General features: G+C 50.4%; 3 protein-coding genes across 4 annotated transcripts in view; 1 reads left to right on the top strand and 2 right to left on the bottom strand.

The window, feature by feature from the left end:
• Positions 1-8593: 8593 nt before the first annotated feature.
• Positions 8594-16534, bottom strand: LOC104034021 (opsin-5-like). The gene is made up of 6 exons (XM_075721308.1): positions 16522-16534; positions 14937-15024; positions 13128-13290; positions 12380-12507; positions 9992-10320; positions 8594-9183 (listed from the first exon to the last, which is right to left on the bottom strand). Exons 2-6 carry the CDS (start codon positions 15022-15024, stop codon positions 8629-8631), a joined length of 1263 nt encoding a protein of 420 aa, XP_075577423.1. The 5' UTR covers positions 16522-16534; the 3' UTR covers positions 8594-8628.
• A 32181-nt stretch (positions 16535-48715) lies between these two features.
• On the bottom strand, positions 48716-55134 carry SPATA2 (spermatogenesis associated 2). Of its 2 annotated transcripts, none has more exons than XM_075721266.1 (3): positions 55107-55134; positions 51756-52181; positions 48716-49991 (listed from the first exon to the last, which is right to left on the bottom strand). In XM_075721266.1, the coding sequence occupies exons 2-3, from the start codon at positions 52071-52073 to the stop codon at positions 48738-48740; spliced, it is 1572 nt and encodes a 523-aa protein (XP_075577381.1). In that variant the 5' UTR covers positions 52074-52181; positions 55107-55134; the 3' UTR covers positions 48716-48737. The 2 variants fall into 2 exon arrangements, with proteins under 2 accessions (XP_075577381.1, XP_075577382.1); XM_075721267.1 differs by lacking the exon at positions 55107-55134 and adding an exon at positions 54559-54723.
• A 1392-nt stretch (positions 55135-56526) lies between these two features.
• The window catches only part of RNF114 (ring finger protein 114), a 6792-nt gene continuing 2370 nt past the window's right edge, over positions 56527-60948 (top strand). The window contains exons 1-4 of the mRNA XM_075721245.1: positions 56527-56666; positions 57308-57458; positions 58538-58644; positions 59975-60089. Coding sequence (XP_075577360.1) covers positions 56527-56666; positions 57308-57458; positions 58538-58644; positions 59975-60089 — 513 coding nt within the window. The remainder of the gene's footprint in view (positions 56667-57307; positions 57459-58537; positions 58645-59974; positions 60090-60948) is intronic.

Raw genomic sequence — 60948 nt, 5'->3', positions numbered from 1 at the left:
CACCACCGAGGCTGGTTGCGCACAACCTAAGCCGCCGTCACCACCGAGGCTGGTTGCACACAGCCTAAGCCGCCGTCACCACCGAGGCTGGTTCCGTACAACCTAAGCCATCGTCACCACCGAGGCTGGTTGCGCACAACCTGCGCTACCTGTGAGCCCCGCCGTTGCCCCCGGTCCCCGAGAGCCGGACCCCAGCCCCAGCTTGCTCGTGACGCACCAGCCGAATGCCGGCAAACACCTCCAGCTTTCCCTGCCTTGCTTTCATCACGATGAAGATGTTATTTTTAACTCAACCACACCAAGAGACACTCATTTATTTTAAACATTAAAGCACCTACGGGCTGTTTCTACAGCCTAATCTAAAAGCTGCCCTGAAAGGACCAAAAGCAAGAGTCATCGTCTGCCCTTCAGGAGCTTAACCTTTGCAAAGAAAGCCGCGGGCTCTGAGCTTTGCTTGTTAAACACTCTTTGCCTTTTCCCAGCAGCCGTGCGGCCTGGAGGCGAGGTCCCCCACCCGAGAGGAGGTTTCCACCCGTGGGGCCGCGTTTACAGGTCAGCGGCACAGCCTGCAGCTGAGGGCTGCCCAGCCGTCCAGAACGGGGCCGCAGGAGGCGACAGCCAGAGCACAGACGCCAGAGGGGAACGCGCACCGCCGGCTTCCTGCGGCCTCTGGTTTTGGAGGTGCAAAGGGTCTGGATGCAAGGGGCCGCTGGCCATGACTTGGAACAGCGGGGCGGGCTGAGGGCAGCTCTGATGTCAGCTGATGAGGTCTCCATCGGTGACTCCCACCTCAAAGCTGAAGAGGAGCTGGATGAGCTCACGTGGGGCCTGCCAGAGCGTGGAGCTCTGGGGAGGCTGGTCCTGCCTCCCGGTCCTGCTGGGAGACGCCAGCAGCCGCACAACAGCCGGCAGCCACCGGCTGGGGGGTCGCGTACGATCAATTCACCACCACAGCCAGAAGTAATGAAACCACTCGGAAGCAATCAAGCTGGAGGAATGTTTGGGGGGGGGGCAGGGGAGCGTTAATTAAAAAGCAACTGCACTAAAACTTCAGAAGGCACCCACTACACTTGTCACATCTCGGAGTTAAGACTTCGTTTTCCCTCGAACTACACGTTACCCTCCATAGTTTGGAACCACTGGAAGAAATTTCTACAGTTATGTCAATGACTGATTCTCACATTCATTTATAATTTTGCTGACTTTCCTTGACAGTCACCTAATTCCCCATTTTTCCTTTCCTAGGACACATGGCTTCCCTGCCACCTTGGAGTGTGCCCTCAGACCCCTGAGCAATCCCCTGTTTTGGTGGAACACAGCTCATGGTCGGCCCTGGGGACATTTGGGTTGATGCACCCTGGCTATGGGGCACCTCCAGTTGTTCCGAGTTTTTCTGTCCATGGCAAACTGAAAACCAAGCAGAACGGTAGAGCTTGGAGTGGCTCTGAGGGGAGCAGAGCAGGCACCGGTCACCTTGTTTGAGGTGAAGCTATCCTTGCAGAGCCAGCTCACAGAACCAGTGTTAACAGAAATTAAACTCAAAGGGCAGAGTTTTTCCAAAGGTTCATGTCTGTACACAATCTAACCACTGCTACCCTTAGCCGAGCCCGCTGTCCAGGCAAGAGCAGAGAAGGACGTGGCAGAAGAATAACATTTGGTCTCAGCTTCATTTATGTAAAAAAATCACATTTTACTGGTGTCCTGGTTTTGGCTGGAATAGAGTTAATTTTCTTCCTAGTAGCAGGCACAGTGCTGTGTTTTGGATTTAGAATGAGAAGAATGTTGATCACACGCTGATGTTTTTAGTTGTTGCTAAGTACTGCTTATGCTAGTCAAGGACTTTTCAGCTTCCCATGCTCTGCCAGGTGCACAAGAAACTGGGAGGGGGCACAGCCAGAATAGTTGATCCAAACTGCCCAAAGGGCTATTCCATACCATATGGCGTCATGCTCAGTAGATACACTGGGGGGGGTTGGCCGGGGAGCAGCGATCGCTGCTCGGGAACTGTCTGGGTATCGGTCGGCGGGTGGTGAGCAATTGCATTGTGTATCACTTGCTTTGGATATTATTATTATTATTATTATTATTATTATTATTATTATTATTATTATTATTATTTGTTATTATTATTTGTTATTATTATTATTTTTGTTATTATCATTACTATTTTACTTTATTTCCATTATTAAACTGTTCTTATCTCACCCCAGGAGTGTTTCTCACTCTTACTCCTCCGATTCTCTCCCCCATCCCATTGGGGCAGGGGGAGTGAGCGAGCGGCTGCGTGGTGCTGAGTTGCTGGCTGGGGCTAAACCACGACAACTGGCCCTGACCACTGTGAACCATGGCCCTAGGGATGGCTCCTGGGGTCTGGAGGACACAGCCCCACCAGGGCCTGGAACACACAGGGCGGGCCAGCCTTTGGGTGAAGCCATTTGATGAATTAGGACAAAGGCTCAAGTCCCACACCACCCGCTTCGCCGGTGCCATCACACGGCCAGCTGCGGGATGCTGCATCGCTCCAGGGTCCGGCCCCATGCACAGCTGAGGTCTGTGGGACACGACGCTGATTTAAGGAGTGTGCCCGTGTCCCCAGGACGAGTGGGAAGGCTGTGTCAACACACACTGGCTGCTTCAGTTCACCATTAAATTCTCTTTCAAACCTAAAGCCCTGCCAGGCTGGGGCTCTCCCGAGAGGGCCAGGAGTGCATCGCTCGCCTTTCGAGGTAAGGTAGCGAAGGAGAAGGCGTCCTGGAAGTGCTGCTGCTTTGCAGGTTGTGAACGGAGTCACAGCGAGCAAACTGTGCATCCCAGAGCCCTACGGTACTGTCGGTGGGGGAACACAGAAATCCCACGGGTTATTGCCCTATACAATCAAGTTAGTACCAAAGGGATTTTATGACACTGATAGATGTGCAATCATGGGAGATTTGGGCAGAAAATAATCCCACAATGGGCCAACTACCTTTTGAAATTGCCTTATGGTTGTAACTGGCCTCTGCCAGCTTGCCTTTGGGAAGGAATCTCGCTCCTTGAGAAAGATCTTGCTGCAGGTTTTCTGGCTCACACTGGGCTTTTGGTAACTATACATTGCTTATGCATACAGAGCGTACGCGTCTGCGCTTGCCTCAGCATCTTCAACCTCAAGAGGCTGATTGAACTTCAAATGTGATGGCTATTTGAAAACAAAGTCATCACCGGGAAAAGGCACAAGTGCTCTCACTTGGCTGGCGCTGGGTGGGAAACGCAGCGACCGTAGCACGCCTGCCCAAGCCCCAAACCCAACCCAAGGCAGCCCTGGCTTCCTCCCTGCACCAGGAGCAGGCTCCCACCAAGCAGCAACACAATCCCCCTGCCCACCCGGCTCAGCGCCGGCGACCAGGCTGCAGCAGCACCAAAAGCTGAAGAAATCAGTTCTCACAACTGGCAACCACCTCCCAAACCCTGCCCGACCGCAGCAAACGCAGACCCTGCCTTGGCCCAAGGGGCAAAGCCAGCGTCCTCCTCACAGCCCCAGGCTCACCCCACCAGCAGCCACCCCTGGAGCTGCCCTTGCAGGGGCACGGGGCTCTTGCCCCGGGTAACTGGGGGCAGCTGACGGCTCCATTCCCAGCCAGGGACACTGATTATATCAGCACTAGCCCCGCCGTGCCCCAGGGCTCAGGGCCAGTCTGGCAGGTAGGAGTACCTGGGTTGTGGCAGCCCTGGGTCATGCCAGGGAGGGACCCTGGACCTGCCGTCTGGCCTGGCCACAGTGCATGAGTTAATTAAATTGATTAGGATTTTGCTAAGTGGCTGCAGTGCTGCTGCCTGGACTCCCCGGCAGCCCGAGTGTCTCATCTGAATGTGAAGTACACTCAGGTGTTCTCCGTATTATGCATTCTCACACCAAACTAAAGATCAAGATGCTGATCTGGGGTTTTCCTGGAGTCATAAAGGACCTGGGGGATTTGCAGGTTTGTTTTTTTTTTTCCCTCCTACCGCCTTTAGGTGATTTCTGGACCGCAGGATTTTTTAGCAGCGGGGGACAAAGCAGCAGGCCGAGGGGGCTGGTCAGCAAATCAGGGTCCCACCTGCACCCGTGGCTGGACCATGCCACGTCCCCAAGCCCATCACAGCCCAGAGCACCAGCCTGGTGGGGTCACGTCTGTGGCCCCACGCGTCCCAGGGTGGCCATGCCCTGAGAGCCCCCAGGAGATGGCAGCAGCCCTTCGTGTTCATGTGGGAAATCAGTGGGAAATAAGGTGGCCCCTGGCCACTTTTCTGGAGTCCCTCTCTCTCCTCACAGGGTGGGCGATGGGCAGCAGGCACAGCCGGGCCCAGCCGAGGTGGCGGCTGGAGCAGGGCAACCCAGCCCGTGGGGTGGGTGCCCCAGCGTGGAGCGGAGCCACAGGGCCCCGTCGCCCCATCACCCTGTCACCCCATCGCCCCATCGCCCCATTGTCCTGTTGCCCCGTCACCCCGTCGCCCCATTGCCCCATCGCCCCGTCGCCCCATCGCCCCGTTGCCCCATCGCCCCATTGACCCATCACCCCATTGTCCCATCGCCCCATTGCCCCATCGCCCCATCACTCCATTGTCCTGTTGCCCCGTCACCCCATTGCCCCGTTGCCCCATTGCTCTGTCACCCCATTGCCCCGTCACCCCGTTGCCCTGTTGCCCCATCACCCTGTCGCCCCATTGCCCCATTGCCCCATTGTCCCATCGCCCCATCGCCCTGTTGCCCCATCGCCCTGTTGCCCCATCGCCCCGTTGCCCCATCGCCCCATCGCCCCATCGCCCCATCGCCCCATCACCCCGTCGCCCCATCGCCCCATTGCCCCGTTGCCCCAATGCCCCATCGCTGCCACTTCACCCCGCAGGAGGAAGGCTCGGTGCTGGGGAGGCAGAGCTTTACTTGCCCCAAGCCCCCGCCGACGGGCCGTGCCCTGCCTCGGCAACCGCTCACCCACAGGACCAAACCCGCCCGTGCTCTCGCCCCGGCCGCGCACAGCAGCAGGCACAGCGGAGATACTGTCATTGATCCCAGAGCGTGGCCGCTAATACTCAATTGAACCGAGCCAAAGGCTAGTTTTGCATGAGTGAATTTACTTTAAAAATGTAGTTTCTGGAACACGATGACCAGTCAGCAGAGACACCCAGTGCTTGTGGTTCCCATGTGTGCTGGGGTGCCTGGGACGGGGCACGGGGAGCGGCACCCCGAGCTGCGGGGTGGGAAGGGGCTGAGCAGCCGTGCCCCGGGCCGGGCGGCGACTGGCCCTCCCAGAAACCTGCACCCACGCTGGACACCTTGTCTTCTCTCTTCACTGGCTGCCCTGATTTTTGTTTGCAGCATTTTGCAAATATTCCACATCTTCGGGTCGGGTGGGGGTTTTTTGCATAGCAGGAGTAGGAAGCAAAGGCAGGAGTGTCGCTCCCCGTGTGGCTTTTCGGTTATTACTTGGCTCTTGTGCATAAACCCCGCCCTGCCCCAACCGTCTGCACTGCAGGTATCACATGTAGGCAAAAACCACCCTGGGAGGATGCAAGTGCACCCCAGAGGTATTGGTGACCCTCTCCTGGCATGGGGAAACTGCTCATTAATGTGGCTAAGTGGAAATGACCAAGGGACAAAAGCAAGTGCCACGACTGCCACGCTGTCGTGCACGAAGCAGAGCTGTGCAGCAGCCGCCGGTAATGCTGGCACCCACAGAAAGCAGGGACGGGGCCGCCCACGCCCCAGCACCCTTCGCTGCTTCGCTGGGCGCCTCTGCACGCACGCAGCAACCGCTTTCCCCACCGCAGGGCTCGCGCTGGCCCCTGCGCCGCCTACGCTGGAACTGGGCCGTAACGTCGAGGCCAAAAAGCCTGGCTCCTGGTTTTAATGCCTGGGTTGCTTAAATGACTGGTGGTGGGCGTCTGCTGCCCGCTCCCCCGGGGAGCGCACCCGCCCCGCTGCATTTCTGCACGCCCCTGCAGCTAGCGGGGCTTTTGCGAAGTGCTCCGTCTCCTCGGAAGAGAGGAGGCTGCTGTATCTGTGCTAAGAAAAGTCAGGATACATCCCGGTTCTGGGAGCGACCGCTAAAAATAGCAATATTTGTATTTGGAGAGCGCAGGGAGGAGGGAGAGCTCAGGGTTGGCTTACAGGCCGGGCGGCTGGCAGGCAGAACTGCAGGCAGGGCTGGCAGGCAGAGCTGGCAGGCAGAGCTGCAGGCAGAGCTGCAGGCAGAGCTGGCAGGCAGGGCTGGCAGGCAGAGCTGCAGGCAGGGCTGGCAGGCAGAGCTGGCAGGCAGAGCTGCAGGCAGAGCTGCAGGCAGAGCTGGCAGGCAGGGCTGGCAGGCAGAGCTGCAGGCAGGGCTGGCAGGCAGAGCTGGCAGGCAGAGCCGCAGGCAGAGCCGCAGGCAGAGCTGGCAGGCAGAGCCGCAGGCAGGGCTGGCAGGCAGAGCCGCAGGCAGGGCTGGCAGGCAGAGCTGCAGGCAGAGCTGGCAGGCAGAGCTGGCAGGCAGAGCTGGCAGGCAGAGCTGGCAGGCAGAGCCGCAGGCAGAGCTGGCAGGCACAGCTGCAGGCAGGGCTGCGGGCAGAGCTGGCAGGCAGAGCTGGCAGGCAGAGCTGGCAGGCAGAGCCGCAGGCAGAGCTGGCAGGCACAGCTGCAGGCAGGGCTGCGGGCAGAGCTGGCAGGCAGAGCTGCAGGCAGGGCTGGCAGGCAGAGCTGCAGGCAGGGCTGGCAGGCAGAGCTGCGGGCAGAGCTGGCAGGCAGAGCCGCAGGCAGAGCTGGCAGGCAGAGCTGGCAGGCAGAGCTGCAGGCAGGGCTGGCAGGCAGGGCTGGCAGGCAGAGCTGGCAGGCAGAGCCGCAGGCAGAGCTGCAGGCAGAGCTGGCAGGCAGAGCTGGCAGGCAGAGCTGGCAGGAAGAGCTGCAGGCAGGGCCGGCAGGCAGAGCTGGCAGGCAGAGCCGCAGGCAGAGCTGGCAGGCAGAGCCAGCAGGCAGAGCGGCAGGCAGAGCCGCAGGCAGAGCTGGCAGGCAGAGCCAGCAGGCAGAGCCGCAGGCAGAGCTGGCAGGCAGAGCTGCAGGCAGAGCTGCAGGCAGAGCTGGCGACAGAGCTGCAGGCAGAGCCGCAGGCAGGGCTGCAGGCAGGGCTGGCAGGCAGAGCTGCAGGCAGAGCTGCAGGCAGAGCTGGCAGGCAGGGCTGCAGGCAGAGCCGCAGGCAGAGCCGCAGGCAGAGCTGCAGGCAGAGCGCAGCCAGCAACGGCAGCGGCGGCAGCGGCTGTTTCCCAGCACTCAGGGCAGAAAACAGTTCGCTGTTCCCATTTAGCATGTGCATCATTGAATGCTGTGGCTCTGGTGATGGTTGTGGCATGGTTTGGTTTGTTAACCAGAGACAACGTAAAGCTCTCCCACGAGTAACTGGCCGGCTGGGTGCCGGAGGGCAGCATGTTTCCCACCTCTGCTACTGACTCTTCTCGTTGCCTTGAATGCATCTTTTAATTTTTTGGAGCATAACCAACCTCTCTCAGCACCCTGGCCATGTTATTCACCCCCTGCAAAGCAAAACCCGCTCCCGCCATGCCCAGGGCTGGGCACACGAGCGGCTCGGTGCTGGGGGGGGACAGGGAGCCCCCGAGCTCAGCCCCCGGGGAGCTTCTCCGCGGGGCTGCCCGCATGCTACTGGAGAGAGGCACCCGCCAGCCTGCCCTGCCTCTGCCGCAGCGGATGACCTGGGGACTTTTCTGCTGATGGCTTTGCATCGGGCCCTTTCACAGCTTCTCGGTCCTTTTCGTCCCAGACTCTTCCCGCGGGCGAACCGCCCACACCGGCCTCCAAACGCCGACTACGAGCCCGTGGGATGCTCCTGCCCGGGCAGCGGCTCCCCTGCGTAGCAGTGCAGACGGCACGAGGTGCCCATCGTCCCAGCCGCCGGGAGACACCCTACGGCCACAGCCCCCTCTCCAGGACGGTGCTTGGCCACAGATTCACCATTCCCTGCCTCGAGAGCACGACCTGGGACTGCTATCGCACCAGGATAATTTTAACCCCAAATCCTTACTCTAAAGACAAGCTGCCATTTCGATCTATAGGGCGGTGGTGGGTTTGCGTTCAAATCGAAGGAGCGGGGTAACCCAGCCTGCACAGAGTAGTCTCAAGAGGTATAGCAAGATGCTTCATAATCCCAAGTGAGGTAGCTGAGCGGCATGGTCCTGCTCCCCGACGGGAAAAGACACGGTCAGCGGGGGCTGCAGGAGGTGGTGCTGGAGCCAGGACGCCTCGCGGGGCCTCCTGGTCCCCCCCTCCCTGCCAGGCACAGTTTCTTAAGACAACCAAGTTCCTACTTGGTCATCAGAGCACCAGGATGGAGAAACAAAGGCCAAGGGCCCAGAGAGCAAGCTGCAGGAGAAACTGCACCCTGGACTTGCACCCTGGGCAGATTTCAGGCACTGGGGTCTTTTTTTTTTTTTTTTTTGCAAGTGCAAAGACTAGGTAGGCTCAGAGTTGCAAGAGCCAAACCAGAGGGGGAGGCAAGGTTGGTCTTAAATTTTCGTGTCACTTCATCTGCAGAACATGCTGGGGACCCATCGGATACGTAGGTGAGAGAAATGTTGCGTTTGGGTTTGTCTTCCCGTGCACTGGTAGGACACGGCCAGGCACAGCTGGGGTCAGAGAAGGTCTTTCATGACATCCGATGGCAGCGCTTCCCCTGCCACATTCACAGCGCCCAGGCCCGACCTTTTCCGCGTGACGAGCACCATCATCTGCACCGTCCTCTTCAGCCCTGGCTGGCAAGCGGCTCCATCGGCCAGGATAGCCAGGGGAGCGCGCCGGGGCGAGCTGCCGGGTGCCTGGGGGAGTTTGTAGCACTTGGGGTAGTTACTGAAACACTCAAAAGCGTCGTTGCAGTTTCTGCAAGCCCCAGGATGGTCACCGAAGCCCGGGGACGGGAAGGGCTGGAGCGCGGCGCTCGGGCAGCCGCAGCAGAGGAGGGTGCGGATGGCCTGGAGGAGCACCACGTCCTTGGAGAGGAACTTCTGGAAGTTGGGCTTGAAGAGCAGGTACACCAGGGGGTTGTAGAGCGTGGAGGACTTGGCAAAGACAGCCGACAGCACAAAGGCCAGCGCCGGCACCTGGCTGGCATCGCAGAGGACTGCCCACAGGGCAATCACAGCGTAAGGGGTCCAGGCAGCCAGAAACCCCAGGCACACGGCAATGCTCAGCTGCAAGAGAAGGAGATGGAGACGGCGGTGCCATGAGCCTCCTGGGGCACATGCGGGATGCTGACGCCCCCCCAAAACTCAACCATGTGCAACGGGACCCCTAGCACCCGGACACATCCCCAGGGAAAGGTGCTCAGCCTTCTGGACCCGTCGCACTGGAGCATTGGGGTGTCGGACACATCCCAGTGTGGGCCCATAACCCTGCACTCGCTTCAGGCGACTCACGCCCCGCCCCACCTGGGAAACTCGGGAATTGCCTCAGCCTGCCATGGCAGACGGGTGACCCAGCTGGGACCAGGCCAGCATCGGACTCCAAGAGCCTTTGGAAGTGCTCAGAATCCCTCCGGCAATCTGTGTGCCGGGGTGCAGGCTGACCAAGAGGCTCTGGAAACGGGCCATGCTCAGACCCCCTCCTCTAAGCAGACACGAACACTTCCTTCGAGGCCAGGCTTGCAAGCTGTTTTCTTTCATGGTTTTTTTTTTTTTTCTTAAAGGGTATCCACTTTTTTTTTTGACATATCCTTGCTAAATTATAGTATTAGCCTGTAGTCTGGGGAACAATGACTCATGCAAGCTCCTTTTATGATCTTTTCCAATGTAATTTAAAATGAAAACTCCTCCACCTGATGGCTTTAAACGAGGAGAAATGTGTTATTACCCACACCGATACAAACACCTGGAGAACCCATGGGGAGCGGCAGCCACCGCTGGCTGGCAGAAGGGGTCCCGCCGCGTGCGCCTGCCCGCGGGGTGGTGGCTGGGGCAGGGAGCACCCCAAGACCCCGCGGCGCCCCGAGCCCCCCCCTACCTTCACGACCAGGCTGTGCACGCTGCGGGCTCTGCGCTGGGGGGATGTGTGCTGCCTGACGGCTCTCCGGGACACCCGCACCGTCCAGAGGATCAGCGAGTAGGAGACGAGGATGAGGAGGCAGGGGAGAAGGTAGCAGAAGATGAAGAGGGCAAGGATGTAGAGCGTGGCCTCCCTGCTCGAGGCTTTCCACGTGATGCAGCAGGCTGTCCCGTAGGGCTCGGGGCCGTAGCTGCCCCACTCGGCCAAGGGGGCTGCGGCAAACATCAGGGCATATGCCCAGACACACAGCAGGAGCACTCCGGCGTGGCAGGGTGAGAACTTGTTGCCTGCGGCAGAGGGATGGGGGTGAGGATGGTTTCCCATGGGCGAGGGGGAGCGGAAAGAGGGGCTGTGACCTGGAGCTGCCCGCACCTCCAGCGCTGGGGGTGAGGCCGGCCGCCCTGGGACACGGCCGGGCTGCCCGGGCAGGGCAGGAGCTGCTGGGCACAGCACGGCAGCGCTGCAGCCATGGAGCGGGCAGAGCCGCACCAGCGCTCAGCCCCGGGACACACGGGCATCCGTCTGTCCCCTTGGGCGGGCGGCCAGAGCAAGGAGCCAAGAGAAACGTAAGGGTTTGCCCCAGTCTGGGCAGCAAGTGGTAGGATCGGCGGTGCAGCCTCTCTCGGCTTCCGGAGGAATTGCTGGGAGGTCGTGTGGCTGCTCGTGGCATGGGGTGGGATGCTGCACCCATGGCCCCGTGGGGATATGGCTGCACCCACGGCCCCGTGGGGATACGGCTGCACCCACGGCCCCGCGGGGATACGGCTGCACCCACGGCCCCGCAGGGATACGGCTGCACCCACAGCCCCATGGGGATACGGCTGCACCCACGGCCCCATGGGCAGCAGGCAGCAGGCAGGCTGCCTGGCTGCAGCAGCCTGAGCACGGGGCAGGGAGAACTGGCTCCAGGAATGCTCAAAGCCACCCCAGACACTGTCATTTGAAGGAACTTTTCCTCTCTGGCAGACTGAAGCATTGGGGGAGGTGGTTTTTTTCCTTTTTGTCCCATCCCCCATCAAATCCCAAACTCCCTGATCTTCTAAGAGCTCAGCATAAAGTGCTAAATCTTCACCCATACTTCAGAGTAACATTTTTCTTTGAAACTAAGCAATTAAAAGCACATTGGGCTTAGCAATTTCCTCACAGAAAATGGGCCGGGGCGTCACAGGGAGATAAGCTCACCGTGCCAAGCTGCCAAGCGCTGGCTCATCTGGAGAGCAGAACCTGTGCAGGGGAAAGCCACCAGTACCTGGGCTGCCTTTTAACAGCCAACTTTTATCCTTATCTTTCCTTCCACCTTTTTAGTGATCTCCTGAGCTGTTGTGCTGGCACACAACCAAGGTGACTCTGCTCCAGCATCGTCCTTGAGGTGCTGTCAGCTGCTGGGGACAGAGCACGTTGGGGGTTGGCCACAGCCGCAGGCTCAGGGCAGACGGGCAGCGACCCATGGGAGAGGGGCTGAGGATGCACCCTGGGGTGCTGGTCTGCAAATCAAACTAATATCTTTGATTTCCCATTTTATTTCTATATTTCGTCTTTAATCCAAAGTCTGTTCTGAAGATACAGGCTAGATGGAGGATTAGCAGCTGAGCTGAGGAAATTAAGAAGCAACTCCCAATAGGAGGAGCTGTAAATGTGTAGGGGACATCCCTGGGTCCCCTCGCTTCCTCAGGTGCTCTCTGCAGTGCACACCCTCTACAAAGCGCTGGCGCCCAAGCTTAGAGCTGCAAACATCCACGTTAGCTCTGCAGAGGAAGTCCAGGTGAAAATAGGGCTACAGAAGTGAGCTACAACACTGCAAACCCAGCCCTCCTGTGTTAATTATTTCAGTGAATTAAATACATGTGGCCTATGGCTCTCCCACCAGGCACAAGGGAAAGCGGCTCTTCCTTGCACTGCCAGAGCTTGTGGCTTCCCAGATGCAGAGTCTGCTCTGGCCTAAGCTCAGGTCCGTGTATGGATGTTTGAAACCCTGTGACCTGCTGTGATACAGCAGCTGGGACTTTTCTACTGAGGGAGGACAACCCCCTTGATACTTTCATGGATGATGCTCCTGAGCCCTAGGCGTGAAGCAGGCTCTGGAGGCAGGGACGGCCGCGATGCATGCACAGGTCACGGGCACAGGGTGCCAGGGCTCCATAGCCCTGTGCAGGTGGAAGGGGGTGAACACACAAGTGATAAAGGCCTCCAGAGTCTGCTGCACCTAGCTATTGACTGGCACTAGGTTGCCCTGGAGCGAAGCTTTCCCAGAAGAGGTGGATCTGGCCCGTAAGAGAAGGAAGAAAAAGTGTTATGTTAAAAGAAAGGGGTGTAAGTATAGATCAGATAACGCATCCCAGCACCTACCATATGCTGGGTAACAGACCTTCAGGCAGCAAACCGTGCTGAGCACCGTCAGGCTGGTGAGGCTGCACAGCCCGAACAAGACCCCGCAGAAGGCGTAGAGGGTGCACACCGCCTGGTTGAACAGCCACCTGCAAGGGAAAGCCTGCGGGCAGACCCAGCCCTTCCCCTCTGCCCGGGGTGGCTGGCTGACAGCCCCCGCCGCGTGGCTGGACAGGAATTTTCTGTGCGCTGCCTGCTGCGGAGGAAGGCTGGGTGCTTCCCAGCCCGCTCTCCCGGCAGCAGTGGGTGGTGGGGCCTCAGCCACTGGTCCCACACCAAAAGCAAAGTCGACCATGCATTGGGCAGCTGCAACAGGCTGCGTGGATACCGGCACCTGATTGCCCAAGAAAGCATGGGCATGATCGCATCCCTAATTTGCTCCCGAGCATCCCAGTGACAGGCACAGATGGAGCCATGGGTGCGGGAGCTGCGCCGGCGCACACCACCGCGGTGCCCGTGCCATGTGGCTGCCAGCTCAGAAACCCACCACCACACCCCTTGTACAGCAAGTCTGTGTGATAAGGTGGAGGGAACAGCAAGCCCCCCTGCTGCGGGATGGGCGTCTGCCAGGTTACACAGTGCCCCAGTGCCACCAGACCGCCTCCTTGGGTCCCTCCAGACTCCTGTCAGGGATCTCCCCATTTCAAAACAAGGTTTGCAAACTGCACCTGCGGCCATCAGCCACTGCAGAGCCACTTCCACAAGGTACCTGTGTGCAAAGAAGGAGGAGGTGGCCAAGGGGAAGAGCGTCACCGTCATGCTCAGGTCACTGATGGCCAGGTTGACGATGAAGAACTCGGCAGGCTTCAGCATGGACCTCTTCTGATAGGCCACCAGCAGGAGCAGCGAGTTCCCAGAGAGGGACACGATGCCTGCGGAGAAGGCAGAGGAATGGTGCTGTACATAACAGAGCCAGGAAAGGAGCCAGGATCATCTTGAGATGTTTGGAAGCAAACACCGGAGATGTCTACAGAGGGTGGAAAGGGCTCCAGGCTTCCCTCTCCAGAGCAGGGGAGCCCACGGGACCTGCAGAGCTCTGGGAGCACATCTGGAGCTGCTTTACATTGAACGTGATCCCTCCCCCTTCCTGAGATCCTACAGAGGCGTTTGGTAGGAGGGCAGTGATGGGATGAGACTGCAATGGGCTCCGGGTGCAGGATCTGGCCAGAGTCACTTCTTCCAGCTGGAAGGAGCAAGGGGGGCACTTCCTTCCAGCTAGATAAATAACAGGAGCTTTGTGTGATTGCTCTTCTGATGTGAGGCCAAGGAGCTGGGCCCCTTCGCCTTTTTAATTTCTTCCTGGCAATGTCACTCCTGTGAGTCTGTGTTGTCCAATATCATGGTAACAAAATAAAACAAGAAGAAAGGCATTATGGAGATCAAGGAAAATCCAGACTAAACAAAAGAAGGCTCTTTGTTTGCTATTAGTGTATTTAAAACAACACTGGTGATTAAAATTTTATAACAAGGGCTTTCTCTCTTTTTTTAATTACATAATTGTGCTTTCATTGAAAAGAGGTTTCAGTGTCCTCAGAAGGGGGATCTTTGCTGCTCTTGGGGCACATCGGGTAGGACGAGAGTTTCTCCCTAATGGATTAGACTGTAAATTAAATATCATTGTGAGAACCAGCTTCCAAAGCTGCTGAACGGCCAAAACTAAATTTCCTCTCAGGAACAGGATTCCCATGCAAGACCTGGCCAAATCCAGGGCTTTGGAGGCTTTGGAGTCACTGGAGGGTAGAGTACCGAGACGTTTGTCCTTGTTCCCAGCCTCGTGAGGCATGTTTCCCACAGAGCTAGTTCTCCCATCTGTACTAAGTACATGTGATTAGCTTTACTAACTCCTAGGAGCTGTAAGTGCCTATAGGACTGCTGGCGGTCCCAGTGGCTTGAGTATCCCTTGGGTTCCCCATGCTCGCAGGCATGAAAGACTTCTAGCATTTGGGAGGCAACGTACTCAGGGCTCAGGAAATTGGAAAGCTTTTCTTTGTCCATCATTCACTTTGGGCCCACACCAACCAGGTCTAGGCCACCTCAGAGCACATCCCAGCCCCTCAGTTTTGCCTGCTGGCTTTCCAGCACCACTAACTCCAAATCACAGGATGTCCACCAGCATCTTCTCCGGAAAGCAAGGGCCAGCTGGTGGTCCAAATCACCTTCAAGGGTCATGAAGCTAGCAGTGCTAACAGAGGCTCTCTACCCATCTCACATCAGGTGGCTGCAGTAGGAGTTACAGCACGTTCCTTAAAGGTTGTTCTTCAACTTTCCAAATATTGAAAAACATAACTGGTACTTGCAGTCCCCTTGAGAGGGGAATGCAGTCACCGAGCTTTGGCCAGAGCATCCTTTCGAGTAACGTGGGCAGGGCTAACAAGGGAAGGGCCAGTTTGAGTATTCTGCTAATGACTGAACACTTCTGGATGCATCAGCGACTGCAAAAGGCCTGAATGTCTCTGGCAGGCAGGCACCTGGGCTGCCCACAGCAGGGACACAGGCATAACAGCCTGTCTTTCCTTACCAAAGACTAAATAGAGCGTGCCAAAAATCAGGTCTTCTCTCTCTGATAAGGTGGAGATGAACACCGAGGCATTGGATGTATTTCCCATCTGCAAAGCAAGATACAAATACCAGTGAGAGTGAATTTTGGCTAATGAAGCAGTGCTCGGCTTCCTCGGTTCGCAGGGAGGACGGCTCTGCGACGCGCTCCTGGCACAGCGCCGCAGCCAAGCCAGCAGCACGCAACCCCCCGGCCCCACCACTGCCGGACGTGCCTTCGTTAACACCGCACGCAGCGCTGACCTAACCAGCTGGGCAGCGGGACGATGATAGGATCAGGTTGGTGATCTCACTTGATTACCGTTTCTTCAATTACAGATTTTACTGATTAGTATTAGCCTTTGGGTCTAAATTTTCTCTGCGAGTCTCGGCCATGTGCCAACTGCAGCAGGTGCTGTGTGTTTGGACATTGGGACCGGCTGCTTGGAGCTGGAGGCTTCGTGTTCTACAAGGTCCCCACCTCCTCCAGGCTTGCCCCGTCCTTCACGTGCCTCTGCCCCTCCCTGTGTTCACATCAGCAGAGAGACTTGGCCCAAACTGCTCTTGCGATGCAGCCAAGACCTGCTCCTGTGCCATCCTGGTGGCATGTTACTTGCCTCTACCGTGAGCCGTGGGCTGCGTGTGCCGAGAAGGGCCTGGGCAGGCAAGGGGACTGGCAACAAGGTGTGCATCAAACCCCGGCCCAGGAGACCCCGCAGCTGGGGACAGAAAGGAATTGTCACCCCAGTCATCACTGTGCCTGGCTGGGACCTGCATTCTTTAGCTGTAACTAAATCTGATCTGTGCTGCCAGCAGTGCGGGCGGTGAAGAACTTGAGGGTGAACACATGTAGTAAGAAAAAAAAAAGAATAGTAGTAAAAAGTCATTCCCTTTCTCAGGGTGCCTGACTCAGTCATTGAGTTTTATTGGCCTAATTAGTTTCCCTGCTATTTCACACAGCTGAGCCAAAGGTTCCCAAGTGCTTAGGAAGTTAATGGGGGTAGTAGACCAGAACAGCAGATGCGTTTCAGTATATTCACTCCCTTCACTGATAACAAATAAATGGAAAAATGTTTTGTTCAGGTGAAGGAAAAAAAAGAGAGGGGGCGAGAGAAAATAATGGTTTAATTATATGTTTCGATAGCTGTTAGCTTGCTTGCTGGGATATTTAATGCATGCAGTATCCCTGCCTCCTTCCCCAAGGTCCCTACCTGCACGCCGCAGGAGAGCTGAAAAGAGTGCGGGCAGGGGAGCAGGGGCCGGGGCCGGGCAGGCAGCTGGGGCCAGCCTGGGCACGGCTGAACCCTCGCGAGGGGCAGCGCTGCTTATCCTGCCCCATAGCCTAGCCTGCACAGGGCCACGCTGCGAGCTGGACCGGGGAACAGACCTGGCCATATGGGGGGGAGGTGAATGAAAATAAAATCCCCAGCACAGATCCCTACCTGACCTCTAACTGCCCTGAGGCGGCTTGGGAGCCATCGAACGGGCCAAGAGCTGTGGGAGATGGAGCCTTTCTTTCCGTGAGCTTTGCTGACATGGACTTCACAAACAGCCACCACCCTTGTTACCTGTACCCAGGTGAAAGTGCCTGCCTCACATCCAAGGCTGCATTCAGGCAGATGGAGCTAATGACTTGAAGTAACGAGTAAATTAGCTTTGAGTGTAAATTTATTTTAAGACACTAATTGGTGTTAAACTGCCAAGAGATCCTGCCAATAGTTCTTTGCTCTGTGTTACTGGCCCACACAGCCAAATACCGATGGACCATGGCTCCTCTGGCCTGCTTCATGGCTTTCTTGGATTAGGTGGGCACACAACCTACGGGATGTTTACAGCTCACAGAGTCCCACTTGCTACTTTTCAGTGAGCCTATCTCAAGCACCTGTTAAGCAATCAAATATTTTTATGGTTGGTACCTACATACCATGAGTATGGTGGAGTTACCTCTTCAGGCCAGGCAGGGTGCTGGTTAATTTAGTTAATGAGAGCTGCAATGGTCATCCATGGTTCTCAATTCACTCTGTTGAACTTCTGGCCTCTCTGGAGGGTTCCTGCTGCCCTTATGAACAGAGACAGTGGAAAGCAAGAGAACTGGTCTGTGCAAAACAGTGCTGGGAAGTACGTGCTACACAAGAAGAGGTGTCCTACACTGAAGACGGAGCAACAGCAAGCCAGGTTTTGGCTCGCTCGCTCTAGTAGACATGTCCAAAGCCCTTGTGCTGCTGGCAGACTCCCACATCCTTGAACCACATTTTGCCCAGGTTACTGGTTTGACAGCTTGATGCAAATGTGATTTTAAATTAAGCTCCATGTACACCAGCCTGCTAAACTGACAGAGGCTCTCAGGAAGCTGTGCAGCACGCTCACCTCCTTCCCCAACTCATTTATTGGCTTTTGGTGATGAGAAAGAGATACTGTACTGGTTTGAAATGCCCCCAGCCTCCTGCCCGGGTCTGGAAAGTCTGGTCTGTGGCACCGTATGGACACTGTGAAGGCAATCACGCACAGCCGGGAGTTCTAACCACTTCTGTTTGGGTTTCCTACTACAAAAGAGCTTCCTGCCACAATCTTTCACTTTGGAGAAACTACCATCACACCTGGGATTTTTCCAATGTTTTGTTGTGCAAAACAAAGCATTCATTTAACAACAGTGTGTGCTTTACCAAGAAACTAAACTCCAGCTATCATCTGCCAGCTTGGAGGAGGCTGCTAGTCCTTGGGGCTCGATATGCAAGCACCTACGGGAAGAAGCGCCAAGTGGTGTGATTGCCCAGGCAGGCTGGCAGCCACGCAGCTGGTTTGCTACTTGAACATCTCAAATGTCCCCTGTCTTGTTACCAGCAAGTACAAATACAGCACGGCAACTTCTCTACATCGTTACTTGTATTTATGTACATGCAGCGTTGATGTTCAGCCTTAAAAATTCATTACCTTTTAATAACTGCCTGCTAAAATAGGTAAGGAAAATATTAACATTTGCATCTTAGAGGCTTCCTACTTTAAATAATATAGTGTTGGTGTCAGAGCAGCAACTTGACTTGGAGGACTTCTTGCCAGCCCAGCACACACTTTGCAGGTGCACACTCCCCTCATCTGCTTTTCCTTACGCTTTTCTGGCTGGTGGACGTTGCGCTCTCAGTTCTGCTTTGGCACTGGGGTGGCCTTGGACCACTCTTAACACATTTGAATGTCCCCATTTGCATGACATAGTTCAGCTGCATCGATTTGCTTTTCTTAGCAAACATAATTCACAAGGTCCTTGCTTTACACCCCTCCTACCCTCTCCCTTTTCATTTTGCCTGGTCACAGTAGAGAACCAAACCCTGCCAGCGTGGCCCCATGAGATGCTGCTCGTGAGAAGGTTATGAGAAGTCACTGTAACCTCCATCCGCTCGCTTGGGCTTTCTAGCTGCTCTGGGCAGAGCACAAACTCCCTGGCCATCCCCATAAATGTCTACACGACATAACTACCAGGGCATGTGAGCTTGGAGTCTGAGCAGCAATGGGCCGAGATCCACCCTAAGCTCTGCTTAGAGGGAAAAGGGTTTAGGCAGGAAATGATCCCAGCTAATATTAAGTTGGGAAGCTGCACGCCAGTCCTCAGCCTGCGCTGGGTACCCAGGGAAGCAAGTCACTGCCTGATCTTTCTGCACTTGCATCACACTAAAAGCATCCCAGAGTAACTCAGTTTGCTCAGCTCGTCACCTGCTCGCAGGCTTTCACTTACAGATTTATGGTGACGGTGACTGTCCCCTCTGTCCTCAGCATGACTGGTGGCACCTGCAGCCCCGGGAAGCTCCTCCCTGCCTGCCCGGCTGAGGCACTGGGACCAGCGCCCAGCCAGGGTTGCCTTTCCTGTTTGCTCCCCGGGAGCTTGGGGAATCGAATGGACAGGAATCCCGAGCGGAGCCCATGAATCCCAGAGAGAGACACCAGCACAGAGGTGACGCCAGGCAGCTTTAAGCTGTCCCTCCTCGTCCCAGTCTGTGCTGGGCCCATCTTTGAGCAGATATGAAAGCAATACCAAAACGGTTGTTACCCGCTCTGGGAGCTGGCTAGCCCCAGGCGCTGTGACTTCGGTGAGCTCCCTCTGCAAGGGCAGCCTGCAGAAACCAGCCCAACTGCTGCTCTCCTGCGAGGTTACACCTCAGTGCAAGCCAGGCTCTGGGCATCGAGTACACACGGCTTGATTGCAGGGAGACTACAAAATCATTTAGGACATGAGCACAGCAGCTCTGGGGGTGGGAGATATTTTTGTCCCTTTATGAGATCAATCATTTCAGTAAAAGGATGTTCCTGGATACCTGGTATTGACCCTGCGATGCGAGCCCCTTGCAAGCACTCCAAGTCCTTTCACACCCCGGATCCAAGCCAAATTGACCGTCCAGTGGAGACTTACGTTATCCCTTGAGATTTTCACTGACAACCCTGACTTGTTGGATGCAAGTGCTGGAAATCCCTAGCAGGAAAAAGGGAAACGTTTTCCAACCTTTCTTCACCTGCTCTGTGCAAATGTTGTCCTTAGCCTCAAATCCTCGCCATACTATGCAGTGACTCATAAAGAATAGCAAAATAAATGGGGCTTGTCTTCAGATGTTGTTTAAAACCTTGTAATTCATTTTATCTTAAGAAAAAGCAGCAATGGCAAATCTGGGCATTAGCAGAAGACTAAAGTTTGCTGGCTGCAAGACAGATAACTAGGGGATCTAGGCTTTAACTGAAGGGAGCAAGCGGTATTGACAGGATGCTGCAGAAAAGTTATCAGATGAGATTTCTCCATCACAAGGAAGCAGAAAAGGTTGGAGCCCAACTTCCCCCTTTTTCAGGCCACCCTCTGAAAGGTTTGTGAGGAAACGGGCTTTCCTCCTCACCAGCACATGCAGGAGCAGACAGGGCAGAGTGAGAACATCTTTCTGATGCATATTCATAATTGTCAGGGTGAAAAAGCTGCTCCAGAGTACTTAATTTCACAGCAAACGAAAATCCAATCTCAATGTGCTTTCTATGATGAATGTCCTTAGGAGCTCACCTCTCCCTTCCTTGTGTGCCAAAGCATTTTAATTGATGCTAAGGTTAAATTTAATTAGAAAACCACCAAGTTATTAGACCCACAGTATGACACTGTGGATGTGGAAAGGGAAGGAGGGAGGAGGTTTTGCTACATATTCATCAGCTTCTAAGTTTCTCTTCAGAACTTCTTGAGAAAATGACTCTTTCTTTCCCTTTAACCACAAACAGATAAAAAATGGACAGAGCTCCCAGAGGCACGTTTTGGATGCATGCACTAAGATGTGAGCCTACGCCTTTGGGGTAAATGCACACACCATCAGGCCAGCTCTGTCTGGGCCACTGAGTTACACCACTTGTCCGTACAAGCACCTTCAGCGTTGCTTGTTGCTCTGACCATCCCTACACACATCGGGCCGCAAGGAAGGGAGCTGCCATTTCTGCAAGCTGGGCGAGCCCCAGCTGAGGGGTCAGAGTGCTGGACCGATGGCCCAGGCTGCAGAGCGGCAGCCGGGAATGGGACTGGGAGTCACTCACCCCGGGAGCAAAGTGGGTGCAGAGGAGAGGAGGACGTGGAGGTACTGGAGACTGCACCCCCCCTTTGCACTATGGGCAGGCAGGAGGACATAGCACTGGCGGTGAAAGGGGGCTGCTGGGTTCATCTCCTCCACAGAGTACCCTGGATGCTAAATGCTTCACAGCACAGTGAAAATAATCTCCCTGACTCTCCTGTGCTCTTTGGAGGGTAAAGAGTGTCCATGGTACAGGGACAGGTGATTTATACCTCCCTGTACAAGACGGAGAGATTCTGGACATGAGACTGACATCCTTCATTAACCTAATTGGAAACCACCTTTATTTAGGGCTGAGCAAATCATTCCTGAAATTCTCCTAATGCATAGTTCTCCCCTAGGCCATATTTCATTCTTCCTCAAGAGCCCTGGGAACCAGACATGCTGAACACAGCACATGCGCACCACCTCTCCAAGATGCTTCAGCAAAGCATACGTGTACTAAGGACACGGAGCCTGGGAAAAAGGAGGAACTGTGGTCACACAGCTGCACTGGTGACGAGACAGGGCAAGGCCCAGCATAAACAGTCTAGAAGGAATTGTTCCTGCCCCTCAGCGTGCATGCACGCACGCAGCAAAGGAAGGAGAGAACTGGCAAAGCTTGCAGGACTTCATTTCCTTCAGAACCCTGGCAGGTCTCCATCCTGCAATACATCAGGGGAGCTACAGGCATCCTGTGAGCTCGAGCTGGCAAAAAGCAATGATCATCCAGGGGAGAGGAACTTCTATTGCTGATATGTTACTTGGGATAGGCCTGTGCTGGTTTCGGCTGGGACAGAGTTAATTTTCTTCATAGTAGCTGGTACGGGGCTATGTTTTGGATTTGTGCCGGAAGCAGTGTTGATGACACAGGGATGTTTTCCTCACTGCTGAGCAGTGCTGACACAGAGCCAAGGCCTTTGCTGCTGCTCACCCACCCCACCAGCGAGCAGGCTGGGGGGCACAAGGAGCTGGGAGGGGACACAGCCGGGACAGCTGACCCCAGCTGACCCAAGGGACGTTCCACACCCTATGGCGTCACGCTCGGCATGGGAAGCTGGGGGAAGAAGGAAAGGGGGGGACATTCGGAGCGATGGCGTTTGCCTTCCCAGGTAGCTGTTACGCGTGATGGAGCCCTGCTTTCCACAGGGCTGAGCACCTGCCTGCCCATGGGAAGTTGCGAATCAATTCCTTGTTCCGCCTTGCTTGCATGCTTGGCTTTTGCTTTACCTATTAAGCTGTCTTTATCTCAACCCACGAGTTTTCTCACTTTTACCCTCCCTGTTCTCTCCACCATCCCACTGGGGGGGAGTGAGCGAGCGGCTGTGTGGGGCTGAGTTGCTGGCTGGGGTTAAGCCACGACAGGCCTTATTTTTCTGGGTGTGCTTGAGCTATTTGTAAGGCACACATCTCTCATTGTAATACAGAAAATCATAAAAAAGCATCTCTTGCACTGATAGATATGCTGATGTCATTGACATGCGGACAATATATCAGTTTTACAGAAATATGGAGAGCTACCATTTTTGTGTCTGAAAGTAAATCATAAACTAGCTCCTGTAAACTTACCGTAGCTATGTGCAGCGCACAGGCAAGTGAAGCTAGGATCAGTACAAAAACTATTGCAAAAATCCCAGACTTTGCCCTGCTGCTTTCACTGGGGGCCTGTAAAGCCTCCCCCACAGAAGAATCAGGAGGTGGTGTGCTCATCTGAGCCCCTCTGCGAGGAGGGTGCTGGGACCTCTTCGCACCTGGCCCCAGGAGGTGCTTACACAGTCTTTACCTTGCTGAAACAAGACGGTGCGTAACCTGCTTCCCTGCCAATTCACAAACCCGTTCTGGTTCTGCTTGCCTGCCGGAACCCTGCCCGAAGGCCTCTCGCTCCGACATGCTCCCTCAGGTGAGCGCGCGACAGAGCGGGAAGCTTGCACAAGCCTTTCCCTGTGTCGTGTTTAGTGGAGAGTCACAAGCTGCAGAAGCATCAGTGCAGGTACTAAACATATTCACACTCATTTCTGACAGAAACAGCTGCTGGAGTTTTCTTCCAACTCAAAAGCGTTTCAAAAACGTGACTATGCTCAATCAAGACTAAATCTGTAACTCCTCCGGGACGGAGTTCAGACGGGAATGTCTCATTGGGGGCTGCCCAGCCGGCACAACGCAGCCTTTTAAAATCAAACTGCTTGGCCACGTAGTCTTTGGGCATACAAAGCTGCTGTTGAATTTGATTTAAGCTCCATTGCTCAGACTCTGTTCTGAGAAGAGACAGACTGTGAAAGCTCCTTTCCCCTCAATTTAATCAGACTTCAAAATGAGATGAAGTTTTCCAAGCGGCTGCTGCCATAGGTACATTACCAGGAAACCTTCATATTCTGCCTCCCAGAATTTATTCTTGTGTTCACAGGAAGAATCAAACCTAAACTTACATCCCATGCCCGTACCTGGCACCTGGGAGGACACTCCATGGCTGGACTGGCCTGATCACAGGCACTCTGACTGACGACCTGAAAAATCATACATTTTATTTCATGTGATTGTTGGTTTTGCCCTTCCCCTCTCCAGACTTGGACAGCCAATGTGCCACAGAGCCAGAGCCTTTCTTGGAGAGAAGGAGGAAACCTGATGAGCCTGGAAACTCAGCTGACCTCCCGTCTCTTTCAATAGTAAATAGCAGGAATCGATTTCTGCAATTCTTAGCACAGGGGAAGCTTAGACGCTGCTGCCTGCCTAGCAAATAAAGCAAGCCTCAAAAAGTCATAGAAGAGCAAAAGAGCACAGCACAGTGACTGCTCAGGATCTGAAGGACAGACTGCAGCTTAAGGAAAGGCTGCCCTCAGTCCCCTACCTGAAATCACTTTGGAGGTGACAGAGTTTTCCTGTGCCAGGGCTGCCCGTCCCCATCAGTTACAAACAAAACAACTCTGCTTTCCGCCACCGTGAGCCACCCAGGACTCTTGCAAGCCCCTTTGAGAGGGGGTGCGACCCCACGCACACCCCAAAGCTCTGGGTGAGACGTGTCGCTCGCGCACGCCCCGCTGCCCGGGGCTGCCCAGGCGGGGAGCAGAGGTCGCGCCCCGGGCTGGCGCTGCCGTGCCCCATGCCCACCCAGGACACGCACCGCCCCGGCGCTCTGCCCCGGCACCCCCGGGAAGCGTGCCCCTCTCAGCCCGCGGGGACCGTGTCCTCCCCGCGGCCGGGGACGCCCGGGGGCACCGCGCCCCCCCCGCGGCCGGGCCCCCCTTACCTTTCCCGGCGGAGCCCCGGGCCGCCCGCTCCGCTCCGCGCCGGAAACTTCCCGGGGCTCCCGCGGCGGCTCCGCGGGGCGGGGGGGGGCGCGCAGGTTCCGCGCCCGCGGGAGCGCGGCGGCTGCCACCGCGGATCAGCACCGGCGGCCGCGGACAGCTCCGCACCCTGCCCGCACCGCACCGAGCCCTGCCCGAGCCCTGCCCGCACCGGGCTGAGCCCTGCCCGCACCGCACCCTGCCCTGCCCGAGCCCTGCCCGCACCGCACCGGGCTGAGCCCTGCCCGAGCCCTGCCCGCACCGGGCTGAGCCCTGCCCGCACCGCACCCTGCCCTGCCCGAGCCCTGCCCGCACCGCACCGAGCCCTGCCCGAGCCCTGCCCGCACCGGGCTGAGCCCTGCCCGCACCGCACCCTGCCCTGCCCGAGCCCTGCCCGCACCGCACCGGGCTGAGCCCTGCCCGAGCCCTGCCCGCACCGCACCGAGCCCTGCCCGAGCCCTGCCCGCACCGCACCCTGCCCTGCCCGAGCCCTGCCCGCACCGCACCGAGCCCTGCCCGAGCCCTGCCCGCACCGCACCGCACCCTGCCCTGCCCGAGCCCTGCCCGCACCGCACCCTGCCCTGCCCGAGCCCTGCCCGCACCGCACCCTGCCCTGCCCGAGCCCTGCCCGCACCGCACCGAGCCCTGCCCGAGCCCTGCCCGCACCGCACCCTGCCCTGCCCGAGCCCTGCCCGCACCGCACCGGGCTGAGCCCTGCCCGCACCGCACCGAGCCCTGCCCGCACCCTGCCCGCACCGCACCGGGCTGAGCCCTGCCCGCACCGCACCCTGCCCTGCCCGAGCCCTGCCCGCACCGCACCGAGCCCTGCCCGAGCCCTGCCCGCACCGCACCCTGCCCGCACCGCACCGGGCTGAGCCCTGCCCGCACCGCACCCTGCCCGCACCGCACCGGGCTGAGCCCTGCCCGCACCGCACCCTGCCCGCACCCTGCCCGAGCCCTGCCCGCACCGCACCGGGCTGAGCCCTGCCCGCGGCGCTGGGCACGACCCCCGGGCTGGGGGGGCTGGGGGGCTGAGGGGCACCGTCCCCCCAGCCGGGGCAGCTCCTGCGCCGCAGGGCTGGCCCGGGCAGCTCAGCCCGGGCACCTTCCTTCCCCCGCGCCCCGCTGCCCACCGGGCACCCCCTCCCCAGCCGTACATCCCCGCTGCCTGCCCTCGGAGCCGCTATTTTCACAGCGAGAGAAACTGAGGCACGGAGAGGGTGGCTTAAAGCAGCACCCCGTGGCCTCAGCACGCCCAGGCTCACTTTTCCCTCCCCTGGGCCACCTCCTCGCACCCCCCAAGGGAGGCAGGCCGGGATTCACTCACCTCTCCCCGAAGATGTGGCTGGCCACCCGGCACGACCCCATGCTGCGCTGCGAGGTGCTCCAAGGACATGCTCGGAGTGACAGAGGAGACAAGGAGGTGGGGATCGCTGTGCTGAGCCTGTTGCCAATCGGAGCTGGGTTTTGTTTTCCACCCAAATCATTTGACCTGCCTCTGCTTGGCGAAACACGAGTCACGACCGTTACTTAACCATGCGTTTTGTTAATTCTCTCCACACCAAGAGCTTTCTCCTGGTTGCCAGTTAGAAATAAGAACAATATCAAAAATCCTAGTGCTCATTTTTAGAGCTCCAATTATTGTCAGGACTGCTGGTCAGCTTGGATTCGGGTGCTTACATTTGCTTCAGAAGCTGGAGAAATGGACAGCAATAGCACAGCAATAGCCTTACGTACTCTATGTGCTTTGGAAAGAGCCTTCATGAGAAACATTTATGGACTAAACAGCTATGTAAATAGATACACACTGAGATTATTATAAACTGGAAGTTAGTTGTTTGTGTTCCAGAAACACAAAGGCCTCAGCCAAGTTTGAGGCCCCGTTGTGCAGTCCCCTCCGCATGGCCGGAGTTAACCCAGAGAGCCCAACATCCATCAGGGAACGTGCCCCATTTTCTCCCTTTCACTTGGGGTGGACCTGAGGCACAACGTTCAGTGACACCCCAAGGGACACAGAGCCCTCAGCACTCACAAGCTCAAACAGGAGCAGCAGCACTTTCCACTCCACACCACGCTGTATGCAGGGACTGCAAAGAGTTACTAAACTTTGTGGGTACGTTCACACAATTGCGTTATTTTTTTAGCATAGTTTCCTTGGGAAACAGACCTCCAGCTCAGTCTGTCTTTCCTCAGCAACACCCCTCTTCCCCAGTAACATTTCATTCCATCAGCCATTCTCACCCAGATTTGGAAGAGGGATTGAGGTCTTTTGAGATAATTTAGTTCCCGCCTGGTTTGTGCAGCGGGGAAAGATCCAAAGGAGCTGGCTCCAAAGGGAGGTGAGAAAGCTCAGCGGAGACGCCATGGGCAGGCAGCTGATCGAGCAGTGCCCACAGACCCCTGCTTGCTACCTCCCTTCTTGTCTGCAAGAGATTTCTCAAAAGAGATGGAGGAGCGGGGGTTACAGAGGTGACGGGACAGAAAACCGAACCTGCAGGAAACTAGACTTCATAAGGTTGGCTGTTCATGGAACAGCTTTTTTCTTAAAGCCTAAGCACATGGTGAGCCGTGCTTAAACCCAGACCTACCACAGTCTTTCAACATTTTATGGCAACTGTCAAGGCACAGAGCGAGTCCTTAAAGGAGTACTTTTGAACTGGGATTTAACCAACAGGTTGATTTCTAGAAATCAAAATTGACTTGAAGCACAATTCTTTGCTGCGAATCCTAGAGATTTCAGTATAGCCTGTGTTATCTCAACCATCTAATTTTGGCTTTTAAGCTCTCCCTTCTTCTTCCTCCCTCTCCCCCCCAAAAAACAACCAGAAAGAATGAATATTCAAGCTATCGGTTCCCCAAAGGAACAAGAACCCAATCAACAGAAGATGACGGCACGATGCTGGCAGCATTGCAAAGACAACAGAAGAGGTATGTCAGGCCTACACAATGTCACCTGCCCCAGACTTCATGTTTCTGGCTGCCAGCCAGGAGAGTCTAAAGTGGAGAAGACTTGCCAAGCAGGTTACAGCCCGTGATTAGGCAGGCAAGGCAGAGAGCCCTGCTCTCCTTTCAACGCCAGCATTAATCCTAGCTTTGGGACTGTAATCCTGTTTACTCTTCCTCTGTCTCTCCCTCTCTGCCCCGTGGGCCACAGGCAAAGGCTAACCAGAAGTTTTTGATTCCTCTTTGGTCACATCCTGAAGACATCTACACTGTCTGTGTGAAATCTGGAGACTGCAGATTTTTTGCTCCTAAAAAGCCAAGTTTTGCTCCTAATCCACTGGAGCCCATTTCCACCAGCTGTGGTGGCTTTGTACAGCAGATCCTGTTGGTCTAAGCCTCGGTTTCCAGCTACACCTCAAAAAGAGACCAGGGTTTAACTCTCTAAATGCCTGTTTAATCCTGTTCTTCTGTCAAGAACAGCTTCCCTGTGGGAAGATACTCTCTCTAGATGCTTTTGTAAGTCTGTGTTAATCAAATCAAACAAGCCTTTTCATGTAATTAAACATTTAGGTTTTTAAGCAAACTATCGCAGAATTTGCAGCATGATTGCAGAAAACTGAGGGGAATGGCAGTGAGCACAGGGGAACTCCCCTGCTCGCCGGTGAGCCAGAAGGACACTGCAGCAGCTGGTAGGCCCCCCGCTTTAGCAACACCAGCTTCGGGACCTAGGAGCAAGTATTCCAGCTTTCACCTTTGAAATAGAGCTTATGGGCTCTTTTCCTTGCAAAGAACTTGAAAATGGAAACAAACAAACGTAATCAAATTACTGCGGCTCTTCAAAATGGATACCTGGCTTCTCCTTCAGCCAAGGGAAGCTGGTAGGGGAAGAAAATGCCCAGGCACGTGCAGACACCTGTGTGCGCATGCTACATTTGCCTGTCCAGAGGAACCCAGTAAGCCATGTTATAGCCAAAGAACAACACGGCTCACCTCCTCACGCTTTCAACCAGCTCTGCAGACAGTGACAAAATCTACGAAAGTTGCCTTGTTTCGCAGCTGCACCAGTGAAACATTATACTTGCTGCTGCTTGCTCAGGCTTTCAGCCTTTCAGGGCAGGTCGCCGCTTCCTCGGCACGACGCTCTCCCCCCGCGGGGCTGGCTCTCCTGCTCCCCGGCTGGCCTGGCGAGGACGCGGGTATCACTTTTGCACCAGGTGAAGAAGGGACAGCGCAGCCCAGCTGCTACTCCTCAGAGGTGCTTCGCAGTGCTGTGCCCTTGCCCGGCCTCAGCTCAGCATTGCTGCAGTCCAGATGGTGGGAAGTAACCTGGAACTCGTACCCCTCTGCCTTTGAGAAACTACCAGATACAGGGCCCTTTCCTGGGAGCACCCTGTTAAAAAGCTGGCAGCACAACTCTGATAGTGTTGGAGATAAGGAGATGAGACTTTGAGAACCACTAGTTTGGCTGCGTTTGGACTTCCTTCCCTGTGGTTCTGCCCCTGTGCTGGAAGACACTGACTGCAGGAATTTGTAAGCATACCAGCGTGTTGTCATTTAAACTACCTAACTGTGCACCTAACTTATATGTCCAAATACTACAGCCTTTTCCATGCAAACTGGGCATTTTGACACACAAGCATTCATTATGGAGATGTATGTTTACAGTTAATTTACTTGTGTAATAGCTGTACCTGGAAAGTAGACACACAGCCATGCCTCTCTCCTGCATACCAACCCTGACGCCAAATACCGCCCCAGCGGCAATCTCTGGCTGGGAACTCTCATCCTTGCTGCCGTACGTGCTTTGCAACAGCGAGCAGGGAAAGCTGTTTTTAAGAGGCCAAGGACAAGAGGATACACGGCCATGGCCAGTGCTGCCAAAGTTGTCAGGTGCTCAGTTCTCTCTATGTTTCTTCCATCTCCGGCCATTTTTCTGCATTGATGGTGAAATGAAAAAGCGTTCCTTGGGGTACCAGAGGGACATGGCAGAGCACCTGTTTTCTGAGACAAAGGAGGAGGGATGCTGCTGCCCGGCAAAAGATAGCAAGCCAGATGATCAGATCGGTAAGGAAGTAACTTAGATAAGACAAACAAACATCAACTGGGGATAGGGAATATCCTGGGAAAACAGTGGAAGTTCCCCAATACCAGGAGACTAAAATGATTCAAAGGAGGAAAAAAGAAGAAAGAAAGATTGGTGTGGTGGAGAGTCAATTCCCATGCTCACTCTGCTGTGGAACAGGTGCCTGAGATGCCATCCAGCTACAGCATCACTAGAAGAAAATTCCAGCATAATATATAAGATATTCTAATTGCTACATCTAATTATGAGGAAGAGTAAATCACCATGAAAAAATTATCTGTCAAACAGGGTATAAACACATAATTGACAATCAAACCGAGAGCTGTCATCCATCTTCAGTCTACTGCTGTGTATAAAACGACACTACTGGTATTCGTTGAAGTAGAAGAGTGCTTCTGGAGTTATTGTAAAGTCCTATTAATCCGATAAATCTTTAAATATTTACATGAACTTGATCCAAAAATGAAAACTTTGTCAAGTATATTTTCTCAAACTGAAGACCAGTAGGACTCCACATTATCAAACTGGATTTTGCTAAGGCAGCTGGACAGATGTTTATAACAGTGCTTTGTGAAACATCTGGTACTAATCTAACTAAAGAATTTTTAATTAGCCATTAATTTCCTCAATAACACAAAAGTCTGGAGGACCTACCATGACCACAAACAGGTCTAACTAAACCAGGGTCCCTAAGAAGGCAGCATGAACTGTGCACCTTGCCCCTAAAGCTCAAATTTTTATACCGTTATTCATACCTTGCTCTTCTTCCATCAAAGGCCACGTAAACAAAGTAAAATGGAGTCACTGTCGAGCAGGGATGATGCCTTCAACCGGACCCGAGTTACAGCCCCACCAAGCACCCCTAGCACCTCACCCTTACCGTTTTCAGTGAGCAACTCGTCGCAATTCTCTGGAATTCAGCCCAGGCTCCGGAGGCCCCAGCCGGCTCCCTGGGTCACGAGTCAGCTCCTTGCTGCTGGTGAGCGTGAACATTTGCCGTTCAGCAGCCAAACCAGCCTCCGTCCCATGGCAAAATGGTTGTGTTGGCACTGGCGACAGGTTTGAGAGTGAGCTGTAGCCAGACAGGCTCCTTTATGGGCTGCGCTGCTCAGAGAGTGAATCAGGCAGCCCCTCCAGTCTGTGATGGTTGCTTTAATGACCAAGGCTGAGATTTTGGCTTCTGCCTTTTGAACAGAAAGCTCTGTGGATGTGCTACATGCATCCACAAGCTGCTTCAGCTATATAAAAATGCTATTAGGCTTTTCCTTGTTACTGATCCATCGCCGAGGCAGCAAGTGCCAGTTTTATCACACAGACCTCCTACATTCTCCAAACTGTTATTTGTCCTTTCGATGTATTTATCTATTTTGTTTGTAAGAAGTGAAGGGCTGATGGAGTTCAGATTTCCATTTAGGATTTTTACAGCACTGCAGCTGGGAGGCAATTTGTGAATTTATTGGATTTTAGTGCTTTGGTGGTACAAATGTTTTATTTTAAAACTAGATGAGGTTATCCAGTATCCTCTGAGCATGTCCATCATTGATAAAAGCTCTGACGGACTAAGAGGCAGGACGGGCTCTACATCGCTGCAGTCAATCATGACATTACGACTATCCTGAAATCCATGGACTTCCAGGGTCTGAGGAATTTTGTAAGTGGCCTACTCCTGATTAGTAATGGCATTTAATTAATCCCTAATGATCTCCTTAGCTCAAGTTGAGTCCTGAATCACAATTTTCTGCCCTCGGTCTTAAGCCATGGTGTTTCTCTTCCTTTTTATGAAAACAGACATGGTTACACCCATTTTAAAGGTCTCTGGCAATAGCAGTACTGAACACAGTATCAACACAGGTAATTACTCAGGCAAAATGTCCATGAAACCTGTATTGTTGGCAGATAATGCTGCTTTCAAATAGCTATTCCTGCTTACATGAGTGACCTTTACAGGCAATGAAAGGTGCAGCCTACACCTTGAACTTAAACCCATACAACTCTTCTAATCACACATTTCAGCTTTAAAAAGGGACAGGCATTTCTATTAGAAAACTGTAAGGAGAGTTTAAGCATAACACTTACTAACATCCAGGAACGTTAGAAACTCAGGTATTGAGCAGCACATGAAAATGTCATTCTCCTTCAGCATAAAATTCTTGAGCTTGAACATTAACATAATTTTAACACACTGAACATTGATGTCAGGAGTAGGCAACTGTGCATACGTATCACTTGCACATACCACGGCAGCAGTGGCACATCTAAATGTCCAGTGAATTTCCATTCCAATGGCTTCCAGGAACAACGTCTTACAGAAACCTCTCAAATGAGAAGACCCTCAGCGCAAAGCCAAGAAAGAAGAAATTCTACCACACTTGCACCATTTCTTTGCAAAGTCAGGTGTTTCAGCTAAAAGAAGGTTTCTAACGAAACATGAGGCTGGGACTGGGGGGGCTGGCGTACAGCAGTCTGCTGCTTCCTGCAGTCTCTGCCGCAGTGACAGTGTGTCCGGCAGAGGAACAGAGCAGACAGTCATGGATGGGATTGCCTTAAATCACTACAACTAGATTTTCCAGAGCTTTCAGTTGATGCCCTTGGTAACTCAGACCAGCCTCTGGCTGGCACACAGAGCTCGGACCGTGCCCAGTGACCCTGTGCTGGCAGCAGCAGATTTACTTCCAGCATTAGGACTCTCAGTTTCCTTGGTCACCTCTGGTTGCCTCAGTTTCCCTCTCAGAAGAAAGCAGACTGCAGGGATGTTGTAAGGCATAATTTAAATTTGCAAAATATGTCAACATCATTAGCTAGAGATCTGTTCTGAATGTTTAATTTTTATTTATCATAGCCTACACAGAAAATCAGTCAGCAACACGCAAATTAAAATTGAACCATTAAAGGAGCCTGCAAGAGAAGCGACGTTCAGCTTTTTCATTAACTAGCAGTGACAGATACAGATTGGGAACATGTTCCATAGCATGAACATGAGGCCCAGCTGCAGCCTGAGGCGTAGGGAAGCCTGGAAGAACCACAGTCATTTGTATGCAAATGACAGAGTTGTCCACAGAAACATGAATCAATGACAGTACATGTATGCAGAGATTTGGAAGCACATTGCTCAATCTCCTACAAAGAGGATAGAAATACTTTTCTCTCTTGTACACCTAGTTTGCTCCTGCCGAATAAAGCAGCACATACTGCAAATTGCTCTCATCAATAATCAAGCCGGGAGAGGCAAAAATAAAGTGACAGGGAGCAGGGATCCAGGGCTCAAGTGGCAAAACAGCTCTGGGGATATTGTGCTCAAAAAAACATGATATCAAAACTATTCATGAGACAGAGAGGCTTGAGTAATCGCCTCGTGTTGGTCGGGGAAGATGAGGACTCTGGGGGTGGCCTTGCCCTTCACAGTGTTTCAGACACGTGTCCTTTCTATCGTCTCCCAAGCAGGTGAGCAGCAGTGTAATGGGATGGAGAGGAGGAATTCGAGCTATTGTGCCCCACAGCCGCTCACCTGTGAAGCAGGAGGCTCGGGGAGACAGCACGGGGAGGCAGAGCGAACGCGTGCAGCAGCCGGCAGCCCAGGCAGGCCACCACAGCACGTCAGCAGGAGATGGAAATTCAAACTCCTGTGCAAAAGGGGACGCAGTCATGAATCTGAGAGCGACTAGAAATAGCACAGCCCCGTGAAAGGGTCTCGCTGCCAGGACAGGGGCGGTCACGAGGAACACGAGTCAGCCAGCTGCGCTGCGCTGCCCAAGCCAAATGCTGCTGCGTCCTACATTGTCAGGGAGCTGAAAGGAGCCTCATCCCTCAGTCAAATGAAAAATTAGTCCGTGGATGTATTCATGGGACAAGGGAGCGCAGAGACAATTGGGAGGAAACCACCTCAACACTCGCCTGGATTAATGACTCAGCGAACTGTCCAAACACCTGTGTCCGATACCAGGGATATCTGCAGGCAGCAAAAGGCTCAGCACCAGATGCAAACACTATCTCCACCGTGCAGGCCACTGCTAGTGGCTGGAAGAAGGGGAGTTCCCTAAGAGACTGTTCTATTTTGAGCGTGAGGGGCAGCAGCCAAATGGCCATGGGTGGGTAGAAAGGTCTTCACGTGCAGATGGGCACGCTTACCCACTTTGCCAGTCACACACAGAGCACAATGCTGTGCAGTATCAGAATCCAAGGGTGAATTTTGCACGACATCCTTGCTAGGGACTCACTTCTGCCCTTGTTTGATGTTTTCCGTATGTGGCCATCAGCACAACTGCAGCCCAAATCTGTTTGAGCTAATGGAGGAGCTTCAGGCGGGAGCTGAAGGAAACAGTAACCCTTAGGAGGACTTGCTCCTTTGTTGGCACTTTGTATGAGCAAAAAAGGCCATGTGAGACTAAACAAGCCATTCTAAACAATTATTTACCTACTCACATACTGTTCCTGTGGTGCGACCAAAGCAAATGCCTGTACTTACTGATCAAACACAAAGAAAATGTGGCCGGCAGTGGGCTAATGACCTACCCACTGCGAGACAGCCAGCTTAGACCTCTGAAAGTCCCTGCTCCTAGATGGCTCTTCCAGCCTCTAGACAAATTGCATCCTTAAAACATCCTGTCTCAAAGGCCAGTAAAACATTGTTTATTTTTCAAGGCACAGAAGTCCACAGAGATCAGATGGTGGGAAACACTGCCTGACAGCCAAAGCCAAACTCCCATCCAAAGCCAAGGTGGAGCCTTCATTTCTGAAGCTATCCAAGCACAGCAAACATTGTCTTGACATGGATTTCCCTCACAATTCTCAGACTTAGAGGTTGCACTCCATCAGGTTCCCACTAACATTTATCACCTCCACAGAACTACTGGACTTTTTTTTTTTTCCCCCCAGCATTCCTTAGCCTGTGTCAGGAACTCGTTTTCCCAAAGACATTTCTCCCAGCTGCCTTCTTCCAGTCTTTGTATTGTCCTGCCCATTGCATGGCAAGCTGCAGACCTCGCTACACATATCTGCAGGAACAGTTCCAAGCTCTGCTACTGACCTGTTCTGTATCTTCAGGCAACTGACTGAAACTGTGCCCCATCACCTCCATCATGCAACATTGACAACGCACCTTTTCCAGCTCTTGGGGTGATAGGAAGCTTTGGTGGCCACAACTGAGAGGAAGAGTTAGGTCAGTACAAATCCTCACTGGTGCTTCCTTACATTAGAGATAAAACCTTTCACTGACAGAGGTGGCATTTAAGCCCTTGTAAAAATCCTACTATTAAACTCATTTACTGGTAAGCACTCAATAGGATGGGTAACAGTGACGTGACTTGCCTGCAGTCCATGACTGGCCTGGGAATATGAAACCCCAAAGCTATTGGCATAGTGATGTTTTAGTCAGGTCTGCCATGGGCAATTTTAAGCAGCTACCAGGCAAAATTCATTCAGAGCAATCAACAAAAACATTTTGAAAAAATTTAGTCTTCAGTAAGCAATAGACCAATATCTCACAGAATTATCAAGTATATTACAAGGAAAGGTCTATAAAAACAAGCAGTGATGAGTTAAGAGGATCATTTGTGAAGGAATAGAGCTCATGAAGGACAACTTGGGGATTATTTCAGCTAAAAACAGGGATCTACAAGTAGATTAATTTCAAATACAATGGTAAACACAGAACTGATCCACTAAATAAAAAGTGTGGAACTGAAGAAAGGGCTTTGGATTCTGCTCAAGTGGCTGTTTTATGTCCCTTACAGAGAGGCCAAAAGGGACTAAACACAGCAGATACTTTGTAAGTCACTTCCCAGCTCCACTCCTGTGCATGAGCAGGGCATCTTAGTGAAGCATTATCATCCTCACTTGGCAGAAAATTTGTGAAGACCAGTTGAGAGGTCTCCAAGCCAGCGAGCTGCAGCTAAAGTGTTGCATTCTACCACTCTTGGCTTCCACTCAGACCCCAAGAGCATTCGGTTTTAGAGAGCAAACGGGAAGCAGAGAATAAAAGCGCTGATTTCAATTGCGTTCATAAAGCAGACAGTGTCCTAAGCTTTAGAAAAGACAGAGCTACAACATAATCAACAAGGTCAAAGATACTTCCCTAAAAGCATGCTCCTAACATTTGACCTCTATAACAGCAGATTGAAAGGTAAGTTCTCTTTCAAGATAGGCTTGGTCAGATTCATAAAGACAAAGACAATCACCATTAATAGGCACAGAAGAAAATTCTGAAGCAAAATTGCCTGAACATAGAGTGAGGTTCTCTGTACCGCCTCATCCCCTCCCTCAGTACCCCACGATTGTTTAGTTAGAGCAGGGATGTACCAGAACAGTCACAGTACATCATATTAATGAAATTAATCTGGAAAGCATTACTTCCAGTTCCATCGCTCTCCCTTTTGGTGAATCATGTCACCTCACTGGGCCTCTATTTCCTCACCTGCAAACAGGATTAATAGTATTTATTTCACACACACTGTGGTATGAGATTCTGCTTATTACCTATCTGTGCATGGCTCTGAAATCTGCATGCAATGAGCTTTTCAGCATGCCACTCACATTTTCTTCTTTGGTATCTCCCAGGCACAGTTTGTACCTACTAATCCTACCCATCAGTCTGTTGTGCCTCGCTGTATCAAGTGTCTTACAGATGTCTGTGTCCATCGCTTCCTGTGTGCAGCTCTGCTCACTGCATCATCACCTTAAAAGGCGGGGGAGAAACCCCACTACATTTGTCTGAAAAGATTTAGCCACACTGGCTGATTTTTATCAACCCGTATTTCTTCCACTGCTTTGTGTTCTCATGTCTTTTTATCATCACTAGATTCTCACCTAGCCTGACTGAGGTCAGACTCACAGGCCTATAATTTCCTGACTACGCCTGTGCTGAAGAGGCAGCTCAGCATCTTTGCAAGTGGGTTAGGGATGGATTTGAAGGGTAACATTTTGTGAGAAACAACACTAGGTGATGGCATTCATTTAAGACAGATCTATGCTACAAGCTACACATGCTGTTGCCCAACTTCCTACCATCTGTACACCAAACTTTCAGCTTTATGTTAAATAGACATTAATCCCATGCTTGTATACTTAGATGGAGGCATGAGATAACACATATGTTGCTCTTGAGATGCACTTCCCCCCTCACAATTTGTGCTTGTGACTGTAATGGAAATACATATTAAAATATATGTTTCTGTTCTTGTATTTGGCTTTTCAATGCCACCCACAATTCCCAGTGCCTGCATATTCTGGCTTCTCACATCCCACTTGTCCGCTGTGCTTTGAATGCTGCAAGCTACTTAAAGTCCAGCTGGCCAGAGTTTAACCCTTAACATTCAAGATCCTCTCCCAGGCTCTCTCTAGATCAGCCCTGTTCAGCTCCGCAGCCCTGGACAGGATACTGCAAAGCATGCCCAGGAGCTCTCGGGGGGCTGGATCCCACCTGATCTCAGCACCGCCAGGAGAAAACAGCCAGCACAGTAACCAGGGTGCTCCCTCTCCACCTTCCCCTGCCGTGATGCCATAGTTTCTCAGCAGTCAAACTTCAGTGAAGAGACTGAAGCAGAGGGGAGTGGGGCAAACATCTGTGGAGCAACAAGCTGAAGGTCCTGGAGCAGGTTCTGATGCTGGGAGTCAAGGGTTAGCACATGCCTTGGGCTTACTTTCCTAGGATCAAACAAAAGCCTGGAAAGCAAAGGGCACAAAACCCCAAATATAAGTAGGTAGCACTCAGACCAGCTAAGAACCATCCATGGAGACTGTAGTTATCCCACTCACAGCAGGGGATACCTGGCAGTCACCTTTAAACATCAGTACAGAGAAAACTCTTCCAGCTCATGGCTATTTCATAGCAACGATAAGGGCTGAGCTGTGGGGATGGTGCAAAGGGTCTATGTGTTTCATGAAGTTATCTCAAAGGGAACAGATGTGCTGAGATCAAAGAGCACTTACTAGCTCAGCCATTCCTTGTGTCCTTCAACTGCAGTGTCTCCTTTACGCCACGTACCTGCCTGCTTTTCCCAACAAAACTGAAAAGATTGGCACGCTTTTAGGCTCCTATGATACATTGAATGCATTAGGCCTATAAGTCTCATTTTCTGCAAAAATCTCTGCAAGCATGCAGGCAGATCCATTAACATTCACCATGTCTCACATTTGCATTGCAAAGGGGAACTGGTGCACCCAGCACTGGCAGACCGGGCATGCCTCGTGGCCTTCAACACACACACACACACAGGAGCAGAATCCTACTAGCACTAAGGTCCACTGGTGCCAAGAATTTGGGTTTGGTCCAGGAGAGGAAAAATTTAGAATTCTAAAATCCTCTTACGTCTGTCACTTTGTTTCTCTGCTTCATTAACAACTCCAAAGGCTGATTTTCTCAATACTTTTAGCTCTTCCAGAGGTCACCAAGGGAGCATGGGTCTCGGTTGTACAAGGATGCTGTACATCGTGCTTCAGTTTGCAAATGCCACGTGGCCATATGACAAATCAAGCACATTCCAACATACACAAATGGAAGTGCATGGAGATCTGTGTGCTGCGGTTTTGTAAAAGGCTCCACATGTGTGAAATGACCTGACAAGAAATATAACCTCTGTAGCTGTGAATAAGGCTTCATCCTTAGGAATTATGGACTAGATTCTCAACTGGCATAAATCAAACACAGCTCTAAGTGACACCAGAGGAACAACACGCAGCGGCTATCAAAGGATTGTAACATGAAATCAAAGAGAGAGGCAAACACGTAACCAGAAAACTGGTTAGTGTTCAACCTCCTTCCTTCCCAGCCCCATATCACACACAGATGCCCCAAATATCATCTCCTCTCTTCTTTGAAAGCCACATACTTGCATTCTTCCCAGGCCTTCCTGTTCCTCCCACCAGAACTGGAAGTTAGCTACCAGTTTGACAAAAACACTGCAAAGGTACTATTCTCCTTAGCATGCAGCTTGTGCTAACTCATACCTTAACAAGCTACAACAGAATCACTGTCTTGTTGCTCAAAACATTGTGGAAAGATGCGAGAACTTGCACCACCTGCTGCTGCGCGCTCCAGCCCTGTGTGTGCCCTAGCCCCGAGAGCAGCACTGCTGGCAAGGGCGGCACGCCGAGCCCTCCGGCACACACGAAGCCACCCAGCCCCACGCCGGGCAGCAGCGCAGACCGGCCATTTCACACTCTGAAGTGAATTCCTTTAATTTTTGTTTTATTCTTTTCTAATGTTCGAAGTCTACTTTGAACACATACAGACTTAGTATCTTATGAAGTTGTGTTATTTTAGGAAAACACATGGCAGATTAATTTCCAGTAGAAATGCACCAATTTAAATAGATCTTTGGCTGGACTTTCAAAACGTTCCTAATTAATATTCCCTTTGAAACCTATCAACTTCCTTTGCTGCTACCCAGCTTTTCTGCATTAGAATATAAAACTAGTATTTCAAGGAAAAGCGACTTTTGCACGTAGTCATCAGATACCACTTTGTTATCAGGCCCAATTTTTAAGCCAATTTTTTCTCCTCCTCTCTGAAGGACTGTCAGGCCAATAACTTTCTCCCCTTATCTTCCTACTCATATTGCTCCTTGGCACTGGTGCAATTTCTTTCTCACATTTCTTTATTCCGTGGCTTGATAGCTTTTAACGAGCCTTTCACACCTGTGGTTTTATCTAGTATTAATTCTGTACCCTCAGTTCCCTCTCCCTGTTGTACAGATCAGGTTTAACCACACTGTAATCAGTGGTCCTCCACCAGCATAAAACCAGCACAAAGATTATGGTGCCAGGCTTTGTTTTCAATATAAAACTGTGTCAGTCATGATTAAAAGACAGTGCCTTGGTGACCGGTGCATAAGCTAGTTCAGTGTCTCAATCAGGTTTCTAGCAGACAATTTTCCCTAATCACAAACCCACTTAAAAACCTCTTTGTTTGCTGGTGACAGGAGAGCTGTTGACTGAACAGAACTGGAAATCGGGCTACCATTCGCAAAGCTGCTTCTGGGGCAAAGCTGCCGGGTGTCATAACATTAGAGCATCAGGGGGAAAAAAAAAACCTTTTCAGCCACAGCCCATCGGGGAGGTGGGTGAAACCTGCGCATCCCCAGCAGCTGAGCTGGTGCTCTTCACAAGCACCATGTTCCAGGGAGTACAAATGGAGAAACTGGGACATGACTTTCAGTTTGACAGGGAAGGTGTCTGCTGACAATGAATGAACCTCCCTGTGACTTCAAGCTTTGTTGGGGAAAAAAAGACAAATTTTAAGTGCCGTGGAAATAAAAATACCCCGTCACTTCATTTTAGCCTGTCACTCTGAACAAATGCAGTGCTTGTTTTTAAGACTACTTTTCAGATGGCCATACGATTTCTGAACAGAAAATCCAGTGCCGAGCACTGACAGAAAAATCACTGCCTCTAGCTATTATCTAGTCATACGGAAAATATTTGACTGAGGAAATAAAGTCCTTCACTGGAGAGCTTGAGTGATAAGCTGCAGGCAGAAAAAGCAGAATCAAATCAGTGTCAAACCTACATTCACTCCCAAGACTTGTGAGCATCCTACTTGAGCTCAGTAAAAGTCATTTTGCCAACAGGCTTTGAGCCTGTTGAAAAGATGTAGGAAGTACAATGAAACGAAAAAGAGGATTTTTAAATCAAGCACTGAAAAGTACCAGAAGATGCCTGCAACCCGCCCTGAGACTACAAACTCAGGAACAGCCAAAAAGCAAAATGCAGCGATTATACACTAGGCTTGTACTACAACAAGGAACATTTGGTTTTGATCATTCTAGCAGGTAGAGTTCTTGGTGGCAAAGTCCTGTAGGTTTTGCACTCCGGCAGCTGTATGTTGCTTCCTAGGATCTCTCACCCTTCTTTCCCCCAAATCATGTTTATAGGCCTCACAGTATCTTAACACGTGTCAAAAATTACTTTATGGAAAACATGTTTTCTTCCTCAGCTTTCCATTGTACTGCAGCTAAACCCAAGTAGAATGATGGCTACACACCCCATCTTTGTGTCTCAACCCTGCTTCTGCTTACCAAATTCCCTGCAGAGCAAGACCAGGCAGACGCTAGGTTCCAAAGGTATCTAGACCACTGCAATATTTAACAGGCTGTATTTTAAGCAGTGAGCACTGAACCAGGAAGAAAGAATTTAACTCCAGCTGCAGGCAGCAAAACTACACTAAAGACAAATTTGTGCCAAAAGTTTTAGGTGTGAGTTTCTAGTATCTGAATACTGCACCCTCCCTCTTTCATTATGAAAGGAAGTTCTTGGACTTCAGGAACATAATTTTCTTAAGGCATGTAATGCTCACTGTAGTATATACAGCAGCACAGTTATCGTGCTCTATTTCACAGCATTAAAATGAACTGTTCTCCAAGCAGGAGAAATCTTCATATCAAAGATTCAAACACCACAGGCTTCAATGCTGCCAGGAGAGATTGTTTTAATTTTTGATATGCCTCTAAACAGTCCAAGACATTACAAGTTGCAATGGGAAGTGAATCAGCCTTTGATTCCTGAAACAGGCAGAAGTCACTAAGAGAGTCCATGTGAACAGCAGTTCTGAAAACCTAGCCGTGGCAGACTTTTCACAGAGCCTGGCAGTGATCTGTGGAGTAGAGAATGCATTTCAAATGAATCAGTGCTGCTCTACCTGAACACTGAAATGCAGGAGTAAGAAAGGGAAAGAAAGGGATCCCTGAGACTGACTGTGCATGTAAAGCACCTTTCAAGTTTGAACAAACTCTGAAGAGGTTAAGACCTTCCTCGGCAGGACAAGGGCCACGCACAGAGCAAACACCCCCTTCTACCCTCAAGTACTCACTCATTCTAAATCTTATTTCTATTACTGATTTACATGAAGAGGGTTTGTGCTCTCAGGCTGAAATTCTCCACTGGAAACCTAGGAGTGGGAGACAGAGCCTAACAGCATCCTCTGCTCAGCTAACACCTCCCCAGTTCTGTCCTGGAGCAGCACCAGGACAGCCAAACCCCTGAGCAGCACAGGCACTGCAGCCCGCCCCTTCGGTACTGGGGGGCACCACAGCCTCCAGCACCAGTTCTTAGGGCTTGGAAAGCCTGGGCAGACACTGAATAAAGCATCCCCTTAAACGAGGTACAAAGTTTCCTTAAATCCTTATCAACAAAAGACCCAAAATGCCAGATCATCTACATGGAAGCACTGTCTGTAAAAATCTGTATAGCAGGAAGCAGTATTCCTATAACATGATGCTGTTCTGCCACTAGGCTTCATCTTATTCCTTAAACTTAATTTCTACCCTTCCTACCCTTAACTATAGCCTTGCTCACACCGTGTGCTCGCTGCAGGAGCTACCCATAAATCTCTCAGAAGCTGGCCAAATCGATCTGAATCTCCCAAGACAGAGTCTCACTGTGCTCTGTCCTCTCAGCACAAAAACGGCGAGGCACAAGCAGTAACGAATACCAGAGTGCCATCTATAGCTATTCCACATGACTTTGCAGCAGAGCAGAGTAGAAAATGCACACATATGCTCATTCCCCTTCCTGGCATTAGGAATACCTCTCAGAGAAACTTTTGTCATGAAGGTCTGGAGAATAAGAGAATTTAATCATAGCAAAGACAGAACAGTAGCTGCCCTAAGAGGGGTTTTACTTCTCCCGGAGTGAGAGGCAGATCGTGGGGAATAAAGCCCCTCTCCCCGCTCTCCCCTAAAAAGGAGAGGCAGAGCATATGCATACAGCCCACTGATTTCTGCTGAGGTGGCTCAAAGCCAGCTTATAAAACAGGCCTGTTACAGCTATAAGAATACATCTTCTCATTTAATACTGTGTGAAAAGATGCTAGAACAGGTTTGCATTTTGAGGGCCAGGAACCAGGCATAAAGCAAAGAGATGGAAATGGTGTTCTCCCCTCAGTGCACATCCCAGAACCGATAAATGAGCCACCTCCACCAGCTTCTTCCAAGGGAAACCAAGTTCCCAGGGAGGTGTTCCACAGCAGTGCTGAGCTGACCCCTCCAGACAGAAAGGCTTATGGCTAACCCCGGCAATGCAGCCTGAGGAAACAGGTTCTGAACAGGTGATGTGGCAGATGGCATCCTTGTCCCCTTCTGCTTCTGCCACCCAGTCAACCCATGCTAGCTGCAGCCAGCAAATCCGTACAGCCACCCTCCTCCTTGGGCACCCCCAAGCACTGGAGCTGCCAGGCACAGAGAGAGCGGCCAGTGGCATTCTGCCGATTCCCTCCACCACCCCTTTGGGGTCACAACACAGCCCTCTCCATGTACAGCATGCTTGGCTGTAATGGAGAATACGTCCAAAAAACCTAGCCAAACAAAAACCCCATCACTTCAGAGTCAGACACCCTGCCTACACACCCCGACCAAGCTGGCAAAGTGCTGTCAGGTGTCTGCTGGCTTCTAGTGTCGGGAACTGCCAAGGAACAGTTACGCAGCTCTTTCCAGGGGTTGTGTTCAGCATTCCACGTGGCCACGCTCCACCTAGGGACACAGAGGGAATATTCACGCCAGGACTCAGCTCTTCAGAAGATCCTCTGACCCTATGCTAACGTGGGTGTCTAACAGGGTTCCTCTGTAGCCTTTAAGGGACCACACAGATTCTTGTTATTAGTCAGTGAGCTTCTACCAGCTTCTGTGGCCCCGCTGCGGGACCACACGCACACCCACCGCTCCCAGTGGTGCAAGGGACACACAGAGACCACACAGGAGAGGAAGAGGCCTCTCCTCTCCCTCACAGAGCTGCCTTGTGGAGAGGTTCACCATGAATACACTAGTTAGCATAAGTGCGCTAAGACACGTAAACAGGTTACTCCTTTTTACACTTGCTGGTTGGTAGCATCTATTTTGATTAACTGTTCATTTATCACGGTTTGGGGTTTACACATGCCACTGGCAAGGATCCACAACTGGATCACTACAGAAGCTCAGTCTTGCCTAACTGGAAGGCAAAGTGCAGAGCAGAGTTTACACGAGCACGGTGGTAGAGAGATGTGCAGAGATCGTCGCTTAGGTGAAGACAGTTCACCAGTACTGGCCGTGCTTTAGAAAGCTGGTCTGTGAAAAATTCAGGTAAGGCAGTTAAATCAGAGCATGCCGCACACAAAGCTACAAAACAGATTTTACTTACTCTGGGGGAAAGCAACATTTTTCACTAAGGAGTTGATGAGCAGTTGTGGGTTGATTTTTTTTTTCTTCTTTTTTTAAAGCAGGTTGATGATGAAAAAAATCTCGGAACAGTATGACTATCATGAGAATGATTTCTAAAGCAGGAAGCATGACAGCCCCACACCCACAACAGCAGAAGCAGCTGCCACATGCAAGTTGTCAGCCACACACTGCAGGTCTGATCCTGCATTACTTAAAGCTACTTGGAGCTTTGATATTGTCTTCAATGCAGTGAACTGCACAATGCAGAATTAACTAAAAGCCCAGTATAATAGAGGAAAACCAAATGGGTGGTATTACCCAAGTCAGAAGGTATTTCACATCCTCATCTCAAAGCAGGAACTGCTATGATAGAGCCCAGCCTGAACAGAAGTACCAGGTCCACCACACCACTTACACTCAGGATCCGAGAAAAGGATCTAAGAAAGGATCCCACCAATAAGAAACAACAGTAATTTAAACAGTCTCTAACCTCATCTGAAGTTCCCTGCAACATGCCTTCACAGCCTCACAGATTCTGAATGCTGGAAGAGAAATTTCTTCTTGATGCTAAGGAAAAAAGAAAAAAAAATCAGAGCAGGTTGTTTCGATTTTATCTGGAACATTTCCACCTGCCCACCTCTTTTCTGCACAAAGCCTTTCCAAGTTCAGTGGGACTCCATGCCTGGCTTTAAGCACAGGCAATATAGGAAGCTGCTGGGTGTCAGGAAGATTTCCATAGCCCCTTTGCCTCTGCTAACCGCTGTGGAAAGCCAGACCTGCTGCTGCCAGCTGAGAGAGGATCGGGAGCAGGGGCAGCTGACTGCAGTGGTGGACCAGCAGTAGTCATAGCCTCTGAACCTGCTGTTCCTCAGGGTAAGAAACAGCAAACCCAGCTCTCCAGGAAGGCACCTGTGGCCACATGGCCCAGATGGGGAAAGCGTTTGCCTGCATTTGAAAAAGCTTGGAGCAACTCTGCCTTACAAAATGGCAGAAACCAACTGGCAGCACCCCACTGTCCCTGAGCAAGGCAGCGTCTCCCGCGCTTGCAGGGACTCCTAAGGAGATGAGATCCTTTCTTTTGCAGAGGTCAGAGCAGCAAAGTAGCTGTTCCCAAAAAAGCAACAACTCATAGCAATGCCAGAACCCCCACAGCCTGTCTCACACTATGAAAGCAGCAAAAGCAGTGCAGGAGGGGGAAAATAAGGAACTATAAGGATTGCTCCACTTTGGGCACTGCTATGTGCTATAAATTCCTGGTTACAGGTCAATTATCCCCACAGCTCTGCATGGACAGCCTGGTGCTACAACTGCCTTTCCTGACTTTGGCACAGAGTCTGCCTGCAGGCAGCTGCCCATCAGCACACCCTCTACCTCGAGTGCTACCTTGTCGCAGGGCTCTAGATACCAGTCTGAACCGAGGACCCATTACACAGTATAAAATATGCTCAGATATTTTCAATGCAGAGAGCTTTCAATGCTGTAAGGAACAGCCTTGCTTTCCACACATTAGCACATTGAAATCTGTACAGCAAGCCTGTCAAACAAAGCAGCTGATCTCTGGCTCTCCTACACCTCTCCTCAGATGGAAAAGCTTCAATTGTGTGGCATGCCTGCAGGATTTTAGAGTTAAAAGAGCTGCTGCCATATTACATACTTTAACCTTTTGCCTTCCTCTAGGCACTGGGTAAGAAGATCTGCTGTACTAGTCTGTTCATTTTCATATGGTAGCTCAACACAAAAGGTTGTCCTCAGAGTTTGTTTTTCACAGCAGGGGTGTAGGAGTACAAAACCAGAAAGCTACTTACTTATTCCCTGCCCCTACATTTTCAGACTGGCAAGACAAGTTAGAGAAAATATTATCTAGGGGAATATGATCAACTGTAGAAGAAAAGTAATTAAAAGTAACTGCAATGTCCAATTCTACTTAATTTTATACAAGAGCTCCAAGACATTTGTGTACTTACAATCTTTAGACAAACACGACCACATCCCGTGATTTTCAGAAGGAAGCATGGAACATCCTTCACAAATAACAGTCAGGAACATTTGTAGCCCAACTCAGTTGCTGCTTAGATACCACAATAATGGCCATGCTAAAAGGCCTAATTAACTCCCACAGATTTCAGAGAAGTAACTAAATTAGAGCCAAAACAGGTACATCAACATGTTACCTTAACTTGCAGTCACCTCCTGCTTTTCTCTCAGTCACTCTGGCAACATATCAATTATCACAATACTCAGATTAGCTCCTGTTTCTAAACAAATACTGGAAAGGTGAATCTTTTCCCCTAAAAAGGTTCTGCAGCATAGTTAGCAACATGTACTAAACGCTTGTAATCCACAGTCATCTTCCAGAAAAAAAAGAAATTTAAGGCGCTGTCGGTTCAAACTGTCAAATCTAAACTACTTGACAGCGTATTGAACCTTTAAACTTCTGCTGACAGCAAAAGACACATCAGACACACATACAGGTCTGTAATCAGAAATGTCAGACAGTAACACAGCATAAAGTCTTGTTTTATATGCACTAGAAATACATCAGCACAAGAAGCACAGCGGTGTAAGATAAGATTTCCTGCAAGAATATTTTAGTTATATTGAGCCTGATTTTTATAATCATCCCTGATACTTCCAGTAACCTCAACAGATTGTAAGATTAGAGGACCGGTAGAAATGGCACTTCAGACATTTAAGCATTCACCTGACATGCTTTAACAGAAAGAACAAACAAAAAAAATAATCTCATTTGGAACTTGAGAAATTATCCTGCTCCAGAGGCAGCAGGATGAAAAAGGAGCCAGAAGGCCTAACTCAAGTGCCAAAAAGTACATCAGTAGTATCACACATCTTCTGTGAGATGCAGCTTACATCAGGAAGCTAGTTAGAAAAAGTGCATATGACATCAAGAGTCAAGGCTGGAAATCAATGTAGGTTAGCTCCACATCGCACATGAAACCTGCTCTCTACCCCGCGTTAGTCTGTCTGCTGCAGACTGCTGACATATTGGCTTACATGCTCTTAAGGAACAAACTGAGTCATGCTGCTAAGACTTGAAAATAAAGGGTTTTAAAAAAGCTCTGCATTCTGCAGGCAGTACATCCAATTTCACAGAGCTGAGGCTCAAGATACATACACACTTGCCCATTTTGCCCCCAAGATTACCTTTGTGCACCAACTCATTTCTGCATGCAAAACACAGTTGTGAAACAGACAGCGACATGCACTCGACTTTAAGAAAAGAGTTAAGCCTTTTCTTAAAGGCCTCTTTATTTTTAAATTCCTTCAAAACATAAATTAATTTAAACAAATCAGATGCAAAACACCTGCATTTTAAATTAGCATATATTTTACTGTATCAATCACAGCAACCTCATACAGTAAGATACACAAAAATAGAGCATGGTATCACTTCAATTCAACACATTTGTACTACAGTATTCCATGACATATATACACAGGACTTTTCTTTTTCAAAGCAAGTATAGTCCCTGCTATGTTCACCGTAAAAATTACGTGGCATCACAGTTTTAGTTATTCACTGTAGTGTGAGTAGCCATATGGAAATTGAACTAGTGAACTAGAAGATACACTGTATAGCAGCCAAATAGGCATGACACTTCAGAAGATGAACAAAAACAAAATAACCACTGAAATTAAAACCACCCTTAGACTGTATTTTAATAGTAAAATTGTTTTTAAATTCTTCACTATATACATAACGTATCTACATTTGTGTCATATTTATATATATATATATTTATAAAAAACCATACAAGATTTTGAAAACCTTAAAATCATTCACCTAAACAATATTCACCCCAACCTTCAGGGTCAGCAAGGCAATACTTGCCTCTAACATTATGTTCAGTTGCAGTCGCTTGATTCAGAAATTTCCCTGATTGCTAAACACGCGCCATTCCCTTTGTTTCTAAGTGCAAACTGTACAGTAACTTATTGTTCTCAGCCCTCTGTAAGACTCGAGTTTCATCTTGTTTCCATAATACTTACGACACCCATTTATGGCTAAAATTAGTTTAGCTATTTTACAACGTTAGCCTATATAGTTTCCCCCTCTACCTACCTCAAGCCCTCCCCCCACCCAAAAAATGTAAGACGAACGATCATTCATGCATGTTTCTGTCACACAGGGATCAATGGACACTTGCGTTTAGAAGCCTAGACTCTAACAGTGTTTAAAAAACCCCTAAGTGAATAATTTCAGTGCAAAGTGGACTACATAGTTTACATCTCAGCTAGAGTTCTTTACAGATATTTTAAACACATTTAATTCTGCACATCAGATTAGGTTGCCTGATAACTTTGTTCTAACTAGCTAGTTGGAATAAGGAAGTTAGAAGGATTCTTGTGGGTTTCCTTTTAATAAAAAACTAAAGCCTATTCATAATCGGGTGTTGTTTGGGGGTCAAACTGTACAGAGCCTAGCACAACAGAGTCCTGGTTCTTGGCTAGGGTTCCTATGTGCTACAATAATACAGATAAATATTCTTATCTGATTCACATCCATAACTGATGGGTTTACTTTAACAGGAGTCACAAATGAGCTCTGATTTTTAACCAGGCCAGTGTTTTACTTGCTGGACTACACTACAGACTTTGCAGTGAATTTGGAAGCAAGCATAACATTTATACTTACAATTTCCATAACCACAAAGGAAAAGCGTGCACTGGGAACCAAAATCCTGCAATTCTTAGACAAGACTCCACTTAGACTAGTCGTAGCCTTATCAGAGGGAAAAAAATGTCAGATTAAAAACCAAAAATTGATCAGAGCCAAGAACATCAGTCTGCCACAGTGACTATAATAAGCTATGAAATACAGTACAAGGAAAAACAAAAAGTCACCTGAACAAATAACCCAGAGAGACTTCATAGTTATAATGATTTTACCACTTTTAAGAACTCAACATATTAAATATTTATTAAAAATAAACTGTCTCCAAATTACCTATTTACAGTCCAAAGAACAGTACTTAATACATGTGCAACAGAAAGTAAAGAAAATTAGTACTCGTCTGAAAGGACAACACTCTAGGCATAATTTAAGTGACATGAATACAGGTTCACCTTTTTAAAATACCATACAGTAAAAACCAGTAGGATGATATTGGCAACACCAGGAAATAAAGCACGTATTGTCCAGATTCAGATTATATAAGCTCGAGATAAACAACCGGGAGATAAGGGGAGAAGGAAGAAACATAAAGACGAAAGGAAGCGATGCCGTGGTGTTTGCATTTTGGAGATCAAAAAATGCAGACACACTTGAAAAAATAGTCCTTGTTGGCAAAACAAGCCATTCACATATTTCTTGCACATTTTAAAGTCATACTTTATCAAAAACCGGCAGTAGCTTCATCGCTCATAGAAAATGAGAATCTTAATTTTTAGATTTTATTTTCAAGCCTTGCGTGGTTTTATTTGGGCAAGGAGATGACTGCAATGTAATAGAAAGGTGCGATGTCACTTTTCTAAAATGCAACAGCTGCCAAGTATTAAAGAAAAATGTGCTCTTCTCCCCCATTTAAATTGAAAAGTAATGATCATTTAGGAGTTACCTAAATTATAGCAGCATGAAATCTAATGTATCTGCAGCATCTTGTGAAGCCATGAAAATCAAGAACTGGCACCTGATCACTGAACCATGGTTCCAAATATTTGGACATGTCATTTTTGTAAGAGGTCAGTGTTATTTTCCTATCAGTGGAGTCAGTACATCAGTTAGGATAGCCCTTTCCCCTCCCCCTTTCCTTCCCCTCCCCAACAGACTCATCAAGTCTATCTATAAACTACATGGGACAGCTGGGACGATTTATAGTTTAACTGATTGTTAGGCATGAATCTGTGAAGCTCGCTTTTTCTACAGCAGGGATCGTAATAGTAAGCATTGAGGCAAGTGTCACACGAGACTTTTGAGCAAAACGTGCAAGTGTTTGCAGCTCCAGATCGGTTACAAAAGCCGCAGCGCGAGGTGCCTGAAGGTTTGGATTTTGAACTGAATTGAGCAGCTCTCTCTTGACTCTGAGTCTGTGATGTGTACTGAGATTTCTCCCTTAAAGCAGACGCAGGAGACAAGCCGTCATTTGGAAGTGGTTTGATTGAATAGGTGCTCTGTTTCACTGCTGGATATTCCTGCCTAGAGTTGAACAGATTGTCACACTTTTGGCAAACAGAAGTGCCACAAGGTACGCCACAGTTTTGGCACTTGAGGGAAGCTGTCTCTTTGGCTAGGTGGGTGCGTTTGTGGTAAACGGGATTGGCATCATTTTTTAACAGCCACACATCAGGCTTAATAGCTTCTTGTCTTTTAAAATTTAACATACTTCTAGAATCGGGATCAGTATATAAATCTAAGTCCTCTTGAGCAGAAAAATAGGAGCTGTAGGGGACACTTGTTCTTAGCATGCCATTGTGATGAGATGAAGTTGGCAAGAATTCATCTGAACACCCGTGTGGGGAGCTTGACATTGTCAGAAGAGAGGGTGACGGACGGATAATTTCATCTTTAATGTCATCTTCCGCATCAACTAAAATTGGTTCTTTCCTGAGACTCAGTGAGCTCATCAAAGGTGGTTTCTTACTTTCCCAATAATTATCGTATGTGTCCACTGATTTAGAAGGCTTGCTCACCTTTGGCTTGAAATAATCTTTAGAGGCCCGTTCACTTGCTGATTTCTGGAGTACCATTCGTGCCATGGAAGTGTTTAAGTTTTCTTTGCACTCCGCACGCCGTTTCATGGCTTCTGAGCAGCCTCTAATGTCTTCAGTGCTATTTTTTCTTTCATTTATGACATCAATCTCTGAATAACCTTTATCCTTCACTTGCAAGTGAATTTCAAGAAGCTGCTCACATTCCACTTTGGCCAAAAAGAGTTCAAATGAAATCATTTTCACTTGAATGGCATCAACCTGCTCTTTGAGCTTATACATTGTTCCCAGTTCTTGGACATAGCCCATGTAGTTCAAAATCTGCCTTACATCATCTTCAGCTAGAGCAGACTTTACATAATAAACAAAGGGTCCAGTGTAGGTCTAAGGGGGGCGGGGGGGAAATAAAAGGAAAACTAGGTTACAAATTCAGTTGTGGACTAGATGTTCAGATAATTCAGTGACAGATACTATATAATTAAATAGAATAATAGCAACAGTGAACACATGCAACTCCCATGGCAAGATGAACTCCACTTCTGCATCCCTCCTGTTCAGCAGATTGAAATTCCGCATGAAGCAAATTCAAAGTAGGAGAGTTTTCATTCAAATTGAAATCCTGATTAGCATAATGTCCTCCCTGTTGATTTAAATCACTGTGCTGTACACTGACTTTAACTTTTATGCATACCAGACATGTTTGCATTTACAAGCAAGTCTACCATGAAAGGTAAAATGGCAGAGATTTCATGTATTGCCCCTAGACAGGGCTAGCTAGAGATAACAGGAACTCAGAATTACTGCGGGAGTACCAAAGCCCTCTTCAATTCAGCTTTAATACACCTGAGGTGCGCACTTTTTTGTGTACTATTACTATGCAATTTCAAATGTCTGTTTTATTTAATTTTATATTGGGTCAAGAATTTCCACTAAAAAAGCCCCCAAAACAAAGATACGAGTTTGTGTGAGTTGAAATATCCTTAGTACCTGGCACACCCAAGGTACGTTTTTAAGCCAGTTTAAAGGGGTTTGGACTGCAGGCAAGACTAGCCTGCCCATCACATCTTTGTACAGAACAGGTACTGGATCCACAGTGCACAACCAAAGTCAGCATCAGCAGTGCATCAAGAGATATCCTTGATGGATCAGCCCATGTTTCAAAGGCCAGAACTTAAGCGTCACAATGAAGATTTATGGAAAGATCTTGAAGAGAGGCAGCTGCCCCTTGGGGAAACAGAGAACTCTCAAATGTTCTAATAATGTTCCAGTTTTCTGCTAAATAGTGACAGAGTGTCTTTTTAAGACAAACAAACAAAAATACCCATCACTAGTGCACACAACCTGCAAATTACTTTAGACACCTATACCAGCAGTGTTTTTATCCAGCTTTCAAGTCTCAGAACTGTTCTTGTAAGTCACCTGCAGCATTCATTACTGAAATACTGCAGCAGTTTTGAATAAGCATATAAGAACAGGTGAAAGATAAAATAAAAAAAAATCAACAGCAGAGAACTCACTATCAACTTCCAGCACCCAAGCCGAGCCATATACAAGCTCCTACTTTTCCCTCTGAGACCCTGACACAGGTAAATAATTTGAAAGTACATTAAAATCTCATGAATTGAGAATGGGCAAACAGATAAAAGATATTCTGGAAACAACTCTTTCAGAGAAGTTCCTTTACCATTATCGTATAGCTTGTGGGAACCTCAGCAAAGCATCCACTTGAAAGCATGCATTGGTTGTTAGCACTTGTGCTCCATTAATAGCTGTTGCAAGACAAAAATCAAACTTTTGAGTGAGCTTAAACACAACTTGACGCTCACCCTAGTGAAAGCATCTCCAAGTAGAAATTAAGACACTGCGGCAGGGTAGGCTGAACAAAAACCTTAAATAAGCTCTTCGTCTATTTTATGGTTACATTATAAATTCAGACAGTACTTATACTTCTGCTCTCACCAGCACAAACTTCACTTATTTTACATAGAAACTTTCCTAGGGGTTCTGTTTACCAACTGTATATAGACATTTGTATACATCATGCTAATAGGTGGGGAAAAAGAAGTCTTTAGAGGAAATGCGTGAAATGTGTTAAAAGAAAGAAAAACAAATCATGTTCTCACTATGGCCACACATAAAATGTCTTACCTTAATATTTTTGAACTCCTTTTTCCAGGGGTAAAGAAAGAGATTAATTCCAACGGTCTCAAGCATGCTGAATGCATTATGGAGAGAATGTAAACTTGAGGATTTCACAGATCTCAGTGAGTTTTCAGCCATCTCGTAAAATTTTATCAACCGGAATCTATAAAAGGGGTCAATTTTGGGAAGGCAAAGTAAGGCTGCTGCTGCCACTCGCAAATACTCATCGTTAATAGGACGCTGCTTGTTGTCAGAGGAATTCAGTTTGCATTCATGGAACTGTACATACTTCCTAAATAAATCGTCTTTATATTTTGTATCCATTGAAATCAGTTTTTATCTCGCACTTGGGCAGCTACCTTGTCTCTTTCATGGTTATTCGGCAGTAGGTTGATTATCTGGCATTAAGAATCTTCAGTAATGGCAAGTCTTCTGGAATAAAAATTGAAAACAAAGACAAGTCATCACAGTTGCATAAATCCCAGATGTCCACAGCATCTATCTATTTCAGAGGAGTCTATAAAATGGTTCACAGAGCAGCAGCTCCCAGAACAGCCTCTTTAGGTTTCTGAAAAAGCACAAGAGTCTACAGAAATGCTGTTGTCCTGCTTTTCACTGTCATTCTCTATTCCTCTTCCAGTTATCCGCCTAAGACAGCACAACAAACCTACGTCGAGCAAGGCACAGAGTTTGATACAATAAAACTGGTGTAGGCTCAAGCCCAGACTGAGGTGTCCTTGGCTTTGGGAACCAAGGCAAAAGTAACTCACAGCAAAAAACTGAAAGGAGAAGCATGAGTTTTTAGGGTCTCTTCTCTGCATTTTATGTTGGCCGTTCAGTTCAAACAACTTACACAAACGTTATTTTAATCAGTCACTCCCCCCCCCCCCCCCACCCTGCACAGTGATATAATGATTAAAAAAAATCCCACAAACAAGTTTCATTTTGCTCAACTTGGGAAAGCATCTACTTTTTCTTTTTCCTCTAGTAGCACAGGACTGCCCATAGACTGAGCAGATTAATTAACTTTGCCTTTCTATTTCTAACATTTTCTAGGCTTTTGACCACCACTCACATTGCACCTGAGGGCACACCCAGGCCATCACTGTGCTGGGAGAGCTCTGCAGCCACCCTGCAGAGAACAGACTCCCCTGAATGCTGCAAAGTACAGCCAAAGTTTCAGCTGAAAGCTGGCAGCTGCAAAGAAGATTGCAATCTTTTCAGCAAAAAGCTACACCTGCCATTTTTAGCTGCTTTATTAGAACAGAGCAAAATCATTCTGTTTTTACATCATGTACTTTTTGTTTGCAGGGATAGTTGCTTTTATGTATATACTAATCTCCATTTTCACCTCACTGAGGTCATATACGACACAGAAAAAGAAGCTTCCTAATGCTACTTTACCAAAACCAAGGTAATTTAACAGGCCAACGGACTCCATCTCAACTGTCTGAGGAACTTGTGATCAGTCAAAGCAGACCACAGCCTTTGTTTTTTAAATGAAAACACAATCTAGCCCTTACCGACTTCCCAACTGTGAGCCAAAGGGAGGGGAGGCGGGGGAAATCAATGCACTGTTTCGGTTACAGTCAGTCTGAAACAGCACTTTAGAAAAGACTTTCCACCCAGTATTAATTGCAACTGCTAGAATACTGATCAATGCCCCCACACACTCCTGTTAAAATGAAAATCACTGTTAAGAGCAAAATTAACTGAGGGAAAGGAGCCATAACACAAAATACATGGGGGGGAGGGAGGGAACAAAACACCAACAACCCAGAGGCCAGGAAAACAAACAAACAAAAAAATCAACCGCCTAGCAGTTAATATTACTTGATGAAAGGCTGCACTTAATGACAACACCATGCAGGAAAAGTTAACTAGCAGCTCCATTTCTGCTCAAAGGCATGCCGCTCTCGGTCTTTCCACAATCAGAAATTGCACTGATGTCAAGAGACAAGCTGTGAATCACAGGAAATGTGGAGTTCTAAATTAACATCTGAGCATAAGGGACAGGAGTCAACCCTTCTCTCTCCCCAGATCTTTCCTCCTTAAGTTGTGCAAGATAAAGTCTATGGACAAAGACAACAAAATGTCTGTTCCTTAGTAAGGAGAGCTCCATGAGAGGAGTTCAGAGAAAGATCTTTGTCTGGCACATCAGCAATACACCCCCAGGACAAGGACTGATCCTGTGCCGACAAGGAGCTGGATTAAGTATTACAGTTCTTCTACCTCTGCTGTTAATAACTGCTAAACAGAAGAGCTTGGTTACATGTACAAGACGTCAGGATTAGGAAAGTCCCCAAATGAAAGTCCTTCATCAAAGCCTACAGACTGTGACACTCAAAGCCACTGCCAGCTCCGATTTTGACTTGTGGTTTGTACCTAAGCCAGAGTTCACACAGCCAAAAGGCAAAACACGACAAACCACACATGCTAGCCAGCCTTCGCAGAGCAGCTCCTCCACAGGCAAAGCTTCCAGAAGCAAAACATCCCCGTCCCAGGCAGCCCACCCAGCGCCAGGCAGGCTCCGAACAGCCAACCGCCATGGTTACAAGGCTCCACAGAAACCTCAATACGTGAGCAGGCACAGATAAATATAGTTTTAAGAAACACGCTGGCTGACAGAACAGATAAGGTAACAAGGCCCTTCTGCTGCAAATTATTGACTGAAACCCTCAAGATTTCATGGGGATGTATGAATAGTAAGTTCTGATCTGACTCTAGATTCTGCTGGCGAGACAAGAAAACATTTCTATCCACCTCCTGGGTCAAAGCCTCAGCTGAGGGAACCAACCCCTCCACCTACCCCGGACTGCTCGGCAGGGCCCAGTCACGCAAAAACCTTCAGGGCGACAGGGGAGAAACACAGGACGGCCACAGCTTTCTCCGACCCCGCGCACTAAGGCGGCCAGAAGCACCAGGCTTTCACCAAACATTTGAAAAGAAAATTAACCCGAATACAAAGGTTAGCGAATAGCACCGGGGCAGGCCGCATCGCTGAGGAATGCCAGAGCGCAAACCCGGGAGCAGGAGGGCACACGGCGCACACCGACAGCCGCTGCGGGCCGCCCGCACCTGTTGCGGAGACGCCCGGCCCGGCCGGGAGAGCGGGACGGGGCCGGCCGGTGCGAGGAGCCGCGGGCACGGCCCCGGGACAACGCCTTCGCCTGCCCGGCGTCAGCGGCCCTCGCTGACCGCCGAGCCCCGGGCCGGCCGCGCAGGGGCTTCCTCCGGCCGGTAAAGGGGCGCAGCGCCCGCCGCCCCTCAGCAGCCAGCGCTGCGCCGGGGCCCGCAGCCCGGGCGGGCACAGCCACCCCCCCCCACCCCGCGGGCCGGGCCCGTCCCGTCCCTCACCGCTCCGCGCCGGGCTGGGCCGCGCCTGCCGCCCGGGACCCGCCGCCGCTCGGCCGGAAGCGCCCGGTGACCCGGATGCAGACTGCGGACCCCTCGGCCCCTCGCGCGCTCCCGCGACGTCCCAGCGGAGGCGACCCCCCCGGAGGGGCTCCGGCTGGCCAGCGGCGGGGCACGGCCGCCCGCGGGGCTCGGCCTCCCGGCACCGGCCCGGGGGCTGCCGGCGGCCAGCGGGAGGGGGCGGCTGACAGCGGCGCCCCGGAAGTGGATGGCGGCGGGGCGGGGCGCCGCCCCCTGCCGTCGGGAGCACTTCCGCCGCGGGACGTCAGCGGGGCGGGGCGCTCACCCCGGGGCGGGGCCGGGTTGGGCCGGCGGGGGGGCTGGGGGGGGGGCCCTCCGGGCTGGGGCCCCCCCGCGGCCTTGCCGGGCCCCGGGGGGCCGCGGGGCTGAGGGAGAGGCGGAGGCCGATCGGGAGGCCACGGCCGCCAGGGTGGGCCCGGGGTGAGGGCGGCCGGGGCGGGCAGCGCCCGGGCCCCCCTCGCTCCTCGCCCCTCCGCTGGGCTGCGGGGCGGCCCGTGCGCGCCGCGGGCGGCTTCGGCCGTTCTGTTCGAGGGCGCGGGGGTGGCGGGTGCGCTCGGCGCGGGAGCGGGCTCGGCCGGTGGGAAACTCGGCCGGGTCCGACGCGGGGCGGCCCGGCGGCAGCCGCCCTCCTGCGAGGCCGGGCCCCGGCTGGCGCTGGCCTGGGCGCCGGAGCCGGGCAGGCGCCGCCGTCTGCGGCAGTTCCGTGGGAGCAGAGCGCCCGAGCAGCCTTCCGGCCGGCCCCGGGGCTTTCCCCGGGCTGAGGCGGCGGCGGGGGGAACGCAACCAGGAAACGGCGGCGTTTGGTTGCTGTGGGCCGTGCTCGTGCGCCGAGCGCAACACGGAGCGGCCGTCAGGCACCGCTGTTCTACAGCTTTTGTATCGCCTCGGCCTGCGAGCGGCGGGCGGGAGCTGCGCTGCCGGTCCCCCGAGGGCTCCGCGGTTACTGCGGAGCCAGAGCGGCCGAAGGCAGGCGGCGGCGGCGGCGCGCCGTGCCCCGGCGGTGCGTGCTCCCGGGCACAGCCGGCGCTGCGGCCGGGCTCGGCTGTCAGCCCGCGGCGGCGCGCCCGCCCTCCCGCCGCTCTCCAGGGCTGTGGCGCCGGGCGGCTGCCGACACCGCTCCTTTCCGCCCCGTGCGCCCTGCACCGGCGCTGCCCCCACCCCCCGCGGGCCCCGAGCGGCCGCCGACCGGCGCCCGGGGGCGGGGTCGCCTCGGGCCACGCCCCCGGCTCACGCCCATCACCGCGGCCACGCCTCCATGGGCGGGGCCTCGGCGGCAGGGGGCGGTGCTGCGCCTGCGCAGGGGCCGCTCCCCGGTTGGCGGGCGGGGCGCGGCGGCGGGAAGATGGCGACGGCCGGCGGAGGCGGCGGCTTCTCCTCCTCCTCCCGCTCCCCCGAGCGGCGGCACGACCCGCTGTCGCGCTTCACCTGCCCTGTGTGCCTGGAGGTGTACGAGAGCCCGGTGCGCGTGCCCTGCGGACACGTGTGAGTGGCTGGCGCGGCGCGGGGCCTGTGGCGGCGGCGGTTTGGGGCCCTCTCGGCCCTCGGTGGGAGCTGGAGCTGGGCCCGGGCCCGGGCCCGCAGTTGCCTTCCTCGGCTGGGGGCTGTGCGGCCTTGGGAGGGAGCCGCGGCTCGGTTGCCCGTAACCCTGCCCTTTCGCTCCCTCGGGGCCGGGCCGGGATGGGCAAGGCCGCTGCCTGCGCGGCGAGGGCTGGATCCCGGGGGGGGAGATGGGGTGATCTCCGTGGGGTGAAGCAGTGCTGCCTGCAGATAAGGGGGCTCCGCAGGCGTCTTATGGGTGGCCTGCGGCTTCCGTGAAAGGAAAAAAAAATACAAACAATAGCGAAAAAAGCTAACATTCTTTCACTTTTAGTTACTTTCTCTTCTGAAGGAAGTGGAAACCGAGGGAGCAGATCACTGTCCAAAAGCTAATCACACTGAGAATAAGGAACTAGAATCCTACTTCTCCCTTCATGTACAAATGTCAACAGGCTGCTGGTTTATTAGAGATCATTTCTTCAGATTGTGTTATTGCTTAGGGCGGAAGACATGCAAGGGCTCTGGATATTTATGCTTCGTGTCCAGGAAGACTGTTCTCACCACCTGCTGTTTTTCTTCCACCCTAGCTTTTGCACTCTGTGCCTGCAGGAATGTCTTAAGCCGAAAAAGCCAGTTTGTGGCGTCTGCCGCAGTACCCTGTCGCCTGGTAGCAGAGCTCTGGACTTGGAAAAGCAAATTGAAACGACAGAAACCACGTGCAATGGCTGCAATAAAAAAGTATGAAAGTATTTGGAAATTAAGTGCATGAGGTGTGCCTGCTTGGCTGTACTACTTAGAGGGAAATAAAGTGCTTGCTCTTCAGCTTTCTGCAGAATCAGGTCTGATAAGCGCTAAAGATACTTTATGTAGGCAGCACCCAGATGTTGACATTCTTTCCACAGTTGTTTACTGTTAACCTCTTCAGGAAGGGAATTTCAAAGGAGAGGCACTGATTTTAAAATTACAGCAGAATGTTGCTTCTGAAGTTGATCCTGTGAGCATGTCTCTGTGGGAGGAATGTTGTAATGAAACAGTGGATGTAGGTTTTAGGTAGTGATCTCTTTGGTTCTCAAACAGAAATTTATTTGCTTTGTTTGAAATAGTTAGGAGTCAAAGTTGTTTTTTATGGGTGGTGTATTCCATAGACTTATTGTTTGTTAGTCTGTATGTTGAATACCAGTATGGCATCCTTCCTATCATTTCCTTTCTTTTTGTAAAGTTGGGCTTCTTAGTGTTAATTGAATGTATAAGAAAAATATTTTAGCAGGTGGCAAAACAAGAAGAAAAGGATAATTAGACACACTAAAGAAAGGGTAACAGTTCAGTTAATTTCACTTTTTATTTTGGGGTAGTGTTGTCATTCTGTCTTCATTCCACCTGATAGAAAACTGTAGTGCCTTGAATTACAGATTGCCTTATTGTAAATTTGAATTTTCATTAATGGGACTGAACAATTAGCAATCAAGCTACACCAAGATCTGTACTAAAAGCCACATTATTTTCCATAGGCTGTCTCTTCTCCTCAGTGACCAAGTAAACTGGCTTTATATGAAGCATTTTTTTTTATACTAGTATAAGTTAAGTGAGCTGTCCTGAACAGTGTTGTATTTGTAAAATTATAGGCAGCAAAGTTCCAGGTTAACTAATCTATAATCTCAAAGCTTTCCATCTCGGCAGCTGAAGTGTTTGATTTTCCTGCTTTATCACTGTCTGCAGAAAGCTGCTTTGCTTTACATGTTTACTACTTCTGCTTAAAAGTGTAGAAGTAACTGCAAGCAGTTTGAACTAACCTTGCTATGCAACTGTTGCCTGCATAGATGTATCTCTCGAAGATGCGTAGCCATGCAGCGTCTTGTTCAAAGTACCAGAATTACATAATGGAAGGTGTGAAAGCTGTGACTAAAGAACCACTTCACAACACCAGGTAACTAGCTCTTTGAAAATACTTGTCTTTTTTTTGGTCACAAAACCAGGGCTGTTACTGATTAATCGTTATAAAATCTCAATTTTGATTCTTCTGAGAGAAGTCCTTTCATCTTCAAAAAATGTGACTGCGTTATAGGGTTTCATGCAAAGCGTACAATTTTGGAGTAAAAGCAGACTCTTTGCTCAGTTTGGGTATTAATTGTTGTAATCCTTCCACATTGTTAAAAACTAAGCCTTAATCCTGCCTCTGACTGCGCACAGGCAAGCTATTCTGCTTTGTATGTAGTCCATGCGCTAGACATCTTAAAGATCGGGGTACTCGGTAAAAGTAGCTATTTTTTAAATAAAAACTTTATCTTTCTGTATCTTGGTTGTAGTAACTTATAATGGAGGGAAGTCAGAATTGATTGCAGTGCACTCAGCTCATTGTAGCGTACTGGGTGGTGTGCATTTTTGTCGTGGTTTAGCCCCAGCCAGCAATTAAGCACCACGCAGCCGCTCGCTCGCTCCCCCTACCCCCATGGGATGGGGGAGAGAATCGGAGGAGTAAGAGCGAGAAACACTCCTGGGGTGAGATAAGAACAGTTTAATAATTGAAATAAAGTAAAATAGTAATGATAATAATAACAATATAATAATGATAATAATAATACACAAAGCAAGTGATGCACAATGCAATTGCTCACCACCCGCCGACCGATACCCAGACAGTTCCTGAGCAGCAATCACTGCTCCCCGGCCAACCACCCCCCCACCCCTCCACCCACCCCCCCCCCCCAGTTTCTATACTGAGCATGACGCCATATGGTATGGAATAGCCCTTTGGTCAGGTTGGATCAACTATTCTGGCTGTGCCCCCTCCCAGTTTCTTGTGCACCTGGCAGAGCATGGGAAGCTGAAAAGTCCTTGACTAGCATAAGCAGTACTCAGCAACAACTAAAAACATCAGCGTGTTATCAACATTCTTCTCATTCTAAATCCAAAACACAGCACTGTGCCTGCTACTAGGAAGAAAATTAACTCTATCCCAGCTGAAACCAGGACAATTTAAAAAAAAAAAAAAGGTAAATGGCATTTATAACATTTGTAGAAGAGCTCTCATTCTGTGTAAATATGGATGATATTAAGAGTTCCTTAAGCTATTGTTGGGAATTAAAAAGCTGATTCTTAAAATTAGCTTGTCTTAATTGCATAGAATAAGACTATTGCTTTAAATTGTTTTGTATTCTTAAGAGCTGGTAAGACAACACTTGAGTATTGAATCCTAAAGCTTTTACTTTTAACTTTCTTACAATGATAAATAACCTCTTTTTTTCCCCCCCAACCAGGAACTTCCCAAATCGCTTTACCTTTCCTTGTCCGTATTGCAGCGAGAAAAACTTTGATCAAGAAGGACTAGTTGAACACTGCAAAACATTGCACAGCATGGATGCCAAACAAGTGGTAATAAAAAGTCTTGGTGCAAGAATTGCAATGAAGTCTAGTCTTAAATCCCTTTGAAAGCAATGAATTAGAGACTTACTCTTGAAGTTAAGTACATATTTATAATTACTCCTGTTAAAGTCAAATGTGGGTATGCTCTTCATGCACTTAACTCTTACATAATTTTGATGTTGGTTTTCAATATATTCTCTGGAGGTGACTATTCTCTATTCCTGTTGCAGCTAGGTCACATCCTCCTTTCATATTTGAAAAATGGCAGACATTCAAAGTTAATTAGGCACAGTAACAAACATAAAATTAATAAGATACAGTTTCAGAAAGATGTCAGGCATTTAATTTTCCCCTCTGCTGTTTTCAGCAAGAAGATATTATAAGCCATCAGGAAAGATGCTTGCAAAAAATAGCGTATCATTCTAGTAATCGTTATCTGCTGATACTCCCTCTTGTATAAAAGGAATTGCAAAACATGGAACTGAATTTGAAACTTTCATTTTTCTGGGAAGTTTTTTTGAATTCCAAATTATTTAGGAAAAAGGTTCCTTTTTTCTCTTGGAGAGAAGTGATCTTTGCAAAGGAGATCAAGGAAACTTTTCTGTTACTGAGAAATAAAGGCTGACATCTTCTAAAGCAAAAAGCTGTAGTCGATTCTGATTTTCAGAATGTAGAGAGCAGAGTAAGCCATTCCAGTTCAGAGGTCTAAGACTTGAGTTAAAATTATTTGGGGTTATCTGAAACTTTTCTATTAAATTTCCCAGCAAACTAATTGACATCACTTTGCATATAGAATAGTGATTGTCACAAACCTTGAATTTCAGTCTTCCACCCTGAATTTCAGTCTTCCATGCTGTCTCTGTCCAGC

Source organism: Pelecanus crispus, chromosome 14, assembly GCF_030463565.1.
Source record: "Pelecanus crispus isolate bPelCri1 chromosome 14, bPelCri1.pri, whole genome shotgun sequence".
Classification (NCBI taxonomy): domain Eukaryota; kingdom Metazoa; phylum Chordata; class Aves; order Pelecaniformes; family Pelecanidae; genus Pelecanus; species Pelecanus crispus.
This window is presented reverse-complemented; position numbering and strand designations above follow the sequence as displayed.

What these genes read in the sequence shown, in the direction of transcription:
- LOC104034021 (XM_075721308.1), bottom strand. Translation starts at nt 15,024, where the DNA reads ATGGGAAATACATCCAATGCCTCGGTGTTCATCTCCACCTTATCAGAG. An exon ending in GGTCTGTTACCCAGCATATG is followed by an intron (nt 10,321 to 12,379) that starts GTAGGTGCTGGG and finishes CCTCTGCCGCAG; the next exon opens with GCAACAAGTTCTCACCCTGC. An exon ending in TGCACAGCCTGGTCGTGAAG is followed by an intron (nt 9,184 to 9,991) that starts GTAGGGGGGGGC and finishes CTTCTCTTGCAG; the next exon opens with CTGAGCATTGCCGTGTGCCT.
- SPATA2 (XM_075721266.1), bottom strand. Translation starts at nt 52,073, where the DNA reads ATGGATACAAAATATAAAGACGATTTATTTAGGAAGTATGTACAGTTC. An exon ending in AGGAGTTCAAAAATATTAAG is followed by an intron (nt 49,992 to 51,755) that starts GTAAGACATTTT and finishes CGCCCCCCTTAG; the next exon opens with ACCTACACTGGACCCTTTGT.